At 44.3% G+C, this 72,089-nt stretch overlaps 1 protein-coding gene across 2 annotated transcripts; it reads right to left on the reverse strand.

Annotated features, from left to right (window-relative positions):
• Nucleotides 1-15,262: 15,262 nt before the first annotated feature.
• Nucleotides 15,263-47,561, reverse strand: MARCO (macrophage receptor with collagenous structure). Of its 2 annotated transcripts, XM_082465921.1 has the most exons (13): nucleotides 47,438-47,561; nucleotides 34,933-35,034; nucleotides 33,907-34,059; nucleotides 32,489-32,533; nucleotides 27,896-27,994; nucleotides 27,752-27,787; nucleotides 27,158-27,256; nucleotides 27,002-27,064; nucleotides 19,069-19,113; nucleotides 18,026-18,124; nucleotides 17,409-17,453; nucleotides 16,740-16,916; nucleotides 15,263-15,539 (listed from the first exon to the last, which is right to left on the reverse strand). In XM_082465921.1, exons 1-13 carry the CDS (start codon nucleotides 47,544-47,546, stop codon nucleotides 15,409-15,411), a joined length of 1,203 nt encoding a protein of 400 aa, XP_082322047.1. In that variant the 5' UTR covers nucleotides 47,547-47,561; the 3' UTR covers nucleotides 15,263-15,408. The 2 variants fall into 2 exon arrangements, with proteins under 2 accessions (XP_082322047.1, XP_082322048.1); XM_082465922.1 differs by lacking the exon at nucleotides 27,896-27,994 and having other exon boundaries at nucleotides 15,265-15,539.
• Nucleotides 47,562-72,089: the final 24,528 nt, after the last annotated feature.

Consider the following 72,089-nt stretch of genomic DNA (forward strand, 5'->3'; position numbering starts at 1 on the left):
TTGTGGTCCTTCTGTACACACTGTTTTATAATTTCTGTACATACTTTTATAACTTCCGTACATACTTTTTTATTTTAAAATATCATGAATACTTCCTCATATTCCTAATATCCTCTGTAATGTGGTTTATAATAGTTGAATAATCTGTAATTGCAAGTTACGTATATCATTTACTTAACCAATACCCTCCTGCTGGCCATTGGCTAGTTCCAATTTCTCTTTACAAGAGAAGAAATCTCAGCTCATAGGGGGAAAGCACACTACACTTTGCTTTATTGAACTTGTCAGATACCGCCTTTTTTACCAACTGAAGTTTGTGGCAACCCTGCATTGTCAGATGATGGTTAGCATATTTAACAATAAAGTATTTTTAATTAAGGTACGTACATTGGGAGGAGGAGTCAAAATGGCAGAATAGGAGGACGTGGAGTTTGCATCTCCTCACAAGTACATCGAGAATACATCTACAAAGGGAACAGTTCTCAGAGAGCACCTGCTGAGCAACTTGGACACCTAAAAGGACCAGAATAATCCCCACGCACCTGCATAGGACGAAAGAAGGAAAAAAAGAAAAGAGGAAATGCGAAGGGACCAGCACCCCTGGTGGGGGGGGAGCTGAAGAAGAGGAGAGGTTCGCGCACTCAGAGAAGCCCCCTCAGAGCAGGGGGACCAGCTGGGAGAGAGAGGGCACTGCCTCCGTGGGCACTGGGAGGGGCGCCCATCTGAGCAGGCTCTCCCCTCCTTCAAGCCAAGGCCTCCTTCACCTGCACAGGCCCCAGTGGACCCGCACGCCACCCCTGCCAGGGCCTCCTGGGGAGTTAGCCCTGGGCGCTCCAGCTGGAGACGGGTGTCTGACAATGCTGGCGAGGGCCGGGTGCTAAAGCGAGGGGTCAGGAGAGCAGACCCAGGGAGAGGACTGCTGTTGGCTGCGCAGACGCTGACTGAAGGGACAGGAGTGAGGAGCTCCGCGGCCAGGAATGCTCCTGGAGGAAGCGTGGTCTGCCTTGGAAATGAGGCGCCATTGTTGAGGGGTGTGCAGGGGTGCGGCCACCATCACGGACTCTCTCCCCGCGTGCCAGCCCCTGCCTCCGCGGGCACTGGGAAGGGCTCCCGCCAGAACGAGCGCACCCCAGTCTGTCGCAAAATCCCACCGACCTCTGCCGCCTCGGGCATCAGAGGTGGATCCCATCGCAGTGAACACGTGCCCCCCAGTCTGTCACCGCTTCTTGCGCCTCCCACCTAAGTGAGCAAGTGTGCCCCAGTCAGTCCTGCCTTCGCCCCCTCTCACCTGGGCAGAAACAGATGCCTGAGGGTGGTGCACAAGCAGAGGTGAGGCCAGAACCAATGCTGAGCTGCAGGGGCTGTGTGACTAAGGAAGAGGAGACGAAATCTCTCTGTGCGGCTGCACAAACCGGAGACTAAACCCCCGCGATTGACTTGGGAAACCCAGTGTCTGTGGAATATCTGAACGGACAAGTGTTCCCACAACTCAGACTGGTCTAGCTTTAGCAGCTGTGGACTTTGGGGGCGAGTACACATGGGAGGTGGGCCAGGACAGAGTCTCAGCTGCCCCCATGGTGCCCACAGTGGATCCACAAACCTACCTAGAGGTCCTGGCGGGCCTCTTGGGGAGGTAGGGGTTGGCCATGGCTCACCATGGGGGCAAGGACATTGATAGCAGAGACCCCAGGAAAAATGAATATTTTTTAATTTTATTTAAAATAATTTTTATTTTTATTTTTTTTCCTGAGCCCTGTTTTATTTATTTTATTTTTATTTATTTATTTATTTTAAAAATTTATTTATTTATTTATGGCTGTGTTGCGTCTTCTTTGCTGTGCGAGGGCTTTCTCCAGTTGCGGCGAGCGGGGGACACTCTTCATCGCGGTGTGAGGGCCTCTCACTATCGCGGCCTCTCGTTGCGGAGCACAGGCTCCAGACATGTAGGCTCAGTAGTTGTGGCTCACGGGCCTAGTTGCTCCGCGGCATGTGGGATCTTCCCAGACCAGGGCTCGAACCAGTATTCCCTGCATTGGCAGGCAGATTCTCAACCACTGTGCCACCAGGGAAGCCCCTATTTTGATTTTTCTATCTATTATTTTACTTTTTTGTTGCTTTGGGTTTTTTTCTCTGCTTGTTTTTTTAGTTTGCTTTTTCTTTTTTTTCTTTTTTCTTCTGGTTTTTGTTTGTTTGATTTTTGGTTGTTTTGTTGTGTTTGCTTTTGTTTGCTTTTCTTTTTAGTTTGCTTTCTATTTTTTTTGATTTTGTTAGTTTTGTTTTTATTGTTTGTTTTGGTTTTGGGTTCTTTGGTTGTTTTCTTTGATTTTATGATTTGTTTTCTGTTGTTGTTTCTTGTTTGTGTGTTTTTTGTTTGATTTTGTTTTTGTTTGGATTTGTTTTTGTTATTTGTCTTGGGTTTTGTTTGCCTGTTTGTTTTCCTTTTGTTGTTGTTGTTGGCCATGCCATGCAGCTTGCTGGGTCTTCTTTCCCTGGCCAGGGGTCAAGCCTGAGGCTCTGGGGTGGGCACATCAAGTCCTGGCCCCAGGGAATATTAATCAGTGTGAGCTCTCCTAGAGGTCCCCATCGCAGCACCAAGACCTGGCTCCACCCAACTGCCTACAAGCTCTAGTGCTGGGTGCCTCAGGTCAAATAACCAGCAAGACAGAAACACAACCCCACCCATCGGCAGACAGGCTGTCTAAAGTCATACTAAGACCACAGACACCCCAAACACACCCCCTGATGTGGCCCTGCCCATGAGAGGGACAAGACTCAGCTCCCCCTGCCAGAGCGCAGGCACATGTCCCTCCCACCAGGAAGCCTGCACAAGCCCCTGGACCAACCTCACCCATCAGGGAGCGAACACCAGAAGCAAGAGGAACTACGACCCTGCAGACTGTGGAAAGGAGACCATAAACACAGTAAGTTAGGCAAAATGAGTTGAAGAGAAATATGTTGCAGACGAAGGAGCGAGGTATAAACCTACAAGAACAACTAAATGAAGAGGAGGTAGGCAATCTACATGAAGAAGAATTCAGAGTAATGACAATAAAGATGATCCAAGATCTCAGAAATAGAATAGAGTCATGGATGGAGAAGATACAAGAAATGTTTAATGTGGACCTAGAAGAACTAAAGAACCAAAAAACAGTGATGAACAACAGAATAACTGAAATGAAAAATACACTAGAAGAAAACGTCCCTAACATGGGAAATGAAATAATCACCCATGTTCAGGGGTCACAGAGAGTCCCATACAGGATAAACCCAAGGAGAAATATGCTGAGACATATTAATCAAACTAACAAAAATTAAATACAAAGAAAAAATATTAAAAGCAACAAGGGAAAAGCAACAAATAATATACAAGGGAAACCCAATAAGTTTATCAGCTGATTTTTTTCAGCAGAAACTCTGCAGGCCAGAAGGGAGTGGCAGAATGTATTTACAGTGATGCACGGGAAACACCTACAACCAAGATTACTCTACCCAGCAAGGATCTCATCCAGATTTGACAGAGAAATCAAAAGCTTTACAGACAAGCAAAAGCTAAGAGAATTCAGCACCACCAAACCAGCTTTACAGCACTCAAGGCAGGAAACACAAAAGAAGAAAAAGACCTACAAAAGCAATTAAGAAAATGGCAATAGGAACAGACATATTGAAATTACCTTAAATGTAAACGGATTAAATGCTCCAACGAAAAGACACAGAGTGGCTGAATGGATACAAAAACAAGACGCATATATATGCTGTCTACAGGAGACCCACTTCAGACCTAGGGACACATACAGACTGAAAGTGAGGAGATGGAAAAAGATATTCCGTGCAAGTGGAAATCAAAAGAAAGCTGGAGTAGCTATACTCATATGAGACAAAATAGACTTTAAAATAAAGACTGTTACAAGAGACAAGGAAGAACATTACATAATGATCAAGGGATCAATCCAAGAGGGAGACATAACAGTTGTAAATATTTATGCACCTGACATAGGTGCACCTCAATATATAAGGCAAATTCTAACAGCCATAAAAGGGGAAATTGACAGTAATATAATAATATTGGGAGACTTTAACACCCCACTTACACCCCACCTACAATGGATAGATCATCCAGGCAGAAAATTAATAAGGAAACACAAGCCTTAAATGACACATTAGACCAGATAGACTTAATTGCTGTTTATAAGACATTCCATCCAAAAGCAGCAGAACATACTTTCTTCTCAAGTGCACACAGAACATTCTCCAGGTTAGATCACATCATGGATCACAAATCAAGCCTCGGTAAGTTTAAGAAAATTGAAATCATATCAAGCATCTTTTCCGAACACAACACTATGAGATTAGAAATCAATTACAGGAAAAAAACTGTAAAAACACAAACACATGGAGGCTAAACAGTATGTTACTAAATAATCAATGAATCACTGAACAAATCAAAGAGGAAATCAAAAAATACCTAGAAAAAAATGACAGTGAAACACAACAATCCAAAAACTATGAGATGCAAGAAAAGCAGTTCTAAGAGGGAAGTTTATAGCAATACAATCCTACCTCAAGAAATGAGAAAACTCTCAAGTAAACAACTTATTCTTACACCTAAAGCAACTAGAGAAAGAAGAACAAACAAAACCCAAAGTTAGTAAAAGGAAAGAAATCAAACAGATCAAAGGAGAAGTGAAATAGAGATGAAGAAAACAATAGCAAAGATCAATGAAATAAAAACTGGTTCTTTGAGAAGATTAACAAAATTGATAAACCTTAAGACAGACTCATCAAGAAAAAAAAAAGGGAGAGGATTCAAATCAATAAAATTAGAAATGAAAAACAAGAAGTTACAACGGACACCACAGAAATACAAAGGATCGTAAGGGATTGCTACAAGCAACTGTACGCCGATAAAATGGACAACATAGAAGAAATGGATACAAAGTAGAAAGATACAACCTTCCAAGACTGAACGAGGAAAAAATAGAAAATATGAACAGACCAATCACAAGTACTGAAATTGAAACTGTGATTAAAAATCTTCCAACAAAAAAAGCCCAGGGCCAGATGGCTTCATAGGCAAATTCTGTCAAATATTTAGAAAAGAGTTAAAACCTATCCTTCTCAAACTCCTCCAAAAATTGCAGAGGAAGGAACACTCCCAAGCTCATTCTATGAGGCCACCATCACCCTGATACCAAAACCAGACAAAGATATTAAAAAAAAAAGGAAATAACAGGCCAATATCACTGATGAATATAGACACAAAAATCCTCAACAGAATACTAGCAAACAGAATCCAACAACACATTAAAAGGATCATACACCCTGATCAAGTGGGATTTATCCCAGGGATGCAAGGATTCTTCAGGATACACAAGTCAATCAATGTGATACACCACATTAACAAATTGGAGAATAAAAACCATATGATCATCTCAATAGATGCAGAACAAACTTCTGACAAAGTTCAATGCCCATTTATGATAAAAACTCTCCTGAGAGTGGGCTTAGAGGGAACCTACCTCAACATAATAAAGTCCATATACAGCAAACCTACAGCTAACATCATACTCAATGGTGAAAAGCTGAAAGCATTTCCTCTAAGATCAGGAACAAGACAAGGATATCCACTCTCGCCATTGTTATTCAACATAGTTTTGGAAGTCCTAGCCATGGCTATCAGAGAAGAAAAAGAAATAAAAGGAATCCAAATTGGAAAAGAAGAAGTAAGACTGTCACTGTTTGTAGATGACATGATACTATACAAAGAAAATCCTAAAGATGCTACCAGAAAACTACTAGAGCTCGTGAATGAATTTGTTAAAGTTGCAGAATACAAAATTAATACACAGAAATCTCTCACATTCCTATACACTATCAATGAAAGATCAGAAAAAGAGATTAAGGAAACAATCCCATTTACCATTGCATCAAAAAGAATAAAATACGTAGGAATAAGCCTACCTAAGGGGACAAAAGCAACTATACTCAGAAAAAAATAAGATACTGATGAAAGAAATCAAAGATGACACAAACTGATGGAGAGATATACCATATTCTTGGATTGGAAGAATCAATACTGTGAAAATGACTATACCACTGACAGCAATCTACAGATTCAATGCAATCCCTATCAAATTACCAAGGGCATTTTTCACAGAGTTAGAACAAAACCTTTTACACTTTGTATGGAAACACAAAAGATACTGAATAGTGAAAGTAATCTTGGGAAAGAAGAATGGAGCTGAAGGAATCAGGTTCTCTGTCTTCAGACTATACCACAAAGCCACAGTAATCAAAACAGGATGGTACTGGCACAAAAACAGAAATATAGATCAATGGAACAGCATAGAAAGTCCAGAGATAAACCCACACATGTATGGCCAGCTAAGATATGACAAAGGAGGCAAGAATATACAATGGAGAAAAGACAGTGTCTTCAATAAGTGGTGCTGGGAAAACTGGACAACTACATGTAAAAGAATGAAATTAGAACACTCTCTAACACCATACACAAAAATAAACTCAAAATGGGTTAAAGACCTAAATGTAAGGCCGGATACTATAAAACTCTTAGAGGAAATTGTAGGCAGAACACTCTTTGACATAAATCGCAGCAAGAGTTTTTTCAATCCACCACCTAGAGTAATGAAAATAAAAACAAAAATAAACAAATGGGACCTAATTAAACTTAAAAGCTTTTGCACAGCAAATGAAACCATAAACAAAATGAAAAGACAACCCTCAGAATGGGAGAAAATATTTGCAAACAAAGCAACTGATGAGGGATTAATCTCCAAAATATGCAAATAGCTCATGTGGCTCAATATCAGAAAAACAAACCACCCAATCCAAAAATGGGCAGAAGACCTAAATAGACATTTCTCCAAAGAAGACATATAGATGGCCAAGAAACACATGAAAAGCTGCTCAACATCACTAAATATTAGAGAAATGCAAATCAAAACTACAATGGGGTATCACCTCACACTGATCAGAATGGCCATCATCAAAAATCTATTGATACAAACAATAAATGCTGGAGAGGGTGTGGAGAAAAGGTAATCCTCCTACACTCTTGGTGGGAATGTAAATTGGTGGAGCCACTGTGGAGAACAATATGGAGGTTCCTTAAAAAACTAAAATTAGAGCTACTATATGACCCAGCAATACCACTCCTAGGCATATATCCAGAGAAAACCATAATTTGAAAGGATGTGTGCACCCTGATGTTCATTGCAGCTCTATTACAATAGCTGGGACATGGAAGCAACCTAAATGTCCATCGACAGAGAAATAGATAAAGAAGATGTGGTACATATATACAATGGAATATTAGTCAGCCATAAAAAAGAACGAATTAGTGCCACTTGCAGAGATGTGGATGGATCTAGAGACTGTCATACAGAATGAAGTAAGTCAGAAAAAGAAAAACAAATATAGTATAATATTGCTTTTATGTGGAATCTAGAAAAATGGTAGAGGTGAACTTATTTGCAAAGCAGAAATAGAGTCACAGAGGTAGAAAACAAACTTATGGTTACCAAGGGGGGAAGGGGGGATGGCATGTACTGGGAGATTGGGATTGACATATATACATAACTATGTATAAAATAGATAACTAATGAGAACCTACTGTATAGCACAGGGAACTCTACTCAGTCCTCTGTGGTGAACTAAATGGGAAGGAAATCTAAAAAAGAGTGGATATATGCATACGTATGACTTATTCACTTTGCTGCACAGCAAGATGCTAATACAACATTGTAAAGCAACTATACTCCAATAAAAATTAATTTAAAAATACACACCAAATACAAAATAAAGGTAGGTATGTACATTGTTTTTTAAACATAATGCTATTGCACACTTGATAAACTACGGTAGAGTGTAGACATAACTTTTATATGGACTGGGAAACCAAAACATTCATGTGACTTACTCTATTGTGATATTTGCTTTATTACAGTGGTCTGGAACTGAACCCACAATATCTCCGAGGTCCACCACCATATTCAAATATCTTTGAAAACCACTTAAGTCACTCATGAAGTATAGTCTTCCATATGCATAGACATGTATAGTAATGTGCATGTGTCAATATATAATGTACAGCATCTATTTAAAAAGATATGTGCAAAATAGAACTTTAGGCCACTATTTAAACTGCCATTTTTCTTTTAATTTTTCTGAAGTCAGGTAGTTGAATTTACATAAGGTAACAGTACCAGAGCAACTGTGTGACTCCACAGCAGTAAACACAATGTTCCAAAGAACTTTGATCCACTCCAGTGGGTTGGCAGGTGCCTCACTAGCCCCAGTTCTGCAACCTGCCCACCCCACCCCCAATACATGCCCTTTGCCCCTTTGCTGTCCTCCCACCAGAGGTGGAGGGAACTTCAACTGCCCAGTGACTTTGTGCTCGGCCATGTGACTTCCTTTGGCCAATGAAATGTGGGTGACGGTGTGCCACCGCTGATCCCAGGCCTTAAGAGGTATCATATGTTCCTCCTTGCTCTTTCATGCCGCTGCCTTCACAATAAGGCAAGTTCTAGAAGGATACAGGTGGAGCAGCCCTAAGCCTGACCCACAGAGAGGAGCCAAGTTCAGCTGGACCACAGCTTGCAGCAGAGCTGCCTGGTTGAGCCCAGCCCAGGTTAGCCAATGTCCAGCTGACCTGCAGATGCAGGAGTTAGCATAAATAATGTAACCTACCAAATCTTGGTGTAATCTGTTATGCAGCAATAACTAACTGATACAGTGGGCATTTCTCATCAGCCCCTTTTTCTGTTTCAAAAAGTTCAGGTCACATCTTGCCAAATTTCAACACCCTCCCACCCTGCCCTAGGAAATCCATTTTTATTTCTATTCATAGTTTCTCTCCTCTCTGACCAACACCAAGGATTTTTTAAATCGCCAATTTGATGTGCAAATAAATGATCTCCCTCTTTTTGCATTTCTTTTATTATAAGTGAGGATGAACATTTTTAAAATATATGTTTACTAGTCTATTGACTCTCTTTTGTGACTTGATGGTTTGTATTCCTGGGATTTGAAATTATTCACCTCTGATCACCCTGCCACTGAAGAAAACTGAAGAGTGTTTGAACGAATGAATTCCTTGAGTTCTGAGCCCCTCCTCAGTCTCATAGGCTTAGAACAACCCTATCAGGTGAGTGCTATTTGTGTACAATTTTAATAATGCAGTTTCCTATGTTGCAAAAATACACATTTTCTGAAAGCCTCCTGAGTCCAGCATGGTGCAAATGAAATAGTATTCAGAACTAGAAGAACTGGAGATGAGTTCTAATGACCAAAGGAAAGTCATTTTATTTCTCTCAGCCTCAGTTTTTCCATCTGTAAAATGGAGGTAATAATAAAACATCCCACTCAAGATTGCTGTGAAGAATAAATAAGGTCATGGGTCACCAGCACAAAAATAGAATGCAGCTAGCATGGTGCATACCCCACAGTAGGCCCTTAAAAAATCAGATTCTGCACTGAGTTTTCCTTCCTTTCATGGATGGGCTAAAGGGATTAAGAGAAAGGAAAGATGTCCCTGGAGTGAGAGCCATCAGGGAAGGTTTCCTAAAGGAAGTACTATTTGAGCTGGGTGTTAAAGGGTGGGGAGGATTCTGGAGTAGTGGATGGAAGAAGGGAAGATATTCTGGGTGTGGAGACATGGTAAGAACAGGCTTGGAGTCAGGAGCTGTTCTAATAAATGTTGCTGTTAGTCGGTACCCAGTATATACCAAGAGCACACAAGTTCATCCACATAAGGTAATATTTTATTTTTGTTTTTATCATCATCATCATCATCATCATCATATTCCCACTTTACAGATGGGAAGCAGAAACTCAGAGAGGTTATGTGATGTCCCCAAAGCCACACAACTGGTCATTGGTGCTGGCTTTGAATCTGATCCTAAGGCCCACCCTCTTTTAAGCAAACCATCTGTAGCAGCCATAGCGGTGCTTCTGGGTCTCTGGCTTCAAGAGAGAACCTCCTGTGCAGCTGTAGGAGTGCCCAGCTTCAGGGCAGCATCATACCAAACCCACCTCCACACCTGGGCCAAGGCCCTGCACTTCTGGGGCAGACCCCGGCCAGGGGACTGAGTTGGGAGGAGGGACTAGGGCCTGGCTACTCCTGCCCAACACGGCACTCCTCTGAGGGGCCGCCTTTGCTCCTGTCTCCCTGCAGAGCTGGCTGAGACTCTGTCAGGGCTACGTGTCAGTCTAAGACTCTCCCTCCACCTTGCATCTTTCACAGGCCTTCCTCCCAATAAACCTCTCCCGCTCCCAGCTCCATACGTGTGGGCTTCTGGAGGACCCACAGACATACCATCCTGGTCCATCCTCCCCACAAGCCTGATGCAGATGGGTGGGCCCTGGGGAGACCCAGTGCCTGGTGCAGGGGGCTCAGTGGGGCAACGTTGGGGGCGAGGGATGGCTGTGAAGGGTCTTGAAGGATCATAATAACCGAGACCAATCATTTACCACGTGCCAGGCACCATTTAATATGCTTTCTTTTAACTTACCTTTTCAATTAATCCTCACAAGAAATCTGAGGAGGAACTCTTTTTTTTTTTTTATACATGATTGATTTAAACTTCTAGATTGAGTTTTTTTCTTTTTTTCAAATTTATTTTATTTTATTTATTTATTTTTGGCTGTGTTGGGTCTTCGTTTCTGTGCGAGGGCTTTCTCCAGTTGCGGCAAGCGGGGGCCACTCTTCATCACGGTGCGCGGGCCTTTCACTGTCGCGGCCTCTTTTGTTGCGGAGCACAGGCTCCAGACGCGCAGGCTCAGCAGTTGTGGCTCACGGGCCCAGTTGCCCCGCGGCATGTGGGATCTTCCCAGACCAGGGCTTGAACCCGTGTCCCCTGCATTGGCAGGCAGATTCTCAACCACCGCGCCACCAGGGAAGCCCCAGGAGGAACTCTTACTGTCTTTATTTTACAGATGAGGAAAGCCCGGAGAGTTTCAGTAACTTGATTGTGCAGGTAAAGCCCTGCTACGTGGCAGTACCAGATCCTAACCCAGGCAGTCTGGCTGCAGAACCTCAGTTCCGAGCTGCACCTGTCCAGCTGGATGCTGGGAAACTCCCTGTGCTTGCCCTGCCAGGCGGGGAAATGATGGGAGTCTTGCACACAGGGGACCCTGCCATCTGCGTTGTGCCCAGCCACTATGCTCAGTGCTCGTGTCTCTGCTGCCGGCCTCAGACAGGGCACAGAGTCCCCAGGAAAGGGGAGCAGGAGGGAGGAGAGTTATTTCAAGTGGACGGTAGTGTCACACAGAGGTCATGCCCAACATATGGCAGCCCCAGCCGCCCAGCCTGTTCTCTGACCGTTGAGGATGCGGTCCTGCTAATTTTACCCAGTTCCTCTTCAGCCCCACCATCAGCTGCCGATCAGCCACAGCACCAGCTTGCCACACCCTGCGGCTACCTTCTGTGGTCTCTGCGGTTCTGAAGGGGTTTCCTCAGCTTAGCTCGGCCTGAGAGCTTAGCAGAGGACCCACCGGGCAGAGGTGCAGGCAGCAACTCTCCGGGCTGTGTGAATCCCCCTCTACTTCTTACTAGCTGGGTATAGTTTTATTTGGCCGTTATTGCTATAGAACAAACCACCCGCGAACCTAGTGGCTTTCAGTTGCAACCATCTGTGATTACTCATGAGTTTATGGGTCGGCTGGGCAGTGAGTCCTTCTGATATGGGCCAGGCTTGACCAGTGTCTGCTGGGCTCGCTAACGTGACTGGGGCCGCCTGTTGGCTGGCTCGCGGAGGATGGCCTCTGCTGGGGTAACTGGGTCCTTCTTTGCATGCTAACTCCTCCCCCAGCAGCTTAGCCTGGGCTTGGTTTCATATCCTGGCAGGAATTCCAAGCGAGGGAGTGGCGGAGTCACAGCCTTGGTTCCTGTTGAGAAGAGCTGCGGTCACGTTGCAAAGGCCGTGAATAGAAAGGTGGTGAATGGGGACCAGCACACCACGGTCCTGAACCTCTCAGTGACTCAATTTGCTTATTGATAAGAGGCGAATGATACCGCTTGTATCACGTGATGCCCTGGTGTGCTGTGTCCTTTTAGGGGATGGTCGGTCAGGTGCAGCCTCAAGAGGGGGCCCAGGAGAGGCGTGGGAAAACAAAGTCTATTCCACTCACAGGTCCTAGTGAGACAGAGTCACTGCAGGCTGAGAGGGAACCACCCACAGAGAGCACCAAGGGAGTGGGTCAGCCCCGCAGGCAGGGAGCTGGGACAGGGTGAGAACCCGTGGGTGAGGGCCTTTCTTGGGGGGTTGGGTAGGATACACAATCAAACAGTGCGAGGGGATTTCATCGGTGCGTTTGAACGTCATTAGGTCACAGCGACAGGAAGGGAGGAAGGGGAACTTGTGGCAGGGCCCAGCTTATCACACTGGTGCACCTGGTCACCTGGGCTGGTGCTCATGGCCTGTTTGTGGCGATGCTGAGGCAGCAGGAAGATAAGAACTTTTAAAATTTACAATACACCTTGTAAAACTTGGACCCCATGATTTTGCTTCGAAAGCTAATCTTGTAAAAGGCCTCGGATTAGATTTGCCTCTGGAGAAAACCATTCCTTTGTATGGGGGAACCTGTTTAGTGGGTGGGGATGCAGGGGTCTTTAGTCACAAAAATTAGAGTACAGTGCATAACAAGGATGTGCCTCCCATCTGAGGAAAGACTATGAAGCAATCCCAATACGAGAAGCTAAGTGCTCTGTTTAGCATTCCTTCATTCCTTCATTTGTTCAGGCAGTCATTCATTTATTCAGGGAGCCAGTCAGAAAATATTTATCATGAGTCTATTGTGTAAGAGACATTGCATAAGAGAAACCGCATGAACAAAGGACTGGATGTGATAGAGGGGAAACAAAACATTAAGGTTGCTGGAAGACCAGGTGAGATTGTCAGGGGCACATCCTTGTAAGCCGTGATGGTGAGTTTGACCCACTGCCTAAGGGAATGGGGAGCCACTGAAGGCTATAGGCAGGGAGTGGCATGGTGAGCTGTATCTTTTCTAAAGATCTCTCAGGCTGCTGCCTGCAGAACGAATAGGTGGTTGGTGGAGCACGGTGGATGGAAGAGACTAATTAGGAGAAGTTCCAAGCACCCAGGCCGCTGGGGCTGTGGCCTGGATCATCTTGGTGGCAGAGATGGAGAGGTCTGGGTGGACTGGAGAGAGGTTTGGGGGGTAGAATTAGTGAGACGTGGTGCCTGGTGGAGGCATGGCATTTGACACTCAGTTTCTGTCTTGCACCCTGGATGGAGGGAGCCATCGGCTGAGATGGGGGCAGGCTTTAGCTGCCTGACCTTCAAGGTACCCGTGTGGAGGCAGTTGGTGGACATACAGGTGGCCAGAGCTCAGGAGAGAGGTCTTCATTGGAAGTATAGGTTGGGGAATCAACAGCCAAGAGATGAAAACCAAAGCCACGGAAGGGAAATGTTGGGTGTGCTGAGCCGTGTCTCTCAGCTTCCTTGCTGTGATGGGCGGGGGGGAATGGTCCATTCTCTGCAAGGATTTTGACTCTTCTGTGCCTGTAAACTGTTGTTTGTTCCTGTGGAAAGATGTGTGTGTGTGAGAGAGAGAGACGACAGAGAGAGAGAGAGCATGCCTACTGACACATCCCTAAGGATGATGGAAGGGGTCCCCCAGGCAGCAACCAGTCCCACAGTCCATCATTCTTGGAGGAGGCAGATCCTGGGAGAGGAGATGAAGGCGGGAGAGTTGGGCCTGAGGCGCCAGGGAGGATCCTCCTCTATTTTCGTCTCTTTGTCTCCTTTCCCACCTTCCCCTGTGAGGGGCAGGGGGCTTTCACGGTACCCTCCCTTCCTGATTGCTCTGTTCAGACCTCCTGCACTTAAAACACTACAATCAAGTCAGCCAGGCTTGGCTTTTGAGAAGCTAAATGGAAAAATCTAGAAAACTATTGCTGCTTTCAACTCTATTTTCATGGCTCTCCTCTTTCTAAAGAGGTTCAGGAAGTCAGCTCTGAGGTTCAGATGGGAGAGATGACATCTTTGTTTCAGGCTGTACCTGCCCTTTCCTTCCTTTACGGGGGTGGGGGAATGTGGGTGTGGGAAACTTGCTGGGAGATAAGGAACAGGCAATAAGATTGGAGAGATAAGGAGGCTGATAAGACACATTAGTTACCATTTGCAAAATATTATATCCCAGCACCCCTCATAGGGCTTAAAATGTCCTCTTTATTCCCTGACTGACCTACCACTCCCCTGTCTCGAAGTGCCAGGAAAACCTGCATCATTAGAGAGGTTTCTGACCAATGAAAACAGCCAGCTTTCAACCCCCCCCCCGTCCCATGCCCCTCTCCCTGCCGAGGGCCAGAGAGCCCTCCCGTCCCCCTGCAGCTCTGACCTTGGTGCTGAGTATGCAGCTGCAGCCTCTGAAAGTGCGTATTGGGTCCTGGGTGGCTGGTTGAGCCCTTGAGGCAGAAAGCCCTGAGGTGTCCACTCCATCTCCCAGCCCTTCCACTGCTCGTCCTGGGCTCCACCATTTACAAGTGTCCCTGGGCCAGTCTCCCAGTGCCCTGAGGCTGAGCTCCTTACAGGTCAAGTGTGAATGGTGATGTCTCAGAGTCGCATCCCATGCATCCCACTCTCCCAGATTTCACGTTTACCTGAACCATTTACAGCACCTGGAGGGAGAGAGCGAGAGCCCCTGGGAATATATATCCCAGGGGAAGACTGCAAAGGGAGAGGGAGGCCAAATGTCTCAGAGAGGGTTAGCTGCTCTACCTTCTTGGTTTAATTCAGTCGTTCGTTGCATAAATATTTACTGAGCCCCTATAGGGGTGAATAAAACAGACAAAAGTTCCTGCATTTATGGAGCTCACATCCTAATGAGAACCAATGTTCATGCTTAATGGTACCTTTCCTATTTTCCATGCAACCCGGTGCCAACTACATGCAGCCTCTTCCTTTGCTGCCGAGCAGCTCCGGTGCTGGAGGGAGCGCCCACTGCTGTGCAGAGATGCGACATCGGATTGATTGAAAGGCTGCTCATGACAAATTCTGTCTACAGGTGAGCCTCACTTTCGGCATTGCGTTTCAGCCCCCCCTGTGCCCTCGGCCTCCCCGGCTCCGAGCTGAGACTCCACTGTCCCCCGTGCGTGGGAATGGGGTTGCAGGGAGCCTGAGGGCTCAGCGAAAGGCTGTGTGCAGGGAGTGGGCGCATCCTTAAGGGGCAGGAGGGACGAGCTAGTGATTTCAGCCGCAGCGCAGGGCGGTGCCAGGGAGCGCGTTGAGCTTTATTAGCGAGCCCGCTTCAGAGGCTGTCAGCCACCCCGGGAAGCCCCTCGGAGAGCACGGCCTCCCTTCGTGGGCTGAGTGTCTTGGCTGGGGACACCTTGGGGGCAGAGCCGCGAACGGCCTGTGGGCGGGGTCAGCTGCAGTCCACACCCGCGTCCTCACTGTGGTTGCAATTGTGAGAGCCCCAGCTGTTCTTGCTGCAGCTCCACAGGGACGATTCCGACCCTCGACACGCAACGTTGTCCAGCCAGATGGTCCCAGTGCCTGGACACAGGAAAAGCAAGGAGGGAGAGGAGCGTGGGATTAGGGTCCGAGCAGTGTGGCCCGTCTGTCCTCAGGGGCTTCCACGGGGAGCTAGACTGCCAATTTCTCCCACATGTGCCCAGGCCCACCGTGCTGACGGCTGGTCTGCTCTCTTTCGACGGCTCTGCCTCTGTTCTGCTTTCTACCCTTTGACAAAAGTCTCATCCGAGTATTTAATATGTAACCCAAGCATGATTTGAAATCGCCTCCTAGGGATCTCTAGGGTTTGTCTCTTCCTTAAATGCCTTTGTAAACAGGCCATTCACGTGTTCTAAAGCATTCACACCTTCCTCAAACCCCCTTCCTTCTGATATAATTGATTGCAGATCAGGAGCTCAGAGGAATTACTGGATTATTTGATTTTGGTAATTTACACTACAGTGTGACCATCCATATAGGCTTAATCTGTTTGAGGAAAATGTGTATTTTAAAGGAGTTTTGTAATCCAACTGGACTCAGGTTAAAAAGTAGGTATGCATTTTGGTGGGGTTGGGGGGAGGGGTAAGGGCAGAGAACAATTTGGGGTGGGAGCAGGAGAAACGGGCCTAGTGTCCCTGCCAGATCAGCTCAGAAATGGTCTCAGGCCTGGGGCTTAACTCTTCTGCTGAAAGTCTAAACCTTTTGCTGCAAGACATAGCTGAGTCTCTAGCACCCCAGGACATCTTTCCAAAACTGATTTTAGGAAGTCCCTGCTCTGATTCGTTTTCTCTTCCCTTCACACCTTCTCCTTGAAGATGATCAAGCTTGGGTGACCTAGACCTTCAGGTTCCAGAGAGCTGGGATGACCATTGTGCTTGCCTGCCCTGCATCCTTCTCTGTTCTCCCAGCTCCAGCCCCTCAGCTGTCCAGAGAGTGCCCCTCACAAACACCCTCAGACACATGGCATTCTGGCTTTCTGGCTGGACAGAAAGCAACTCGACCAAGCCTTTGCTGTCTCTTTGGGGAAGAGAGCTTTCCTTCTCCTGGGGCTGCCAAGTCTGAAGGATGTAAGCTGGGGCCCAGGGCTGCAGAACTTTTCAGTTGCTTGAACCAATCCTTTTCTTTTAACCCAACCAAGCTGAGTCACTTGCAACCAATGGTTGCCAACACCCTACCAGGGAGAGAAAGCCCACATCAGCACCTCAAGGAAAGAGGCTCCTGGCTGAGGATCGATTCACTTACCACCTCCCACATTGAAAACGGCAGTTCCCGAAGAGTAACCCAGCATGCGGCAGAAGACAGTGGCATCTGAATTGTCCCAGTCGTCATCGCAAATTGTCCCCCAGGCACCATTATAGTAAATTTCAGCCCGGCCTCGGTTCCTAGAGCCAGCAATCCGGACGGATACCATGGATTCGCCTGGATGACAAAACACACGTGGGAGAGGTGAGGGAAGCAGCCCAGGGCTTTGTGTGAATGCAGGCTCTGCCTTTTCATTTCTGGAAGTCCTATAGTTAGGGAAAAGAAGCCTCCTGCTTGGCTGCCACCACAGCTGGGAAGATCCCACGTTATGGCACCAGCACAACCAGCGGCCTCTGTGCACCTGGGCCTGCAGGTGCGAGCCCATGGGGGCAGGTCCCTCTGCAGCTGGCCTTGCAAATCCAGCACACCGTGTTTTGCCTTGTGTTGTCGATAAAAAAGGGGGAAGAAAGAAGGCAAGGAGGGAGGGAGGAAAGTGTTATCTGTGGCTCTGTGCCATGGGCAGGCTTATTCAAAGGGCAAGCCCTTAGCTTTCCCCCCAAATGAGGAATCTCTCTGAGAACCAAGGCCTCGCCCCCTAGCACACCTACAGTTTTCAAGTACAGAGTAACCTCTGAAACACACATTAAAGAGAACAGAAATAGCAATTACCTTTTTGACCTTTTTCTCCCTTTGCTCCTTGCGGCCCAGAAGATCCTATCATGAGGAGAAAAACCACACAGTTTGAAGGAAACCAAGCCAGGACCCCCTTGCCCTCCTTTGCCAGCAGTGGGGAGGAGGGGTGAGGGTCAGACTCCCTCCTTCAGCTTCGCCAGCCACCTGGCATCGTGGGGGCTGGATGTGCCATGGGCTCCCGTGGGTGAGCAAGGAGAAATGGGCCTGAGCCACAGCAGGAAGGACTTAAGCTCTATTAGAGAGGAACATTCAGGAGACATGGAGTTGGAAGTCTCTCCTGCCATCGGTCATGGAGACTGTGTGGTCCAGGGCCTGACTGGGCGTGATGCCAGCACATGGTCACCTGCCTGCCACTCGGAGTGCCCGGCCACGCCTTATTCACCTCGATGCCAGCACATGGTCACCTGCCTGCCACTCGGAGTGCCCGGCCACGCCTTATTCACCTCCGTAAGCTCCGCGCTGAGGGCGATCCCAGCAGGTCTGTGGGCTTGTCCACAGAACCACTAAACCTCTGCCCTTCTGGTTCTGAAAACTCCCAGCACCTTATGACAGGCCTCTCCTTAGAACCCTCACATCAGAAACCGAGGCCTTACCTTTCGCTCCGGGCTCTCCCTTTCGGCCGTCTGGTCCAGGTGCCCCGTTGAGGCCCACCAGGCCTGGGCTTCCCCTCTCTCCCTTCAGGCCTGCAGGGCCTGGGGAGGAGAGAGACCACCTCCATCAGATGCTCTGCTCTGCTTCCCCAGGGGGACCAAGGGCCTTGGTGTTTGGTGCATGAGTTGTCCTAATCCACCAGGTTCCCCCTCGCCCCCATGAATGGGCTGCTCGAATGTTCAGCCCGTGTGGGCAGGGCGCTGCCCTGATCCCCCAACTCCTGTGTAAACTCTGGTTGAGGACGAGTGGGTGAAAATCGCCGACAGTATTCCAAGGCTGTTGGTCCTCATTGGACGGCATAACTGTGTGGACATTCTAGCCATTCTGGGAGAATTTGCTAGAACATTTCTAGGATTCAATTTCTCCTTCAGTAAGTTAGAATAGGGATAGAATATCCAGCTCAGGTGGAAGAAAGACTGCTCAGGAGATGTGTCTGAGGAGTGTCGCTTGGGCTCCTCAGGGTAGGGCTGGCGAGAAGACTAGAAATGCCGTGGGCAGGGCGCAGTAGCCAACCACTAGCTAAGGCGGGGGCCAGCAAGGACCGTGATGATAGTCCCGTGAGAAGCCGCAGGAGGAGGGGGGCACCTTAAGGGCCAAAGGGTAGGGGGAGATGGACTGAAGCAGATGTGAGGATAGAGAGGATAGGTTGGCTGTAGATAGAGGCCATGCAACCAACCTGGGAACTGGAGAGGAAGGTCGCCCAGGTCCTCGGCGGCTGCGCGGCCTGAAGCCACCACCAGGGGCAGTTCTCCTGGCCTTCTTTACCCTCCACCCCCTCAGCCCCCACCCCTCTCTCTACACCCCTTCCCCAGGTTTGTCAGTCAAAGAGTCTGAGGCTTGAGCGATAGAGCCCTGGAGGCGGAGGCACTCTGGGGAAAGGTTACTGAGGTTACCGCCGTGATTTCAGGGTCGACAAGACCCACCCTTGGAGCACGAGCCCTTCCAGTCATCACTGTGAGAAATGAAAATGAAGCCGGCACTTTACCTGGAACTCCTGATTCTCCTTTTGTTCCTTTCTGTCCTTGAAGTCCTAAGATCAAAATACAAAAAAGGGGAGAAGATAATAAAGCTTAGATATTAGACGCTTTTAATCTTAGACAACCTCTACCTTCTGTCTGATTAATGCAGAAGGAAAGGTACATTGGTTCTCCATGATTGTTTAAAGCCTCTTCAGCAGAGCATAAAAGTAGACAGACTGCAGATAAATGGGGACGTGTGTTGGGGTGAAATAGAAATGTATTGGGTGAAAGTCTAGGTTAGATGGACAGACCCCAGACTCAGTGGCTGGCCTTCCTTGTCCAGAAATAATCTGACTTGGTGTCTAAATGCAATCCCATTCCTTTCTGTTCATTTTATTGAAAAAGAATTGAGAGATGTTTTGAAAATAAAGTTATTTTTATTTCTAAAAGGCTGTGGAGGAGACTCAGTGGCCACTAGGAGCTTTGGGGGCCCTCACCCTCAGTAGATATTCCATAGTGTCTATTGGTTTATTTCATTGTGGCCCCCAGTGTAGCTAAACGCTTATATAGCTAAAGGGTCTCACGTCCAGAAAATGGAAAAATAACCACTGCAATCATTGGGGATGATCCTATTTGTAGTTCTAATGTGAAAGGTGCTTCCTTCCTCCCTTCCTTTCCTTCTTCCTTCCTCCCATTCATCTCTTTATTCACTAACTTACATGGAAGACTCACTATCCCCAGCACCATGCTGGGTCATCATTTATTGTGGGATAATAATTTATTGGTTTAGCAACTCCATGGTCTCTCAATTTTAAGTGCAAATATTGATTTTATTTCAGAGAAACAGGACTCTCCAAGACAGTTACACAAACTTGGGGAAATTAAAGCTCTTTATTGACCATGAAGTAACAGTTACTAGAGGGTAACAGTGGGAATGCACTCCCACCAGGCTCTTGACTGGTATCCCTCCCACCACGGCAGCTCAGTCTCAACCAAGAACCCACCTATTTGATGATCACTAGAGACCACAAGGAACTCAGTTACCCTCATTGCCAATTGCCTGGGGGAAGTTCCTGCCTTCCACTTCAGTTCCTGGCTTTCCTGAGCACCTACTGTGTGCTGGTCAGTGGAGGGCAGGCGAGGGGCCTGGTAGGCCTCTTCAGGATCCCTTCTCGGAATAATGAGCAAGGAGTCCTGGCTCCGGCAGCCTTTCAGAGGGCTCATCTGAGGCCGGGCGCTGCCTGGGAGGAGGGTCAGAGGGCCGAGGAGCTAGGAGCTGCTGCTGCAAGCCTGGGCACCAAGGGAGGCGGGAAGCCCTGGAAAGATCTGAGAGGGCAACTAGTTCTGCCCCTCGTGTTTGAGATGAGGCCCAGATTGAGGCTCAGAGTGCATCTTCTAAAAGCTGGAGGGACCTTCGAGGTTGGCCCTGGCAGACAGGCCCCAGCTCACCCCGCGCCGGCTGTGCCCACTCCGGTCCCTCCGTTTGGAAAGCCTCACCGCTTTGGTCCCCTGGGGAACGGGATCAAGGCTGTGAAAGCTGCTAAGATGCTAGATGTTGCCGACCCTGAAGCTTTCTCTGGCCTCGCCCGTGGCTGACGCACTTCCTCCCAAGGCAGCACGGGGGCCAGAGTCAGAGAGCCTGGGCTTGCGTCTGCCTCTGTGACCTGGAGCCAGGCTCCCTCTCCCTTAGCCTCACCTTTCTCCTCTGAGCCTCTGGCTGTCTCGGGGCGGTTGTCAGACTGAAATGAAGTTGTCTGTGTCAAGCACTAAACCTCGTGTCTGACGAACGGTGCCACAAGGACCCCGGGACTCTGTCGGCACGTGTCTGTCTCTCCTCCAGCGGAGAGCGCCTGGGACACTGGGGCTGAAGCCCCCACAGGAGCTCCAGGCTTGCTGCCCAGCAAGCCCCCCCAGATGTTTGCCGTTGACCTCAGGTGGCCCAGCACGGGCAGTAGATGTGTCCTCTCTGCTTACCTGCACCTGAATTGCAGGTGTCAAGATGAGGGAGGAGAAACCACATTCAGAAACATGTCTTTGGTTATTAAATAGAAAAACGGTTCATATCTAGACTCTTGACCGTCTCTGTCACATCCTAAAGGGTGTCATATTGCACAGATCTCTACCTTAAGAGCCTGTCCCTAGACGCAAGGTTGAGGGACACCTGGCACCGTGATCTCCCCTTATTGCCTCCCCGCCACTGAAGAAGTCTCCAGAGCACCGAGCAACAAATGTCCTATACAGACAAGAGTCCTAGGGGAGCCCCTGTTCACTAGGTCCATGGTCCCCGAGGCCTGACCCTTCCACCTCGTTTCTCACACCCTCCCTCCCAGCCCCACACCTCTTGGGGACTCAACATCCGCTGCTGCTGGCACTGCACTGGGCACCACACCAGGAGCTTCACATACGTCTCTCAGCTTCCCAGCGAGGTCGTGCCATTTCCCTCTTTACGGAGGAGGAAGTCCACACTCAGAGACGCTAGGCGATTTATCCCAGGTCACACAGGGAGGGAGTGGTGACGTCGGGGTTAGGACCCAGGGTTGGCCCCCCACTGGGCACTGTGGGTGCCTGTGTCCCACCAGCATGCCCGCTCACTCCTTCCTGGAGTTTCACGTGGGCTCTCCACCTGGTTCCGAAGACTCCCAGTGGCCTTAGGCCATCCCTTACTCCTAAGTAAGTCGTCAAACTAGAGTGAGCGTCAGAATCACCTGCACAGGGTTTGTTAAAAACAACTTGCTAAGTGTCCCCCCTTCCCGGGGTTCCTGATTCACGGCATCTGGGCTGGGAATCTGAGACGCTGCATTTTTAACAAGTTTCTGGGTATTTCTGACGCTGCTGGCCCAGGGACCATGGTTTGAGTAACCACCGCCCTAAACACATCTCACTCAATCTTCGGGGACCAGCTCACAGCCCGCGTCCTCCAAGCAGCCCTCCTGTCTCTGAGGAACTCACGGCCCCTCCCCTGTCTGAGCTCTCCCGTAACCCACTGGCCCTTGATAAAATGCCCTCTGAGATGTGTATAATAGGTGTAGGTTTATGTCTTCAAAACTCCCCTCTTCAAGGGAAGGAAACTGGAATTGAGTTTTGTGTGATTTTTTTGGGTGTGATTTCTCTCCAGGACTAGACTCTGAGAGAGGCTCACGGAGTGGCTATGCATGGATCCAGGGACCAGTAATGACTTCACTATAAATCAAAGCGGCACCCTGATTGGATCAGGGAGAAGGGGAAATGGCTGAAAAATAGAATTCAGAAGTACATGTTGTAAACCTACACTGGAAGGAATGAATGCTGGGTTTGTCTCCTTAACCACAAGCAAACTGGGGTTCCCTGGGGGTCACAGACTCATCACGCTGAAAAGGCTCAAAATATTTATTTGCAAGGTGCTTCTTTATAGAAACAATTTTCCCCCAAGAAAATAGTTTAGTTAGAAAGCACATGCCTTCCTGTTGTTTTGTGTTCAGCTGCCGCTATGCCTAAAATCTTAGAATGTCCCTGCTTGAAGGGAAAATTGTCTGTTTCAAACCCAGAGTGCTGGCAAATTGGCAGGGACCTGAGCATTATTCTAGAACTCTCCCCACACTCCACAGAGGAGGAAACCAAGGCTCTGGAGGTCATGTACCAACCCATCATCACCTAGCTAGTTGGCAAGTCCAAGCTGATGCACAGGCCTCCTGACTCTGATTTAATGTAGAAATTTCCAGCACATTAGGAAACTTCCTTAAATACCATCCCAACTTACAGGCTAAGTGAAGCCTGGCAAATTTTGGGTTAATTTAACACCTAACAAATTGAGCTGTATAACAAGAAGTAAGATGGTAGGTAGGGGACCCAAAATTGGGACGCATGTAGACTTCTTCAGATGTCTCTAAGAAACTTAGAGGAAAACAAGGAAAACTCTAAGTGACAATTTAGTAATATGAGTTGGTAGAATTTAATAAATTCTTAGACTGAGTCAATACTTAGACATGGGGAATGAAATCAACTGAGAAATTATATTCATGATATAGGGCTTAATTGCTATTATGGATTATTCTTTGTTACTTATCTTTAAAGTAAAACACGTCTTAAAATACAGATGAGAAACTAGATTTCAAGTTATTTGCACTTTGGCTTTGCCTCAAGAGAAACATAAAAGGGCATAGAAAATTCAGATTCTTGTTATATTTTAGACATGAAGATTGTTGAGATGCAGAAATTTTGATCAGATTGGTATTTTGGGGCTTCAATGTTTTGGCTGCGTCTAACTTCATTTCGTGAGGTGAGGTGGTAGAAAGAGGAATGCCACGATCACAAGTTGAAGTGAGCCCTTCCTTATTTCCAAACAAACTTTCCTTTTCAAAATGGCCAAAGGATTTAGAGCTAAAATTCGTTTTGTTGTGGATTTTTTTTTTTTTTTGCAATTTTTTTCCCCAAAGTCAAATGATTTTGCAATCGTTTGAAAGATCAAAGGTTAGAAAAAACTAAGTTTTGGGGGTTTGATAAAACCCTGTTTTATGAATGGTGAAGGAAACTACCATTACAGAAAGTTCTTCTCGGTGATAATGTTCTACTTAAATAGACTATGCAGTCTATCTTCCCAACAGAATGGAAGGAGTCTCCTCTTCGCCATCTTTATCTTTAATCTTTCTCAAGGGGTGTGAACGTGGGGAAATGTTCCACCGGAATGGGTTGGAGTGTGGTTAGTGAGCGTTCACAACAGCAGGAAGATTTGGTGACTAAGCTAGGATTTACCCATCTACTGTGGGGTGAGAGGTGCGGGCAATTCTGATTTCCCTGAGTCCTATACTCTATGTTATTCTACACAACAAAATTTAGAAAAGCACAATTTTGGAATCAGACTTTGGGATTAACTCCTGGGCTCAGTGTATATTAACTGTGAGACCCTGCGGAAAGGTTTTACCTTCTGGAAGCCTTTGCTTCCTCAGTTGTAAGGTAGGGATGACGAAACTCAGCTGTGTGGATGAACTAAGATCACGGGAGGAAAGGCCCAAACACAGTGCCTGGCTTGGAAGCATCATTAGTACTAAACAGCCCTCTTACTTTTGGTAATTAATGCACAATAACGAGATCTAGCTGTTACCTAGGCTGAGCCAAGGCGCCAGAATTTCTCTGTTTTCATCCCATACTGCTAGATAGTCTCCTGTGAGATTAATGATTTTATTTACAAAATGGGAAACACATCAGTTTGAAAAACTGGCTTGATATAATCAAAAGTGAACCAACACGTCAGTACCTCTAGTTTGGGGAATACCAACATCCTGATATTGACAAGTGTGCATTGTCTACCATGATGAGATGGTCTGGCTCCCACTCACCACCCACTTCTTCCTTCTCCCACTTCAGAATCTGACCTTTCCAAAAGTTCATTAACCTCTGACTTCAGGATGAAATACAGCCCTGGTTACAACTAGCCAGTTTCTGGTCCTAAGGGAATTCCCTCCTGAGATGTCTATGTAGACCATCAGCTACTTGATCAAGACAAACGTTTGGGTTTGAGCGGGAAACATATGCAATTTGGAATTTGCTGTAATCATCACACGCCCCAAATTGAAACTATAATTCACCATGTTTACTTGGGCAGCCGGAATTAAGGAATAACCCTTAGAATTTGCCTGGTTGGTATTTACCACTAGGCCTGATTGATGGAGGTTCCCATAAACGTGCTCACCAAATACGCAGGGACTCTATAATGGAGTTAAAGTGATTCCCAGACAGTTGGCCAAAGGTGTCTGTAGGATCTTAGGTAAATAACAAAGAGCCATAACAGGGCCTGAGAGCTCCATGTTTCCTTCTAAGAGTGGAAGAAGCTGCTGCAGCTTCTGCCCTGATCCTTCCGGGACTTGGGTACAGGGAGAAGGTGCGCTCATCGGAGTGCCCTGATGGGGGTGGGGGAGGGCTCAGGCTGCCCGCAGAGGAAGGCAGCATCACAGAGTATGATGGATGAGGCCCCAAGCTTTGCGTCAGCCAGGCCTGGGTTCCAACCCTGGCTGCATCTCCTACTGTGAAGCAGCACTAACAAGAGTGTTTTTTTCCATTGGGCTGTCATGAAAATGCTCGTTGTCAGGAGCTGCTCTTATTATGCAAACCCTCCCAGGATGCATAGCGCAGGCAAGATTCTCCACCTTCAGTGGGAGACACAGGCTTAGGGGCCTGGGGAGTGGGTGCAGCGCCCCTTGTGGGTAAAATCATGTTTTGTCACCCATACTCTTGCTTAGTCAAGAATCACTAGTCCGGCAGTGGTGGGGTCGGGTGGCGGGGCTCCCAGTTTATAACTGAGGGAGAAGAGCCAACATATCCATGAAGCCAAGCAGAAAACTCAGTGGTAAGACAGCCTCAGGCCTCAGAGCCAGGCACCCTAAGATCTGGAGTCAGGGAAGATGGAAGCATAAAATCAGAGAGAGGCAGCCAGTTAATCGGGGTCACCTGACCACCACACCCAGATGGAACCTTCTGGAAGGCGAGACTTGCTGGTGGCCTTCGGGTGGCATTTATATGGCATCAGGTAGCAGAGCCCCTGCCTGCACTGACCCACCATCTGTGAAAAGGAAATCAGCTCCGAGGCTGGATGGTTTGGAAGGCCATGGTTATAGGAGTTGCCTGTGCCAGGGCTCCTGACAACCGTCAGGGAAACTCCAAAGGTCAAAGGCCCAGAGGCCAAGGCTCAGGAGGTGGCGTGGCCCAGCTCTCTGGCCAGAGCTCCTGAGCCTCTACCACATCCTAGACCTGGACTCCAGGGACACCCACCTACAGAGCCCTCCCTCACCCTCCAAGACTTCACCTGCTCGGTTCCCTCTCTCTGGACTCGCCTTCCTCTCCCCACATGGCTAAGCTCTACTCATCCTCCAAGACTCAGCTCCAGCTCTTCCATCACTCCTGCACTGCCTACCTTTTGCTAACCCCACCAGGGGCCACTGTGAACTTGAAGGATTTGGGTCAAGTCGCATTTGTTTAAAAAAATCAATCCGTTGACCACTTGTTCAATGAAAACTGAGAGGGCTTGCCCCTGGTGTAGGTTTCTAACATGTAGGTTCTGGGGTGAAGGCATCCGGGGTGTCTAACTCCAGTATGACCTCCTGCCCTGGCAGTGACTGTCCACAGACATCCTTGGAAGATACACAGCCCTTTCTCACAACCCTGCACTGGCCACAATACCTCCTGGCCTGCACCTGGCTTTCTAAATGGCATGTGGCACTTCTCCATGCAAAACCCACAGCACAGTGTGCCTGACACCACCTGGCAACAGGCCATCTACCTCTCTCCTGCACCAGCCTGCACATCTGAAGGCAGGAACCAGGTCTTACCATCATGGGGGTCCAGCACCTAACACAGTGGACCGGACTTTCTAGACCATCGTAGGTGCCTGGACTTACTTAGCGACTAGAAAAAGCACAGTTCTTTGTAAAGTAGACCGCGTTGGTATGATGGTTTATAACCTAGACTAAATTGGTGTGAACAGTTTATAACCTTGACTAGGTTGGCACGATGGCTTATGAACTAGTCTCCGTGAGTTGGGTAACTGTGGGTCATTCCTCTCAGCCTGAGCCCCCCTGGGAGAATGTGCAAGAAGGGTTTCTCGACAGCTGTTGTCCAAATCCAGAGCCCTGACCCTTGGGCCCCCACCACAGGTCAGTGGGGGAGAGAGGGCGCTACGAGCACGGCTGGAATGTAGGCCAGGAGACAGTGCGGGCGAGGTGCCCCCTGCTCTCCTCTTGGACAGTGGAGGTTTGGTCATGGCATTCAAAGCCTCTCAGGGACTCTGGGCAGAGAAAAACAGCCCCAGGGTCTTGGACTCAAAGGGTTCTGGCAGAGGAAAGTGCCCTTTTTAATCTGGGTGCGTCAGGGGCCAGAACACAGGAGACCCTCTTCCTGATTCTGGCGGGCCTGCTGGGAGGTAGTCCTCCTCTCTGTCCTTCCTGGACCCCCAGCAACTCCACCTGCCCGCCTACCCACGCCCTCTGTTACCTGTGTCCCCCTTGCTTCCTTTCACACCTTCGGCTCCTGGACTCCCGGGCCTCCCTGATGGTCCTGGACAACAGATGCCATGGAGGGTGTAAGGCCTGGGCTGGGTGGACCTTCAGACATCACTCCCCACACCCACCACAGGACCCAGGACCTCACCTATTGGCCCAGTGGGACCAGCGCTGCCAGGCTCACCCTTGGCACCCGGGGATCCCACAGCTCCTGGAAAGCCCGGAAGACCCTTCGCTCCAGGTTGTCCTGAAAGTGAAGTCATGAATGAAAGGCTGGGAGTGGTTGGCAGAGGGCCTGGCTGACTACCCCTTCAACACACCTCTTCTCTGCAGTGGCACATGCTTCTCTTAACACCTTATATGTTCCCTGGGCAGCTTAAACTCTAGAAGCCTTGAACTAGCCCTGTTAGTGGGAGGAAAATTACAGACTCAGCAATTTATTAATTTTTTCCATTCACTGCTGCAGAGTTTGAGGTTTACGGACTTCCTAGGAACTCTGGGTGTGAGCAACCTGCTTCATACCCCTGGGTGGCAGGGTGGAATGAAGCTCTAAAACAGAATATCATTTAGGCCTGCCCTCCAAAGCTGCTCTGTTCCTCTTAGGACAGGCCAGGTCTTACAAAACCCCAGAGGCTCTGGGTTAACACTACAATGAAATAAGACATGGCAGAGTCAGGTCCTGAACTTGACTTTGCCCAGGGACAGCGGTAGCTGGAATGATGCCGATTCCCACAACTCTTACCTTGATCTCCTTTGAGTCCAGGAATTCCAGCCACACCTAAAATACAGAAGGACTTTTAGGGATTTTTTTCTCCCTCTAGCTCAGCCCGCCGGACAAACAGGGGAATACCCACAGGACAACAGACCTGACTGTGCAGACTCCTACCTGGGGAACCGGGCATCCCTGAGTCACCTTTAGACCCCCGGGCTCCAGGGGGTCCCATGACCCCCATGTCTCCTTTCATGCCCACGTCCCCCTTTCTTCCTGAAAGACCAAGGGATTGTAGTCAGACATGGGAGGAGGGCAAACCCGGCTGCCACATCCATCTCTGACACATCCTGTCCCACCCAAATGCCAAACTCAGACTCCTTGAACTCCTACTTGGTGCCCAGAAGTGGAAGATACAATGGCTGCCCTCAGGGAGCACACCACCTTGCCCAGAGACCGGACATAAACTCATGAAAAATGGATGAGGTGACCTGGCCTGGCTGATGGGCAGCGGAAGGTCCCAGAAGCCGGGCTCTCAGGGCCCCGGTTAGTGACCTGGTCCCTGGAGGAGGGACCACAGCCCAGGCTCATCCAGCACTGCCTGGTTTATTTCAGTGTGTGAATTTGGGGAATTATTTTTTCAAACTTCCCAAACTGAAATCTGAATATTCCAGAAGGCAGATCCCAAGTGCTGAGAACAGAAGCTTTGAGGCACTGATGGAGAGGAAAACAATGCAGCAGCACTTATCCCCCTGGCGGTTCAGAGCCTGGCTTTCCTGGTGGCCAAGGGTTTCAGAGTTCCCACTTGTCATCAGCATTCCGGGCTCGCCCCAGTCTGTCCTCTCCTGGTCCTCCGTGTCTCCCTCTCCTTTCTGCCACTGCTCAGCGCATAGCAATCGAGGGAGGGTCCTCCCCAGGCAGGGCTCGGCAACCCCTGCCCAAACCTGCCAGCCGCCCCGCACAGGGCCTGCGCATCGGGACTCACTGGCTTAGGAAGCCGGTCAGGTCCCACCATCAGCAGAGTTCCACCCCAAGCAACTCCCTCAGGGGCTGGGACCAGCTTGTTGGGATGGAATTTGGTTAAAGGGCTCCATTCCATTATTTTCATGATTTCAGAGCTGGAGAGGACTCAGAAGGGGGCCAGACTCCTCTCTAGTGATTTAGGAAAAGTAGACAAAGTGGTCTGGAGTGGAGGGAAAAAAGCAATTGTCATACAGAACTCTCTGGGTCTAAGGTCTGAGTGACATTAGGTGCAAGGCTTGGGAATTAGCTTCTCTGAGGCGGTTTGGATACTTGAAGAATAATTATTCCTTGACGGAAGACACAAGAGCCATAAAGAACATGTTTACAATTGAAGTCCCTTACGACAGACTCAGGTGCAAACAGCAAACGAGTTTTTGGTCATTCAGAGCATCCACGTGAGTGGAAGGGCCAAATGGCACTTCTTAAACGAGGCTAGGAATTATTTCCCTGGAGGAATTTGCTGGTGCCCTATTGCTCTGGGCCAGCCAGGGCCATCACGCTAAGACAATTGTGTGGCTTTATGAGGTTTCTTTCTTTCTTTTTCTTTTTTTTTTTTTTTGGCTGCCTCACGTGGCTTGCGAGATCTTAGTTCCCCGACCAGGGACTGAACGCAGGCCCTCTGCAGTGAGAGCACGGAGTCCTAACCACTGGACCGCCAGGGGATTCCCTGTATGAGGTCTGGGCCTGAGTCTGTATTGCTATGACTTCCGTGTCTCCATCAAAGGTTACAACCTTGGGAAGCAAAGTAGTACCGGTGAAAGCACCAGAGTCTGGCGGCGCCTGAGGAATCACAGCAACATCTGACTTCAGAACCCGCCCATCATCACAGCTAAAGGTGGAGTGAGGGAAATAGATGTGTCCCCTGGAACCTCGTCTGTGGCTTTACCCATCTGCTGGGACAAAAAGCAGAAAACCTCAGTACCGCTGGGGCGGGTCCCACTTGGTCCGCTAGCCCCGTCCGCTGGCAGTGGATTGGGCAAGCAGTGGGTAAGAGACATCTGGTGATCTTGGGAAAAGAAATTTGGGAAGAGGAGGGGTAGGTCAGAGTCCTGATTCCTGAAGAAGTGAAACTGATCATTTCCCCTCGCCAGCCACATTGCTTCCAAGCCCGAGTCTGGGCGTGGCAGTGGGTGAGAGTGGGATGGGAAGCAGTGTAGCTCAGACTCCGCAGGCCAAAGTCTGGCTGTCATCCCCTCTCTGGGGCTGGCAGGGTCACCTTGAGAAAGTCTGGACCATAGGGAAATGCAGAGGGCCACCTCTGGAATCATCCTCAGAGGTCAACTGTCCAACCACCTGCCTGGTGCAAGGATCCCCCTTCAGTCCCACCGAGGAAAATTCTGCAGCCCCTCTTCTCCACCCCCACATCTGCCCGTTTCATCGTGCGGCAGCCCAAGTCTTAACTCTTTGTTCCTCCCTTACATCAGCACAATTGGTTCTCCAGAAACCTTTGCCCGTTGGCCTCCATTCTTCTGCGGGGTACCACTGAGAGCAAGTCTATTTTCTCTTCCACAGGAACCTTTCTAATATTTGAGGATGGCTGACACATCCCTGTAAGGGCTCCCTCTTCCTGATGGCAAGCACCCTCAGTTTCTTCTAATGTAAATACTTCCTACACGCCAGGTACAGTAACACAATCTTCTGTCTTATATTCCTGTTGTAATCAATCCTCATTGAAGGTTGCTATTATTATCCCCCTTTTGTAGGTGGGATAAAATGAGGCTTGGAGAGGTTACACAGCTAGAGCCGTATTAGAACCCAGATCTGTCTGATCTTGGAACTGAAGTCCTTCCCTTTCTACTTTACAGGATTACTAACACTACCTACCATGTAGCAGAGTTTGAACACGTGATCTCCAACCCTGATAGCTGTCCTGCAAAGCATGTATAATTTAATTATTATTATTTTAATGGAATTGCCATTCTTTGCTGAAAGGAAGAAGTTAAACCTCAACAGGCCAAGGAACGTGTCTAGTTACACAGGTGACCAGGCACAGAGCAGGGATGGCAACCAAGCCTACTGGCGCCACAGCCTCATTCCCCTGCTGCACCCAGAGCCACCCCGAGGGCGGTCCCTTGGGAGGCCCAGAGACCAGGAGCGCCAGGTGCTCAGTCACAGCCAGAGCGCTCGGGCCGTGCTCCTCAGAGCCTGTCCCCTACATGTCCAGGGTCAGAATCCTCCACGATCTCTAAAACACAGACCTGCCTTTTAAACAAGCACCTCAAATGCTTCTTATCCATGACCTTGACCTTGACCGTGACCTTGAGACGCACTACTCTAGAGAGAGCGCTGGCCATCAAGGGAAGATTCTGGATGCTTAAAGTCCTCCTTCTGGAATCAGCCCCTTTGCCCTCCCTGCCAGTGGTCTCCCCTCCTTCCCCAGGCCCACCTCAGGCCCCATTTCGGCCCCTCACCTTCTTCTCCTCTGAGCTCCCAGCACTGCCTGCGTCCCCGCTTGCCACAAGTTGTACCTGGCAGGAAATTCTTCCCCCTCGCACTTTGCTCTTGGCTTTCCCATTCCTGTCCTTTGCTCACCTGGACAAAAGGGACCACAGCTGTGCCCCTGGGATGCCTGGTGACGCAACACCCTCTGAGTGACCCTGCCCCACTCTGGCTCTGAAGGTTGAGTGAGCGTGTGTGAGTGGGTCTGTGGCTGGGTGGTGAGTGCGTGTGAGCGCATGTGTGGGCAGGTATGCATGTGAGTGTATGTGCACATGTGAGCCCGTGCACGAGTATGCTGGTGCATGGGTGACTGTGTTGCATAAATGTGCGTGCACACGTGTGTGTTCGAGTGCCTGTGTGTGTCCCTAAACTCTCCTCCTACTCATCCTCCCCCTGCAAAGCTCCCCGGAAAAACCCTGCCGGTGACCTAGGACACTAGGCTGTTTGGGATTCCCCCTTCTCTTAAAGTCCTTCCAAAAATTAGTATCTCGAAAAAGAGTTTCCCTTTATCAAGTTTCCCTTCTGTAATCGGTGGTGTTTTTCATTCTGTCTCAGTGGCCTGTAGGCTGAGAGGATCTTGGTTTGTTTATTTCCCCCTTTCTTGCAAATCCTCTCATTCTGCTTTTTTCTCTAGTAACGTTTGTCTTTACATCTTTACCCCTCAGCAGCCTCAACTCCTCCAGGCATTGGAGGTTTGAGAGCCTAAGTGAAGAGCAGAGTGGACCGTAACAGCGATGGAGCCCCCCACCCCCGCCGGGGGCAGCCAAGCCCTCGCGTTCTCTGACCCAGCTATGCCGTGGCCATTTGTAAGGCCGCTGGGCAGGTTAAGGCCACAACCTAAAAGGGAGAGACAATCATGTGCTTTGAATTGTTATTTTAACCTCCTAGTAACCCTCTGAGGCACTCTTATCCCCATTGTACAGACAAAGAAACTGAGACTCAGAAAAGGTAAGGGAATGCTCCCGAAGTCACAGAGCCAGTCTATGGTGAAGGCAGATGTGTCAGACTCTGGAGTCTGGACCAAAGAGCTTGACTCTCCCCAGAGATGCTCACAGGCTTGTACTCTGAGCACCAAGGAGGGGCTTGGAGTGTCCACACCCCTCCAGCCACGCCTAGGTGTCTTCCCCGGGATGCAGGCACTTCCCAGTAACCCGGCCCAGCTAGGGTCTCACTTCAGGTGACCTCCCTCACGTACAGACCCCACTGGGTGTTCAGACTCCGGGGATGGCGTGTGTGCCTGCGGTCCCCTGCAGCCGCTCCGAGACAGCCTTCTGTGCATGCTGGAGCACACACCCAGCCCCTGCTCACCTGCCTCTCCCTTGATTCCTGGCGGGCCTTGGGGTCCTGGGGGGCCTGGAAAGGAGAAGGAATTCAGAACGTAGCCTGGACAAAGAGGAGGAAAAGGATTATGGGGCCGGTAGACAGAGGCAGGTCTCTGCAGCTCCGTCTCATCCGGGCCCGCCTTCTCCGCTGGTGGCCCTGGCAGACGGGGGAGGCGAGGTACACCCTTGGGCCCCTTTGGACTTGGAAGACTTGAGGAGAAGGAGCAGAGGCGCCAATGCCCCAGCCAACAAGGTGGGGTGACAATGCCACTCACATCATCCTTCACTTAGCAAGTGTCACTGAGCACCGAGGACCAGCCAAACTGTGTGGAAGGAAGACAAGGAAAGACGGAGCTCCTTCCTATAAGGAGCTCATGGCCCAACAAGCAAACACAGCTGTGCAGATGGTGATTCCCGGGGGAGGCTGAGTTCGAGCGGCAGCACTGCCGCTTTAGCTGGGTGACCCTGGGCACACCCTCTCATTGTGTGGCTCATCGACTTTCTCATCAGTGAAATGGGGCTCCTATACCAGTTACGCAGGGCTGTCCTGAGGCCGCCACGTGGAGACCAGCACGGAAAGCACACCCACGCTCTGATAAGTGGTACCCATCACCGCTGCCACTTACGTCAGGTCTCTCCCTTGCCAGGGCTGCTCTGTGGACCACAGCCTCCCAAAGTCTCGGGTGGCCGGGACAGGGCTCCTTGTCTTGTCTTGGTCCATTCTGGTTGCTATAACAACACACCACAGACCGGGGTGGGAGGAGCTTAGACATCAGAAATTCACTTCTCCCACTTCTGGAGGCTGGAAGCCCAAGATCAGGGGCCGGCCCGGTCGGGTTCTGGGGAAGGGCTTCTTCTGTGCTGCAGACTGCAGCCTCTCACTCTGTCCTCACACGGTGGGAGGAGCCAGGGCTCTCTCCTCTATAAGGACAGGCCCGCTGTCCTCTCCCCTCGAAGGTCCAGGCACTGGCCAGACTGGCTTGGTGCCCACTGTTACTCTCTCCAGCCACAGACCAGTACTAGTTTGCTGCTTGGGGGTGGTCCTGGAAATCGCTCTGGGCTCTGTCCTGCACACTCCGGGTCAGTCTGAGGGCTCCGTGACTCAGACCTGGCCTTCGGCTGGTTGCTGCAGACCTTGGCTCTTGGAGATCACACTCGTTTGGACAGCGTCCTTGGTTCCTAGGTCCCTGACCCCACTGTCTCCCGGAGAGCTGTCTGCAGCCACCCAGGGTGCCTGTAACTTCATGCCCTCCCCATACGGCCTTCACCCCCTGTCTTGGCCTCCACGCTCTCATACGAGGCCAGAGAAAGGAATTCAGGTCCAAAGGCCCCTTGGTCTGCACACAAGCCACTCCCCCTTTCCCGTCCTCTCTGGGGAGTCCCAGCCTGGGTGGAGGGGCCAACCTGGGATCCGAGTAAAGTTGTCCACCCGTCGTAGTAGGTGCTCCTGCCTGGTGCGGACGCGGGCGAGCTGGGCCTGCAGGAAATGCTCGGAGGCCAGCGTTTGATTGTTGTAGGGCATCTCCAGGGCCCGGAGCCGCTTCTGCAGATTCAGAACTGGACACCCCACCACCACGCCTGTAGCATCCTTTTAGGGACTTCATTATAGCCCGAGGCACTTGAGCATAACCCTGACATTCTGTGTCATATGTGCATAACTCTGCGTCCTGAATAGGTAAGCACGTGTTTAGTGTACCGTGAGGACCTAGAGTGAGCACACAGAACTTTGTATCTTGCACACGTGCACTCCACACTCAGATATGACGTTACATGTCCACAGAACATACCTACACCCTGTGTAACCACTGCGTCCACGAACAACCTGCATGCAGTTAGGAGCTTTGCGCATGCTTGGACATGAAAGCGTGGCCACTAATATGCTGATCTGGCCTAATCATGTGTGACTTTCATATGCGTGTGACGTGTGCTTATGACAACTGGCCACACGGCATTCTTGAGTGACTTCACTATCGGCTGATGGAATTGCTTCATGACCTAACCATTTGGATTGGGAGCACTTTGAAAGTCAAATCATGTTAAAATGAAACACTCTGATCAACAAAGCTACTTCCCATTCAGAGGCAGGGAATCCCTGATGCGAGATGCACAAGGCACATCCTTGTGAGATCACTGCATCTTTCACTGCTTCAGACACACACAGCCTCACACATGTGGTCCCTCTCTCCCTCCCTCCCTCCCTCCCTCCCTCTTGCTCTCTCTCTCACACACACAGACACGCATGCAACACGCACTCCCCTTCCTGCTTCCCCCTCTTCTCCCCCCACCATTCAGACCACCCAGGGACTGAGAACTCTCTCCCAGCAGATAGGCAGCAGTGGCCCCAAGGGCTCTCCTGTGAACCTGAGCCTTGTGTCGGGCCGGGCCACACTGTCACCCCAGGAGGGACCAGACAGGACCCAGATGCTTTACCTTGCACTGCCAGTAGCCCAGCACCTGCGGTGAGTAGAATCAGGTAGATGACCAGCAGGACCGTGAAGCAGTTTATCCCATTTCTCTTCTTGGGCTTTGGATCTGAAACACAACCCAGGCAGACGGCAGCTGCTGCAGAGGGCAGAGAGCAGGGGCTCCCAGCCTGTGCCCGAATCCCCTCTGTATGGGCAGGGGGCTGCCCATGAGGTCCCACGAGGGGAAAGACACAAAGGCCCATGACCCCCAAATCTTCCCCTTGATCCTCCTTCTTGCCACAAGCCAAGAAGTGCCATTGTCAGCCCCTCATTTGTGTGGCTGGGCAAAAAACCCCCCGTGCACACATCCTTAGCTGGAAGAGAGCAGTCCGCAGTCAGCCTTGCTCACCGTCAAAGCCCCAGCACGGAACCTGCCACAGGGGTCACTCAATAGATGTACATCAGAGAAATTGATGAATTAACATATTTCAATTTCAAAATTCTGGGAGGAGGATGAGTGCTCCTGTTTTATAAACAAAGAGCGGGGTTTGGAACAGTTGAAAAACCTGTTAGGTTATAAGACGACATCTGGAAATCACGTCCAGGCCTTTGTTGTCTTTTTAATTACAAAGGTAAAACATGCTTAATATAATTTATCAAACAATATGGAGAGCATTTCAAGGATTAATAATCTTATAATTAATCCCCTGAGGTCCTAACCCGCTGAGGTAAGCTTTGTTAGCATTCTGGGGTGTGGCCTTCCTTCCATCTCCCCTTCCTCTCAGAAACTTACAAACTCATATCCTCCTAGATAGACTTGTTTTTTTTTTTCTTTTAATTTTACTCTAATGATACCATGTTACAATTACATATTACAGTACATATCAATTAGAGCACATGTGCTTTCTGCAGTGAAGGATTTTTCCATGGACTTCCCTCTAGTTTTCTCAGTAGAGAGAGATTTAACTGTTCTCTTTAACAGTTGCCTCGTATTCCTTAAAGACACGTGGTTATGCTCAGTCTAGCACAGGGCGTTCCCGCCACCCCCACGTACCCCTGGAGTCTACGCCCACACAGCAGCCTGAGTGAGTTCTCCAACACACAACCTTCTCCAGTCACTCCCTTGCCTTCAGCCTTCAGCTCACTGCCCTCAGGACAAACAGCTCCCCTGCTGGTTCATGCAGCCTGGCCTCCAGCCAGCTCTCCTATGGCCACACTTCCATACCTCACCTCCCCGCTGACACTGACCAATGGTCAGGCCAGACCACTGTGGTTACACCCTTGTGAGTTCAGGCAGAATATCTCCTCTGAATACCCAACCTCCCTTCCTTCTTTCTGCATAACTGACTCTTACTCATCCTTTGGAAGCACAGTAGATCTTTTCCTGCTCCAAGATAGATTCTCAGACTCCCCTCGGCTGGGTGGGACTTTGCTCTGCTTCCCCACATCACTGTGTGTTTATCCACTGTGGACCTGAGCACCTGAACTGTATATATGTTTCAGTCTCCTCCATATGGCCTGGAAGTTTCTTAGGCTGCGTTCCAGCACCAACATGGTATGCTGGAAAGATGGTAATGGGCTAGATGAATGGATGAATGAGTGGTTTGGGTGCTGAACGTGTACAGAGTTGAACATTTTGAAGTGTTGGGAGAGCATCAGGAATGCAACTTAGGACCTCAGGTGTCTCTATAGTCATGATGGTGAGGATGGGTAACATACAGAGGAAGCCTCACATTTAACAGAAGATGGTGGATGGTGAATGCAATCTCATAGACAGCAACCAAACATGATGAAACATAGCATGTGATGGGAATAGAAAGATAAATTATGCTTCAGAGACACAGGTACCATAGAGGTCAGAGGTGGAGGTGAAGGCCAGCACGGAAGATACAGATATTTTCAAATTACATGGTAGGACCATGGTGCAATGCATTTGAGTAAGGATGATGAGAGGAAAAACAGACATGGTAGTGTGATGGGAGTAGTTCAAGCCCAGAACGCTTTTTAATTCAGAGCTATCACCTGGCATAGAGGCAAGGTATTATAGAAACTGGGAATTTCAAATCTGTGAGCTTTGTCTAACTCACTCTATACAAAGCAGAGGATCTGATAAATTCTTTACCCTTACGTTGATCATTTCATCTCTTACTGGTTAGAATAAACTGTCAAGGAAATATCTACTCTGGTTTGGGGTTGACCAATGAGCAAGAGTTGCTTGAGATGAGAGAATGAACATTCAAAAAAAAAAAAAAGCTTCAGGTGAATAAGAATGAGCTTACCTGGAGTAGACTATGGTTAGTCTGGGTGGAGATTTTAGGGAAGCAGGTTTTAGAAATTTGACAGCTCTATTGTCTAACTCACAGTGAAAATATGGCTCCAGAGAGAAATAAAATTTCAATTCCATAAAATTTCAATTCTAAAATTTTAGAAATTTGACAGCTCTATTGTCTGACTCACAGTGAAAATATGGCTCCAGAGAGAAATAAAATTTCAATTCCATAAAAGAGCTCAGTGAAGAAAAAAGGCTGCACACAAATTTTAGGGTTCCCAGCCCTTCCATCTCCCAACCCCTCACCAAGTGGCAGAAGATGGCTTGGTAGGTGTACTTCTCTCCTACTGTAACACTAGTGGAGATCAAGTGGGAGCCCCTCTCCCCACACCCCCAGCACTGGGCTACTGGTGAGGCCCAGGGAAGTGATCTCTGCCCTGTGGGTTTGAGATCTCCCACCCTCTACTTAGTAGCACTGAGCAATGTAGAGCAGTGTCCTCTGCCCCTGCAGGCAGCACCAGCAGGGGGCAAAAACACCAATAACACAGGGAACAAAGCAGACTAGAATAGCATGGTCAGGGCTCTGAAAATTAAATTGTGATTGGAACCATAGCCCACAAAATGAGCCAGAATCTATCTAATAAATCTAAATAGTTTATGTAAGAAGCCTAAACCTAAAATCATTGAGATGACACAAATGTTGGAATTATTCAATAAGGATTTTAAAGCAGCCATCACAAAAATGCTTTAATGAATAATTACATATAAAACTTTTTTTAAATGTCACAGAATAGAAGATATATAAAAGAACCAAATGGAAATTGTATAATTTCAAAACACAAAAAATTTTTTTTAAACCTCACCACATTGGCTCAATAGTGTAATAAATATGACAAAGGAAAGAATCACTGATTCTTTCAGTGACTGATAGATAGAACTAAATGATAGAACAATAGAAATTGCCCAATCTGATAAACAGAGAAAATCATCAACAAAAACAACAACAAATAAACAGAGCCTATGAGACTGGTGGGTCAATAAAAAAGAAAAAAATAACACATAATACTTATATCATTGAAGTCCCAGAAAAAGTGTGAAGCTGAAAAAATAATCAAAGAAATAATGGTAGCTGAAAATTTCTCAAATTTGGGGAAAGGCATAAACCTACAGATCCAAGAAGTTGAGCAAATCCCAAACATGGTACATTCAAAGAAATCCATACCAAGACACATAGGTAAAAATCTGAAAAATCTAGACATAAAGAAAATTAAAAGTCTGAAGAAAAAGAAAAAAATTTGAAAGCAGCCAGAGAGAAATGACATATTACCTATAAAGTTATACCAATTTGGAATGTCAGCAGATTTTTCATCTGAAACCATGGAGATCAGCTAGAAGTGGCACAATATTTTTTGTGTGCTGAAAGAAATGAATTATCAACCATGAATGCATCCTTTAGCAATGTATGGGAAATAGAGATTCTCAGATGAAGGAAAACTAATAGAAGTTATTGCTAGTAAACCTACATTTAAAGAATGGCTAAAGGAAGTTCTTCAAATAGAATGTTAATGATAGTAGGAGAAGGCTTGGCACTTCCAAAAGGAAGAACAAGAAAAAGGAAAGAAGAATGGGTAAATACAGGGCTATATATTAGACCATATTTCTCCTCATGATTTTTAAAAATCATATTTGATGGTTGAAACAAAAAATTATGATGCTGTCTGATGTGGTTCTCAGTGTATGCAGAGGAAATACCTCAGACAATTCATTTTAAATAGTGAAGATAATAAAAGGACATAAATGGAAATAAGATTTCTACACTTTACTCAAAGTGGTAAAATGATACCAGTAGACTGTGATATGTTATGTATGTATATTGTAATGCCCAGAGAAACCACTAAATAAACTATTCAAAGAGATGCACCACAAAAATCTTATAAATAATTAAAAATAGAATTCAAAAAAAGTGCTCAAGTAACTCATAGGAAGGTAAGAAAAGAAAAACAGATGAATGGGAAACAGAAGAAACAGAGAAAATACAAAATAGGATGGCAGATTTAAGCTTAACATACCTATAATTACTTTCATGTAAATAGTCTAAATATACCAAGTAAAGGGTAGAAATTGGCAAAGTGAATGGAGAAGCATGACCCAATTATAAGTTGTCTATAGAAACCAAACAGTAGAGCTTCTATTCACATGAAACAGAACTGATACAACTGAAAGGAGAAATGGACAAATCCCAATTATAATTGGGGACATTAATACCCCATTCTCAGCAATTGATAGAAAATCAGCAAAGGTATAGAAGAACTGAACACCACCACCAACCAACAGGATCTAATTAACATTTATAGAATACTGCATGCAACAACAGAAGAATACACATTCTTTCCATGCATACATGGAATATTTACTAAGACCATATCCTGGGTCATAAAACAAACCTCAACAATATGTAAAAGAAATTAAATTTTACAGATGTTCTCTGACAATAATGGAATAAAAATAGAAATTAATAACATACAGACAGAAAAATGTCCAAACACTTGGAAAATTTTTTTAAACTTCTAAATAATGCATGGGTCATAGAGAAAGTCTCAAAGAAAAAAAAAATTTTAAACAGAACTGAATGAAAGTGGAAATACAACATACCAAATTATGGGCTACATCTAAAGCAGCACTGGAAGGGAAATTTACAGCACTAAAATCTTACATTACAAATGAGGAAAGATCTCAAATCAGTAAACTAAGTTCTTACGTCAAGAAACCAGAAAAGAACAGTAAAATAACCCTAAACAACCAGGAAAAAAAAGAAATAATAAACACCAGAGCAGAAATCAATGAGATTTAAAATAAGAATACAAAAGAGAAAATAAAAAACAAAAATCCGGTTCTTTGAATAAAATCAATAAAATTTATAAAGCTCTAGCAAGACGGACAAAGATAAAAAGAAAGAAGACACAAATCACCAGTATCAATAATAAAACAGGGTATATCACCACAGATGCTGCAGCCATTAAAAGCAAAATAAGAAAATACTACTACAAACTGTATGCTCACAACTTAGAAGAAATGAATCATTTCCTCAAAAATCACATACTACAAACACTCAACCAAGATGAAACAGATAATATAAATATCTATGGCCATTAAATAAATTTAATTTGTAATTTAAAATCTCCTGTAAAAGAAATATCCAGGTCCAGATGATTTTATTGAAATATCATAACAAACCTTTAAAAAAAGAATTAGCACCAAGTTCAAACAATCTCTTATGGATAACAGAAGAGTAGAGAACACTTCCTAACTTATTTTGTATGATAAGTATTACCCTAATATGGAAACCAGACAAAGACACTACAAAAAGAAAACTAAAGATCAATATTTCTCATGAAATTTGATACAAAAATTCTCAACAAAATAGCAGTAAACCATATCAAGCAATGCATCAACAGGATTTACATACCATGACTAAATGGAATTTCCAGGTATGCAAGACTGGTTCAATATTAGAAAATCAATGTAATCCACATATCAATAGGCTAAAGAAGAAAAATCATATAATCATATAGTTGATACAGAAAAAGCACTTAACAAAATCCAATTCATAATAAATTGTCATAATTATCACTCTTGTAATAAATAACAAATTTATAATAAACCTGTCAGCAAACTAAAAAAGAAGAGAACATCCTCAAGTTTAAAAAAAAAAAAAAGAGCATCAACAAGCTATCTAAAGCTTACATTCAGTCTTAATGGTGAGACAGAAAACTTTCCTCCTTAGGTTGGGAACAAGGCAAGGATGTCTGTTCTCACTCCCTTTTTCTGTATACAACTGGCAAACAAGTGCAAATCGAAATTTAAAATACAATGGTGGGACACATTGGCGCAGTGGTTAAGAATCTGCCTGCCAATGCAGGGGACATGGGTTTGAACACTGGTCTGGGAAGATCCCACATGCCACGGAGCAACTAAGCTCGTGCACCGCAACTACTGAGCCTGCACTCTAGAGCCTGCAAGCCAAAACTACCGAGCCAGCATGCCACAACTGCTGAAGCCCTTGAGCCAAGAGCCCATGCTCTGCAACAAAGAGTAGCCCCCCCTTACCACAACTAGAGAAAGCCTATGTGCAGCAACAAAGACTCAATGTGGCCAAAAATAAATAAATTAAATACATAAATTTATATTTAAAAAATGGCATTTACAATTGCTCCAAAGAAAATGAAATATTTAGATATTAAATTTAACAAAATGTATACAGGATCTGTATGCTGAAAGTTACAAAATCCTCATTAAAAAAAAAACAAAGACCTAAATAAATGCAGAAACATACCATGTTCACAGATTGTAAGACTGAACATAAAGATGGAAAGATGTCAATTTTCAAACTGATCTAGAGGTGTAATATAATTCCTACAAAATCCCAGCAAGGTTTTTGATGGTATAAATTTATACCAAAACTCATATGGAAAGGCACAAGCCCCAGAATAGCTAAAATCATCTTGAAAAAGAAGAATAAATTGTGAGAAATAATGTTACCTGATGTTCAGAGTTACAATAAATCTACATCATCAAGACAGTGTGGTATTGGGGCAGGGACAGACATGCAGATTAATGGGGCAGAATAAAGAACACAGAAATAGACCCACACAAGTATGCCCAACTGATTTTTGACAGAGATGCAAAAGTAATTTACTGGAGGAAGAAAAGACTGTTCGTTCAGCAGATGGTGTTGAAGCAGTTGGACATCCATAAGCAAAACACACAAACCTTGATCTCAACTTCACATCTGATTAAAAAATCAACCCAAAATGAACCATGATATTGTAATGTAAAACTGTAAAACTTTTAGAATTAAGCATAGGAGAAATCTTCGGGACCCAGTGCTAAGTGAAAAGTTCTCAGACTTGACACCAAAAGCACAATCCACAAAAGGAAAAAATCAATAAATTGGACCTCAATAGAATTAAATACTTCCACTTTGCAAAAGACTTTGTTAAGAGGGTGAAATGACAAATTGCAGACTGAGAGAGAATATTTACAAATTATGTACCTGGCAAAGGACTTGTATCTTGAGTATATAAAGAATTCTCAAAACGTTTAGTTTTAGTTTAGCTTAGTCAAAAAACAAACGATCCAATTAAAACACTGGCAAAAGACATGAAGAGACATTTCACTGAGGAGGGTATACAAACAGCAAATGAACACATGAAAAGATATTAGCTATTAGGAACGTCATTAGCTATTAGGAAAATACAAATTAAAATTACAATGACGTATCACTATCACATGTCTATCCAGACGGCTAAAATAAAAATAGTAATAATACCAATTGCTGGCAAGGATTGCGAATCAGTTGTACACTGCTGGGGGGAATGTAAAATGGTACATCCGCACTGGAAAAACAGATCAGCCGCTTCTTGTAATACTAAACATATATTTAGAGTCCAGCAATTGCACTTTCGGGCATTTATGCCAGAGACATGAAAACTTGTGCTTACACAAAAACTTGTATGCAAATGGTCATAGCAGCTTTATTTGTAATAGCCCAAAACTGGAAAAACAACCCAAATGTCTTTCAATGGGTGAACAGTTAAACCAACTGTGTACATTCATATCCTAGAATAATACTCATTAATAATACTCATTAATAAAAGAATCAACTACTGATACACACAACAACTTGGATGGATCTCAAGTGAATTATGCTATGTGAAAAAAAGCCAATCTTTAAAAAGTTACATGCTGTAACTATTTATATAACTATTTATATAACTTTCTTTAAATAGCAAAATTATGGAAAGGAGGAACTGATTAGTGGTTGCTGGGGGATAGTGATGGCTGGGCGGGGAGAGAGGGTATGTGCGTCTATGAAAAAGTATGATGAGGGAGATTTTTGTGGTGATGGAATTGATCCGTATCTTGATTTTGGTGATGGTTACACAAGTACACACATCCGATAAAATTGTAGAGAACTACATCCACACACACAAATGAGTGCGTGTAAAACTAAAGAAATCTAAATAAGCTCTGTGGGTTGTACCAACATCAGTTTCCTGGTTGTCATATTGTACTAGAGCTATGCAAGATGTTATCACTAGGGGGAAATGGGTGAAGGTCACAAAGACTTCCCTGTACATTTGTTTTTTGCAACTTTCAATTGCAAAAATTTACAATTATTTCACAATAAAAAGTGAAAAAAACACCTCTGGGTAAAGTCAGATTTTTACAATTTACAATTATTTCACAATAAAAAGTGAAAAAACACCTCTGGGTAAAGTCAGATTTTTAAAAAATTCTAAGAACTAGTGACACGACAAAAAATAAAGTCAGAACAATGGCATGAAATGAAAGTAGTCATATCATCAAGCCTGACCCTGCATAGACTCCAGGGTTAAGGTTTGTTAGCAGAATATTTAAAATTAACTTCAGAGCAGGAAGAAGGGACAGCTAGGTCCAATGTTGGGGCCAATGCTTAGTGTTAATTAAAACAAACAACAAAAAGACCCCATAACTTTCTTTCATAATTTGTATTTTTTGGGGTCTTCTCTGTCAGGAAAGATGTTCTTCAGATGGAAATTGGTGGGAAGAAATATCATGAAGAAAGATGTGAGACCTGAAATAATTGAGGGCTGTGGGTGAGAGGGCCAGATTACATTCCACAGACCGGCAAAAGTTTGCCGATGTGGTAACAGAACTTGAGAAACCAGACACATCAGGAGACTGACAGGAAGACCTGAGCCAGACAGATGCTCATATTGTCAAGAAGGTGAAAGGAGCGCATCCCAGAAAGGTATGGTCCACAGAGACAAAAGTGAATTCTCTCGTTCAGGCTCAAATGCTCCATTGTTGAAGGGGAGAGGGGCTGATACTGGTTCATAAGGGAAGACTTGGGGTTTCGTTGGACCTTCAGGGCAGCAAGAGCCAGCAGTCTGTGGCGACTCTTCAGAAAACTAAAGCAATCTTCAGCCTACAGAGAGCTAGGTAGGTAGATAGATAGATAGACAGACAGATAGATGAATAGATAGATAGACAAGTAAACAAGGATGGAGCCATTTAGGGCTAAAGTAAGTAGTTTTTTTCATCTCAGTAAAGCCCTGAGGGGGTAACTGTGTTACAGAGCTTCACAGTGAGCACTGACCAGGAGGGCACTCATCTAGTAAGTTCCATATGTTCTTTGTAGGAGGAGATAGAAGTTGTGAATGCATTTAGGAAAGTGTTCCCTCCAGACTGGAGTGATTTTGGTTTGGGGTTAGATTTTTACTTTGTGGTATCTATAACCCCAGTCAGAAATCTGGGATTCACCCTTGACTCTTGTATCATCGTCACTTGCCTTGTCCCCCCCACTATAGTCCTACTGATTTGACTTTTTTAAAAAATATATTTATTTATTTATTTGGCTGCACCAGGTCTTAGTTGCAGCACGTGGGATCTTCATTGCTGCATATGGGATCTTAGTTGTGGAACGTGGGATCTAGTTCCCTGACCTGGGATTGAACCCAGGCCCCCTGCATTGGAAGCACGGAGTCTTAGCCACTGGATCACCAGGGAAGTCCCTGATTTGACTTCTAAAATTTCTCCAGAACATTCTCTTTTCCTTCCACACACCCACTGCCTCACATCATCTCTTGCTGCCAAGCTCCTCTCTGTCCTCAGGGTTACTCTTTCCAACTCGTCCCCCATCTATGAGGGTGAGTAATCTCAAGCGCAGATCACTGCCTCTCAGCCCAACTTCAGTCTCTTCAAAGCTCCCCATTGCCCTTGCCACTTACAAATTGGCACTTACCATCTACCTCTACAAGGATTAAATCATGAGCCACTGCTGCTGCTGACCTTCAACACCCGCTGAAAGGAGTTCAGGGTGGAGATTAGGAATGAGGCCCTCTTTGCTCTGGGAAAAACTGGCAGAACAGGTCTTCAGATAGTTAGATATTTTCAGGAGAAGATTTTATGAGCCCAATTCTTGCATCTCCTCGTATTTAGAAAAGCACTAAAATCATTAGCAGTGACATCTGCTCCTTTTGACTAGCAGCGACCCTCTGCCAACATGTGTTCTTGACTGCACATCCCCCCTTCACTAAAGTCATATATAACACTGCCCTCCCCCCCTGCCTCTTTGGAGCAGTTTCTCAGAGCTATCTGAAATGCTGTCTCCCGGGCTATAGTCCTCATTTTGTCCCAAGTAAAACTTAACTCACGTCTCTCACATTGTGCTTTTTTCTTTTTTTTCAGTAGACACCCTCAGGATAAAGTCCAAATTAACTGGTCCTTGTCTCAATCCCCACTGAGCTTCCCCACCCAATTTTGACCCAACAATATGGAACTATTTGTCTTTTTTCTGAATATTCCTTGAGAAGGTATCATAAACAGGTTGTGCCCTACCCCTGCCCCAGCCTCCATCTCCTTTCTCTAACGAATCCTTGTTATCCATTAAACTTTAGAAGAGGTCTCAGCTCTGCCCTCCAGGGTCCCACATCAGCTTAGATCTGTCCATAAAGTCCTGTGCAAATCTCAGTGACAGCCAGTAATGAATTGTATCGAAATGGGTTATGAATATGCTCTCTCTGCCGCCCTCCATCCAACATGACTGTGGGCTCCCTGGGGCCAGAGGCCGGGTTGATCCAAGTCTATTTTCTCAGTGCTGAGTGCCGTGCCCAGCATGTAGTAGGTGCCAAATCTGTTTGATCACCTGACTTTGCTTGAACATTTTTAGTATCTTAAAAAGTCATGTGTCCAGAACGCTGCCTTCTCCAAAGTTCTGAATAAACAACAATTATTAAAGTCATTTGCACTCCTGCCTTCTTTGTTACCCCACTGTGCACACCTAAAGGCAGAACACTGGACCCTTAATCTTTGTACACCCATAATTCCAGCCACTGACCTGAACAAACAGACCCTGGACGAGAGGGACAGTCAAGCCAGGGGACAGAGCTGCAGTTGTTCCTGCACATACAGTCTCCAGAAAAGAGAGTGGGAGTGGGAAAGACTGATCAACTTGGGAGACAATTCCAAGAGGATATTCTGAAATGGGAAATCAGAGATCCCCTGTGGGAAGCACTCACCAGTGACTTTGAATGCTACAAATTCTAGAAGCAACCTAAGTGTCCATCATCGGATGAATGGATAAAGAAGATGTGGCACATATATACAATGGAATATTACTCAGCCATAAAAAGAAACGAAATTGAGATATTTGTAGTGAGGTGGATGGACCTAGAGTCTGTCATACAGAGTGAAGTAAGTCAGAAAGAGAAAAACAAATACCATATGCTAACACATATATATGGAATCTAAGAAAAAAAAAAGATCATGAAGAACCTAGGGGCAGGACAGGAATAAAGACACAGACCTACTAGAGAACGGACTTGAGGATATGGGGAGGGGGAAGAGTAAGATGTGACAGGGTGAGAGAGTGGCATGGACATATATACACTACCAAATGTAAAATAGATAGCTAGTGGGAAGCAGCTGCATAGCACAGGGAGATCAGTTCGGTGGTTTGTGACCACCTAGAGGGGTGGGATAGGGAGGGTGGGAGGGAGGGAGACGCAAGAGGGAAGAGATATGGGAACATATGTATATGTATAACTGATTCACTTTGTTATAAAGCAGAAACTAACACACCATTGTAAAGCAATTAAACTCCAATAAAGATGTTAAAAAAAAATGCGTCACCTGTGTAACACTGAGGGAGAAAATAAAACAACAGTTGACTGAATTTTTAAAATCTGAGTTTAATCTAAGGCAAACTAATTATGAAGCCATAACATACCCTAGCCCCCACCAACTGGAGAACACACTTTCTGAGGAACACATGAGTTTTCACAGAAGACATCTTAAAGAATTTTAACAGAATTGCATTAAATAAATATGACACTTGGCTTCAGTTCTGTGGAACTTTTTCATCCCTCTTGTTTTGCATTGTCCTTTCATCACACACATCACAAACATAATCTGTGTGTCAGAATGAGACACTAATAAAAAGGAGGGACATACAATAAGCATTAGCATTAATTGAAGGGAAAATATTTAAATACAATTTAAAGAGTCATGAAGCTAAAAAAAAACCCTGTATGCTAAAGACACAGCATCTATTACTAGCATTATACAAATTTCCAGTGGAAGCATGGAAGCGTTGCAGAACTGTATTATTGACTCTCTAAGGTGCAGACCTAGACTTTCAATGGACTTGTCTATTCTTATGCCGCCAAGAGAAAGACTACATCACAGGCAGTGTCATTACTGGGGACTAGTACTTTACCATTAAGTTCAAAGGTCTCCATTGTAGACAGCATTGTTTGGTCCAGAGTCGTTCTTTCTCCGGCGCTAGCTGAGAGCTCTTTCTCCTTGAGAATTTCCTCATTTTCCATTGCTAAACTTTATAGATGGCCAAAGTCCTGGAGCCAGCAGAAATGCTCCCCACAAGAGGAACCACTCGGGGAAAGATTGTTCCCTTTTAACTACTGCTGCTACTGGTGTAGCACACAGCACTTCCCTTGGCTCTGATTTCTGAATTTGCAAAATGTTTCCTGACATGATCAGAATTAGGCATTTCTCAAAAATGGGCTATTCACATGTGGAGCTCCTGCTTAGCGCAGCTGCTTGGTCCCAGGACCCTGAGAGCAGAGCCGATGACCCCCCCGCACTTTCTCCATCTGTCCAGGCCCTGCCATCATCCCAGACCCAGCTTATTGTCGTGGGACCTCTCCAACCCACAGTGAAACCTGCCTCCTCTGACCTACTTCCGCCCTTAGAGTTCATCCTTGCTACTCAAAGTGTGGGCCATGGACCAGCCGCATCACCATCACTTGGGAATTTTTTATAAAGGCAGAGTCTCAGGTCCCACCCCACAAAGACTGAATCCAAATCCACAGTTTAAAAAGGTCCCCAGGTGGTGTATGTACACATTCAAGTTGGAAGCGCATGGCTCTACCCCATACACTTTAGTGTTTAATTATGTTTCCTCTCATAGCTTTCCTGTGTTCTCTGTGTGTGTGTGTGCACGTGTGTGCTTGCTCTGGCCCTCGTAAGATCTGAGCTACTTAAGAGAAACCCCTTTGCTCTGTGCCCTACACTGGGCACTCCCTACCAGGGAGGTTGTATAGCACGGTAGTTAAGACACAGGCTCTAAAATCTCGAATACCTGAGTTCCAATTCCACCTCCTGCAGGCAGCTGTGTGACCATGGGCAAGTCATGTTAGCTTTGAGCACCTCACTTTCCTTGTTTGTAAAATAAGGAAGGTGGTAGTGATTTTTGTGTGCATTAAATGATTTAAATGGTATAAGGTGGCCAGGATGAACACTAACACCACGTTGCTGCTGTTATCACTAGAGACGTTGTGAACCCACTGTGTCCAGGGAGATGAAGGAAACAGCCTTTGCCTTAAAGGAGCTCAGTCTAGTATGCAGGATGATCGTGGATGCAACTGAATTCCAGAAAATCGCTGTTGGTGATTGGAGCACCTAGGAGGACAGAGGTGGCCTGGCGGCAGAGAAGGCAGGGCTGGGAATGCCACAAGGAGCTTCTCCATCAGATCTGGGCTTAAAGGGATGACTTGGAGGGTCACCTGTAGAGCAGAATAAGGTGAGGGCCTTGCAGGTGGGAAAGATGGCAAGTGGAGCCTCACCGTGGCCGGATGCTCGGGGACCATGGACCACTGGACTAATTTGGGACATGAGAGGTGAGGTGGCAGGAGACGAGTTAGGTCAAGTCGCTTTCTTTGGCCTGTGGCATGGCAGAAAGTAAAGGGGTAAGAAAGTCAGGAAAGAGAGTTACTGGCAGCGCCCCACAAGGCAGGGGTCCCCATTGTACCCACATTTCAACATTCAGGAGGTCACCGGTTCGGGCTGAGGGCTAGGAGCAGAAGCCAGGACAGAAAAAGTTAAAGGAGAGAATTGGCAGTGAGGAAATGAAGGCAGCTGGCAGCTCCAGTCACAAGTTTAGGGGGGGTACCCCCCAAGAGAGCAGGGGCTGTAAGGGCCTCCCCTGTGGTCAGGAAATCCCCTGACAAAAGGGTGCCTCCTCTCTCCGCCTGGTCAGCTCAGCTCTGACCAAGGGCAGTCCTCACTCGTGGGGGTGAAGAAGGGACACTTTGGAAAATGCTGTGTGTTAATTACCGAGTGCAGCCTTCTTTGGAGGGAGCATTTGGTGGATGTCAGGTTTTGTCATTTAGCTCTGGCTCTGGGATCAAACAGACTTGGGACCCAAACCCAACTCTTTCATTAGTTTGCTGTGTGACCTTGGGTGATTGCCTTAGCTTCTCTGAACCTCAGCACAAAGTAATAGCTCATAGAAGGATTAACACATATACGTTACTCAAAACTCCCAATAACTTGTAACTTGCCTCTGATCTTGTGGTTAGAAAGTAATGACACCAGAATGCAAATCCAGGACTTCCTGCCTCTACAGCTTGGTTTAAATCTAGTTTAATCCAAGGTCTATAATCCAGAAGTTCATAGCAGATGAGCTTTCTGAAAACACACGTGCCATTCCCCCACCCCAGCCTGAGATTCTGGTTTTAATAAGAAGCCTCATGGTTGGTTCTAATGCACAGCCAGGCTGAGGACTGCTATGCAGAATAATAAAGCAGTCACAGGCAGCACGGAGACCTGTGTGAGCCCTCGGGACTACATCCTGGGAGGATCCAGGAGGTTGAACAATAGGAAATTACTGATATTCATCCCATTTGATAGTTGATAAATAAATACTTCATAGGATTCAAGCTAATCCATCCAGTCAGCAGGGCCAGACTAGGCAAATGAGGCACTAGTGTGGGGTGCAAAAGATTCAGTAATCAAGCTAAGTAATATTTTAACACGATTTATAAAAATCAAAATTAATGCAAAAAGCCCATAATGAAAACAAAATCAACATTTTAAATAAACCACAAAGATCCCATGCTGCATTTTGCAATGACTCTGGTCACCCGCTCGCCTGGTCCCAGCTTGCTCTGGCCCCAGTAAGATAGCTCCTTACTCTGTGTTTCAGCATCCTCATTTGCAAAATGGGATACCAACAGTTTCCCTGTTTGTCCATAGGGTGGGTGTGAAGATCAAACGAAATAATAAAAGTCTAAGTGTAAGCGAAAGGGCTTTCAGGGGAATAACATCTTATACCAAGCCGGCACATAATGTAAAACTCCTGCATTGTGGATGCTACCCTTAAAGATACCTTAAGTCTCCCATAAAGTGCAAAACACACAATTTGGAGAATATTGTACAGTTTCTTCCTAAGTCCCACTCAGACACTTTTATCTCCAGAACACAGATCTGGCTATTGCTTCCCTTGAACACCAGACGAAGTGATCGACTTGCATTTGGGGACCATGCTGTTCAAGAAATGCAGGGTTTGGCTTTCTTTTTCTTTCAGAGTGCATATAATTGCACTGGAGAATTTAAATGGATTTTCAGAGGGGTTCTGATGTAGTTCTATCAAGGTCTGATGTTCTCCAAACTGGCTTCATTAGACAGGGGTCATGGGGCTGGAGTCCTAGGCAAGCACAACCCGACTCACGGTAGCCTCTGCAGAGCTTGACTCTCTATAAACTAGTATAGTCGATAGGCCACCTGGCAGATCACCAAGAACTCCTGAGTAACCCCATTCCCACTTAAAACTGGGGCAACCATGTTAACACATGATGTAAAAATCAAACCAAAGTATTCAAACCGAAGTATTCAAAACAAACAAACAAACCAAAGTATTCAAAACAAACAAACAAAACCTCACAGCAAATAGGCAAGCCAAGACTCTGGGATGGTCCTTGAGTCCCCGTCACACCTCACTGGCAGTTTGGCCATTTGTTCTGTCGTCTTCTTAAGCTCATCAGTGGAGACAATGGAAAGAGGGACCTGGGCTAAAGAAAATGTAAAGGAGACAAGTATTAAACATTTCCATCTATTGACTTTATTTTTCTTGCCAGTCGTGCATGGCAGTAGTGGTCGGTGTCTCCCAGGCCTAGCTTAGCACCTATTTAATAATTTCATTAATGGTACTTAACGAAGCATAATTACTGCAGATTCATTTTAAAAATAAAAAAAAATCAACAACACAAATGATCATCATTAGGTGAACAGGTAAATAAATTGCGGTATATCCATTCAATGGGATACTAATCAGTAATAAAGAGAAAGAAGCGGCAACATGGGTGAATCTCAAAAGCCATTATGTTGAGTGAAATAAGCTAGACCCCAACAGGACATATTGTATGACTTCAGTCATAGAAGTTTCCAGAACAAGCCACACTCATCTATAGTGTCAGAAAACAGAGCCACAGTTTCCTGGGGTGGAGGTAGGGGAGAATTGACTGCAAAGGAGCACAAGGGAAATGTATGGGTTGATGGCAGTGTTTTGTGCCTCGATTAGGGTGTTAGTTACAAAACTCATCAAATTTTACTCTTGAAATATATATATACAGTATGTAAATTACACCTCAGTAGAGTTAATTAAAACAGAAATTAAAGAAAAAAGTTGACAAAATTATTATTGTTGGACCTTGGCCCACCTCGCAGAAGTTTGTCCTTTGAGAGCCATTGCGGGGTGTAAATGGGGTGAAGTGTGTATGAGGCCTCGCTGAGCCACCACACCTTCTCTTCCCTGTGTAGGGATGTTCACACGCATTTTGGGATTGCTGCCTCAGGACTGCAGCCTGTGTTCTCAGAATAGAGGGAAGAAAATGGAAGCAGACTGGTCTATGGTAGGAATTTCCCACTGACCCAACACTCCTACCCAGGGCACACCTAGCGCAAAGGCCAGCGAGGCAGCTGTGCATCCCTGGCCTGATTTGAAAAACACAAGTTCTCCTGACCACAGATGCCACCCTCTGTCTTCTGGACACCTACAATGTTTTCACAGGGGCCAAACATTTTATTACACCAATTTAAATGTATCCCTTTCTTGGAGATTATTCATACTGATGTGTAAACAAGCAATATTATTCCTTTCCCAGAGAAGGTTTTGGGAGTTGGAGGAGATGCAGGAGCAGGTGAGAGTTGGAACCCCCCTGGATTCTGGAAGCCTCTGCACAAGATAATGTTAAATATGCACTAAAAGAAAAAGAGCCACTATTAGAAGTTGTACCAAGGGTCACTTGTGTTAATTCTCATTGATCTAAAACAATTTTGCCTGAGTAATCCCGGACTGAGAGCAATTGGGATGGAACAGAGAAGATAGGAAATCAGTCAGAATTGCCTGGAGGTGGTTGTCAGTCATCCCCCATTCATTCAACAGATGTTCATTGAGTTTTCACTCTGTCCCAAGCTCTGCACTGGTAAGAAAACAGACTCATACCCTCTCCGATGATCTGGTTCTTCCCCTCTATTAGTCACATGCTGTCAGGGTCATACCCTACCTTGTCATTTTTACTCATAGTAAATCCTTCATAATCACCCACCCATTCTACTTTCTGGCCACAGCACAGATCTTTACACCTCTTCCTTCAGTATGCTATTTCTAACAGTCCTTTGCTTCTAGGACTTCTGATCTGTTATTCTGCCACTCTTCCACTGTCCATTCCACAGTTCATATCCTTTCTCCCATTTAAATTTATGGTCAGTCATTTTAATCACCCCCGGTACACATCCTCAACTCCCTTGCTCCTGTTTTGCTTCATTGTACTCAGTTGACAAAAAACATGGCAGAGGTTAGATCCAACCCTCTGTGCAATTGAATGTAACTGGAGTAAATGATGTGATCATGGTGGTGGTTTCATTTTAATCTTGCGACATAAACTGTAAATGAAACTTAATCCCGTCTGGCGATAAGACTATAGTTCTTTATTCAAGTAACTCTCCCAAACAACTCTTTCATCTTCACTTCATCTCCTGTCTTCACTCTCAGCTGATGACCTTGCCCTCCTCTTAAGAAAATTCAAGCAACCAGAAGTGAAACACCAGACTCCCACCACTGCCGGCATCTCTACCAAGATGCCATCTTCCTGCCTTCTTATGACTTAGATGAACTGTCCAAGCTCCTGTCAAGAAGCACTCTCTCAACATGTGCACTAAATCCCATCACCTCTCACCGGGTATTTTCCCAGCAACAGTCCTTCCTTCTCTCTCCTCTACAACATCAATGATACAGTCTCCAGTGGATTGTTCCCAACTGCTGAACATACATTCTATTAGTTTTCCATCCTGAAATATTTACTCTTGGTCCACTTCATGCAACCAATTACCTAAATTTTTGCTCTCCTTTGTGGAAAACTTCCTCAAAATTGTTGTTGATACCCATTGTCAGTAATTCTTCTCCTTCCATGCTTTTTAAATCCATTCCAATGGAACTTTTATCCCCATCGCTTAACCAAAACTACTCTCATTAAATCACTAATGGATTCTACATGGTGCCCTCCTATGGTCAAACTTTAGTCCTCTTTTTTTTTTATCAGAAGTACGTCACAGGGTTCCTCACTCTCTCCTCCTTGAAATAACCTTTTATGTTGTCTTTTAATACATTATTGACTGGCGGATTTTTGCAGAAACTAATGCTTGTGGCCGGAGATTTGTTATGTAAGTGAATAATGAAACGTCTCCAGTCAATAACGTTTGGGTAACAAAAGACGTATTAAGACGTCTCTGGTCAATAAGTTGTTAAGACATAGCACTCTCTTGATGGTTTTCCTACCTCACTGGTCACTCTTGGTTAATTTTGCTCATTTGTTCTCTCTTTCCTCACCTATTTATGTTAGGGTGCCCCAGGATTTGATCCTTTTTCGTCTTTTCCATTTATACTCACTTCTTTGGCGATGTTATCTGGTCTCACGTTTAAATTCCACCTATGTGTCATTATTCACAAATTTATATTTCTAGATCAGACTTCACTCTTGAACTTCAGATGCCTATTTCTATATACATGTCACATAGACATCTCAAGCTCTATGTGCTCCTGATTTTGCTCCATCTTAGTTGATGGCAAATTTATCATCCAGTTGTTTTGATCAAAAAACCTGACACTAACCTTGACTCCTTTCTCTCTCTCACACTCTTTCTCTCTCCACATTCAATCCATTAAGAAATCCTTTGGCTTTACCTCCAAAATAGATCCAGAATTCAAAACTTCTCATCATCTCCCCAGTACCACTCTGGTGCCAGTCACCACAATCTCTCTCCTGAATTACTTCACTAACTTTTTTTTTTGTAAAGAAACAGGATATTAATATAATATTCAAACCTAGTATTTACCATTCTTTTCTTTCCAGTTTTATTGAGATATAATCGATATACAGCACTGCCTAAGTCTAAGGTGTACAGCATAATGATTTGACTTACATACATCATGAAAAGATCACCACAATAAGTTTAGGGAACAACCATCATCTAATATAATACAATATTAAAGAAATAGAAAATAATTTTTCTCTTGTGATGAGAACCCTTAGGATTTACTCTCTTAACAACTTTCATACATAACATTCTGCAGCGTTAATTATATTTATTATGCTTTACATTTCATCCCTGCTTCAATAATTTTCTAACTGGTGTCCATACTACCATATGGTCCACATTCAATATAGCAGCCAGAGTTATCCGTTTAAAACATAAGTCAGGCGTGATGTTAGGGAAGATGATGGAGTAGAAACTAGCAGGAATCTATCTCTCCAGCTGAACAACAATTGTACTGACAGAAACAGTGTGAAGTGACTATGTTGTAACTCTGAAATTTATTTGAATATTTGCGGCTTCTATGAAACAGCTTGGCTGATAAATTGCAGTTCATTTCTACCGATTTCAGCCATCAGCATTGTGGCAGCTACCCATCTCCTACCTGCCCCTCACCCCATGGCAGGCATTTGTAGGGACAGCAACACACATTTCTGGCATGACTTGGTAGAGCCAGAGTGCTCAATAAGGACCTTATCCTCCAAATATTGGGGTTCTGTGTTCTGACTACAGGTTGCTCCTTCAGATTACTAACAGGAAGGCATGAAGGCTGTATGCCCTTGTTTCAACCCTCACCAGCTGAATCAGCTTCGAGGAGATTTACAGGAGCAGTACCTGCTGTTTTGGGCATTCAAAAACAACCCTATATATGGCGGAATTTAGAAAGCAAGTCCAGGGAAAGAGGCAGATTCAAAAAAGAGCTGAGAAAACCTCAGGTTTTCACTGTAGCCTGAGCCCCAGCACAGAGACACCCTAGAACAATTTTTTAAAAATTAAAACAACAACAAATTTTTTTTAATTAAAAAAAGCCAACAATCTAGAGGAAGATGCTGATTTACAGATTTACCACATTATAAGATTCAAATGTCCCAGCTTTCAACCAAAAAAATCACAAGGTATACAAAGAAATAGGAAAGTGTGGCCCATTCAAAGGAACAAAATAAATGGACAGAAACATACTTGAGGAAGCCCAGATATCAGATTGGCTACACAAAAACTTTAAAGCAATTCTTTTACAGATGCTCAAAGAGCTAAAGGAACACATGGACAAAGACAGAAAAACAATGCATGGACAAAATGAGAATATCAACAAAAGGGTAGAAAATATAAAGATGGACCAAAAAGAAATTCTGGAGCTGAAAGGTACAATAAGTGAAATGAAAAGTACCCTAGAGGGGTTCAAAAACGTATTTGAGCAAGCAGAAGAAAGAATCAGAAAACTTGAAGATATGATCATTGAGGTTACTGAGTTGGAACAGGAAAAAAAAAGAATGAAGAAAAAGTAAACAGAGTTTAAGTGATCTGTGGGGCACCATCAAGCTGACCAACATACACATTGTGGGAAGAAGGAAAAGAGAAATGGCAGAAAGAATATATGAAGAAATAATGGCTGGCAGCTTTCCAAATGTGATGAAATACATTAACCTACAAATCCAAAAAGCTCAATAAACATGTAGGATAAACTCAAAGAGACCCATAGTGATACACATTATAGTCACATTCAAAAGATGAAAAGAATCTTGAAAGCAGCAAGACAGAAGTGACTTCAAGGAATCCTCAATAAGAATCTCTGTGAGACAGCACAGAACACTACAGCAGCAGAGTTTTTGTATGCTGTTGAAATTAAGTTGGGATAGATTCTAATTAGAATGTTATAACTTTAGGATGTCGAATGTAATGGTAACCTAAAAGAAAATAGAATTTACACATAAGAAAATGACAATAGAAATCAAAATGTTTCACTACAAAAAATCAACTAAACACAAAGAAGGCAGTAATGGAGGAAATGAGGGGAAAAAAGCTATAATTCATGTAGAAAACAAATGGCAAAATGGCAGAAATAAATTCCTCCATTCAGTAATGATTTTAAATGTAAATGGATTAAACTCTCCAGTAAAAAGGCAGAGTTTGGAAGAACGGATTAAATAAAACATAATTCAACTATATGTTGTCTATAAGAGACTCATTTTTCTAAATTTATTTTTTGTCCTTGAGATGTTTTATTTCATAAATTTTTATGCCCTATGCCCAAATAATTTTTTATTGGAGTATAGTTGTTTTACAATGTTGTGTTAGTGTCTGCTGTGCAGCAAAGTGAATCAGTCATACATATACATATATCTACACTTTTTAAGATTTCCTTCTCATTAAGATCACCACAGAGCATTGAATAGAGTTCCCTGTGCTATACAGTAGGTTCTCATTAGTTATCTATTTATCCATAGTAATGTATATATGTCAATCCTAATTTCCCAATTCATCCCACCCTGCCTTCTCCCTTGGTAACCATAAGTTTGTTCTCTACATCTGTGACTCTATTTCTGCTTTGCAAACACGTTCATCTCTACCATTTTGCTAGATTCCACATATAAGCGATATTATAGGATATTTGTTTTTCTCTTTCTGACTTACTTCACTCTGTATGACAATCTCTAGGTTCATCCACACCTCTGCAAATGGCACTATTTCGTTCCTTTTTATGGCTGACTAATATTCCATTGTATATATGTACCACATCTTCTTTATCTATTCCTCTGTCAATGGACATTTAGGTTGCTTCCATGTCCCGGCTATTGTAAGAGTGCTGCAATGAATATTGGGGTGCCTGCATCCTTTCGAATTATGGTTTTCTCTGGATATATGTATAGGAGTGGGATTGCTGTGTCATATGGTAGTTCTATTTTTAATTTTTTAAACAACCTCCATACTGTTCTCCATAGTGGCTGTACCAAATTACATTAGTACCAACAGTGTAGGAGGGTTCCCTTTTCTAGACACCCTCTCCAGCATTTACTGTTTGTATCAATAGGTTTTTTGATGATGGCCATTCTGACCAGTGTGAAGTGCAAGTCAAAAGCTCATTGTAGTTTTGATTTGCATTTCTCTAATAATTAGTGATGTTGAGCACCTTTCATGTGCTTATTGGCCATCTGTACATCTTCTTCAGAGAAATGTCTATTTAGGTCTTCCGCCAATTTGTTGATTGGGTTGTTGTTTTGATATTGAGCTGCATGAGCTGTTTGTATATTTTGGAGATTAATCCCTTGTCAGTTGCTTGGATTGCAAATATTTTCTCCCATTCTGGGGGTTGTCTTTTCATTTTGTTTATGGTTTCCTTTGCTGTGCAAAAGCTTTTAAGTTTAATTAGGCCCCATTTGTTTATCTTTGCTTTTATTTTCTTTACTCTAGGCTGTGGATTGAAAAAAATCTTGCTGCGATTTATGTCAAAGAGTGTTCTGCCTATAATTTCCTCTAAGAGTTTAATAGTATCTGGCCTTACATTTAGGTCTTTAATCCATTTTGAGTTTATTTTTGTGTATGGTGTTAGGGAGTGTTCTAATGTCATTCTTTTACATGTAGTCATCCAGTTTTCCCAGCACCACTTATTGAAGACACTGTCTTTTCTCCATTGTATATTATTGCCACATTTATCATAGCTTAGGTGGCCATAGGTGCATGGGTTTATCTCTGGATTTTCTATAAGGATTGCACAGAATCTGTAGATTGCTTTTGGTGGTATAGTCATTTTCACAATATTGATTCTTCCAATCCAAGAACATGGTATATCTCTCCAACTGTTTGTGTCATCTTTGATTTCTTTCATCAGTATCTTATTGTTTTCTGAGTATATGTGCTTTGGCCTCCTTAGGTAGGTTTATTCCTTTGTATTTTATTCTTTTTTATACATGGTAAATGAGATTGTTTCCTTAATCTCTCTTTCTGATCTTTCATTGTTAGTGTATAGGAATGTGAGAGATTTCTGTGTATTAATTTTGTATCTTGCAACTTTACCAAATTCATTCATGAGCTCTAGTAGTTTTCTGGTAACATCTTTAGGATTTTCTATGTATAGTATCATGTCATCTGCAAACAGTGACAGTTTTACTTCTTCTTTTCCAATTTGGATTCCTTTTATTTCTTTTTTTATCTGATAGCCATGGCTAGGACTTCCCAAACTATGTTGTATAATAGTGGCAAGAGTGGGCATCCTTGTCTTGTTCCTGATCTTAGAAGAAATGCTTTCAGCTTTTCACCATTGAGTATGATGTTAGCTGTAGGTTTGTCATATATGGCTTTTATTATGTGGTGATATGTTCCCTCTAACTCCACTTTCTGGAGAGTTTTTTTTTATCATAAATGGTGCTGAATTTTTCAAAAGCTTTTTCTGCATCTATTGAGATGATCACATGGCTTTTTTCTTCAATTTGTTAATGTGGTGTGTCACACTGATTTATTTGTATATATTGAAGAATCCTTGCATCCCTGGGATAAGTCCCACTTCATCAGGGTGTATGATCTTTTTAATGTGTTGTTGGATTCAGTTTGTTAGTATTTTGTTGAGGATTTTTGCATCAATGTTCATCAGTGATGTTGGCCTGTAATTTTCTTTTTTTTGTGATATCTTTGTCTGGTTTTGGTATCAGGGTGATGGTGACCTTGTAGAATGAGCTTGGGAGTGTTCCTTCCTCTGCAATTCTTTGGAAGAGTTTCAGAAGAGTAGGTGTTAACTCTTCTCTAAATGTTTGATAGAATTTGCCTGTGAAGCCATCTGGTCCTGGGCTTTTGTTTGTTGGAAGATCTTTAATCACAGTTTCAATTTCAGTACATGTGATTGGTCTGTTCATATTTTCTATTTCTTCCTGATTCAGTCTTGGAAGGTTGTATCTTTCTAAGAATTTATCCATTTCTTCTAGGTTGTCCCTTTTATTGGTATATAGTTGCTTGTTGTAATCACTAATGATCTTTTGTATTTCTGTGGTATCCATTGAAAGTACTCTTTTTTCATTTCTAATTTTATTGATTTGAATCCTCTCCCATTTTTTTCTTGATGATCCTGGATAAAGCTTTATCAATTTTGTTTATCTTCTCAAAGAAACAGTTTTTAGTTTCATCGATCTTTGCTATTGTTTTCTTCACCTCTATTTCATTTATTTCTGCTCTGATCTTTATGATTTCTTTCCTTCTACTAACTTTGGGTTCTGTTTGTTCTTCTTTCTCTAGTTGCTTTAGGTGTAAGGATAGGTTGTTTATTTGAGATTTTTCTTGTTTCTTGAGGTAGGATTGTATTGCTATAAACTTCCCTCTTAGAGCTGCTTTTGCTGCATCCCGTAGGTTTTCATTTGTCTCTAGGTATTTTTTGATTTCCTCTTTGATTTCTTCAGTGATCCATTGATTATTTAGTAACATATTGTTTATCCTCCGTGTGTTTGTGTTTTTTACCTTTTATTTTTTCCTGTAATTGATTTCTAATCTCAGAGCATTGTGGTCAGAAAGATGCTTGATATGATTTTAATTTTCTTAAATTTACTGAGCCTTGATTTGTGACCAAAGATGTGATCTATCCTGGAGAATATTCCATGTGCACATGAGAAGAACGTGTATTCTGCTGCTTTTGGATGGAATGTCATAAACATCAATTAAGTCTACCTGTTTTCATGTGTCATTTAAGGCTTGTGTTTCCTTATTCATTTTCTGTCTGGATGATCTACCATTGGTGTAAGTGGGGTGTTAAAGTTCCCACTATTATTGTGTTACTGTTGATTTCCCCTTTTATGGCTGCTAGCATTTGCCTTATATATTGAGGTGCACCTATGTCAGGTGCATAAATATTTACAACTGTTTTGTCTCCCTCTTGGTTTGATCCCTTGATCATTATGTAGTTTCCTTCCTTGTCTCTTGTAATAGTCTTTATTTTAAAGTCTATTTTGTCTCATATGAGTATTGCTACTCCAGTGTTCTTTTGATTTCCATTTGCCTGGAATATCTTTTTCCATCCCCTAACTTTCAGTCTGTATGTGTCCCTAGGTCTGAAGTGGGTCTCTTGTAGACAGCATATATATGGGTCTTGTTTTTGTATCCATTCAGTGAGCCTGTGTCTTTTGGTTGGAACATTCAATCCATTTACATTTAAGGTAATTATCAATATGTATGTTCCTATTGCCATTTTCTTAGTTGTTTGGCATTTGTTTTTGTAGGTCTTTTTCTTCTCTTGTGTTTCCTGCCTAGAAAAGTTCCTTTAGCATTTGTTGTAAAGCTGGTTTGGTGGTGCTGAATTCTCTTAGCTTTTGCTTGTCTGTAAAGCTTTTGATTTCTCTGTTGAATCTGAATGAGATCCTTGATGGGTAGAGTAATCGTGGCTGTAAGTTTTTCCCTTTCATCACTGTAAATATATCATGCTACTCCCTTCTGACATGCAGAGTTTCAGCTGAAAAGTCAGCTAATAACCTTATGGGGATTCCCTTGTATGTTATTTGTTGCTTTCCCCTTGCTGCTTTTAATATTTTTTCTTTGTATTTAATTTTTGTTAGTTTGATTAATAAATGTCTCAACGTGTTTCTCCTTGTGTTTATCCTGTATGGGACTCTCTGCTCCTCCTGGACTTGGGTGACCATTCCCTTTCCCATGTTAGGGAAGTTTTAGCCTATAATCTTTTCAAGTATTTTCTCAGACCCTTTCTCTTCCTCTTCTTCTTCTGGGACCCCTGTAATTCGAATGTTGGTGCATTTAATGTTGTCCTGGAGTTCTCTAAGACTGTCCTCATTTCTTTTCATCCTTTTTTCTTTATTCTCTTCCATGGCAGTTATTTCCACCATTCTATCTTCCAGATCCCTTATGCATTCTTCTGCTTCAGTTATTCTGGTATTGATTCCTTCTAGTGTATTTTTCATTTCAGTTATTGTGTTGTTCATCACTGTTTTTTCTTTAGTTCTTCTAGTTCCTTGTTAAACATTTCTTGTATCTTCTCCATCTGTGACTCCATTCTATTTCCAAGATCTTGGATCATCTTTACTATCATTATTCTGAATTCTTTTTCAGGTAGATTGTCTATTTCCTCTTTATTTATTTGGTCTTGGGGGTTCTTACCTTGCTCCTTCATCAGCAACATATTTCTCTGTTGTCTCATTTTGTCTAATTTACTGTGTTTCTGGTTTCCTTTCCACAGGCTGCAGGGTTGTAGTTCCTCTTGCTTCTCGTGTCTGCCCCCTGATGGGTGAGGTTGGTCCAGGGTCTTAATAGGCTTCCTGTTGGGAGGGACTGGTGCCTGCGCTCTGGGGTTGGAGCTGAGTCTTGTCCCTCTGAAGGGCAGGGCCACATCAGAGGGTGTGTTTTGGGGTGTCTGTGAGCTTAGTATGACTATAGACAGCCTGTCTCCTGATGGGTGGGGCTGTGTTTCTGTCTTGCTGGTTGTTTGACCTGAGGCATCCAGCACTGGACCTTGTAGGCAATTGGGTGGAGCCAAGTCTTGGTGTTGAGTTGGGGACCTCCAGGAGAGCTCATGCTAATTGATATTCCCTGGGGCTGGGAATTCTCTGGCAGCCCAGTGGTGTGGATTCAGTGCTTCCACCACAGGCACTCAGGCTTCACCCCTGGCTGGGGAACCAAGACCCCGCAAACCATGCAGCATGGCAAAAAAAGAAAAAGAAAACCAACAAACAAAACCCAGAGCAAATAATAAAAACAAAAACAAGTGAAAACAAACAGAAAAACAAACAGCAAATAAAAACCAAAGATAACAACAAAACAAACAAAAACAGAGAGACTCATTTTAGATAGAAAGACAAAAACAGATTGAAAGTGAAAGGATGGCAAAAGTTATTCCCTATAAATGGTAATCAGAAGAGAAGTGAAGTGAGTATACTAATATTGACAAAATAGACTTTAAATCTAAAAAAGATTACAAGGGACAAAGAAGGATATTATATATTAATAAAATGTTCAATATAGCAAGAAGATATATAATATACATTTGCAGACCTAATAACAGACCCTCAAAATATATGAAGCAAAAATCGACAGAATTGAAGGGAGAAATAGACCATCCTACAATAATAGTTGGAGACTTCAAAACCCCACTTTCAGCAATGATGGAATGACCAGATAGAAGGAAGATAAGTAAGGAAATAGAGGACTTGGACAACATAGTAAATGAATTAGACCAAAAAGACATATGTAGGGGCTTCCCTGGTGTCCCAGTGGTAGAGAATCCACCTTCCAATGCAGGGGAAGTGGGTTGGATCCCTGGGCAGGGAACTAAGATCCCCCATGCCGTGGGACAACTAAGCCCATGTACCACAACTAATGAGCTTACGCCCCTCAACTAGAGCCCATGTGCCACAAATTAAAGAGCCCATGCACTCTGGAACCCACGTGTCACAACTACAGAGCCCATGCACACTGGAGCCTGCATGCCACAACTAGAGAAGAGAAAACCTGCATGCCACAACTAGAGAGAAGCCTACGCACCCCAATGAAGAGCCCGCACTGCAGCGGAAGATCCCGTATGCCTCAACGAAGATCCCATGTGCCGCAACTAAGACCCAACTCAGCCAAAAAGAAATTAAGTAAATAAATAAATAATAAATAAATCTTAAAAAAAAAAGACATATGTGGAAACTCTATCCAACAGCAGTAGGACACACATTCTTCCCAAGTACACATGGACATGTTCTAGAATGCATGGATGTTCAGCCACAAACAAGTCCCAATATATTTTAAAAGATAGACATCATACAAAGTATCTTTTCCAACCCCAATGAGATGAAGTTAGAAATCAGTAACAGAAAGAATACCAGAAAATTCACAAATATGTGGAAATTAAACAACATATTCTTAAGCAACCAATGGGTCAAAGAAGAAATCACAAGGGAAATTATAAAATACCTAGAGGTGAATGTAAACAAAAGTATAACATACCAAAACTTACATATACTTATAAATGTTAAAATAAATATTTTGTTATATATATTTTACCACAATAAAAAAAGTAACTCAGATTGGCCAGAATAGCCTAATATCCTCTCTTGCTGGGTAACAGGCCCTACACACAATAAATCTGGAGGATGGGAGCCTATCTTCCCCTTTTTTCACCCTCAAGTCTTGTCCTTGCCCCACAGTCCCCAGGAAGTCTAGGTTCAAAAGGACATTGCCTTTGGGCAGAAGTAGGGTTCATTTACTAGCTGGTCAGTGTCATATGACTTCCTGGGAGACCCAATGAATGAGTGGAGTGATCTGAACCTAAAAAGTCATGGGGAAGTGGGAGCCTGTGAAAGAAGACCCAGGGATGGAATATTTGCTTAGGTTTCTCTTCTCCTTCTGACTCATATTTCTGGACACCCCTGGCAGCAAGCATCTGGCCCTGGGAGGGCTGAATGGCCATGTAGACTGTAAACACTGGGTGAAGAGGCATTCATTTTCAATCTCAGAGAGCATCTGGAGAGCTTCGGGAAGAAAGGAAGCAGTGAGTTGTTGTTTGAGGTGACTAACAGATGAGTAGACAGATGATACATGACTGCTGCCTCACGGTGAATGGCTAGCTTCGTTTATCTAAATAGAATTCTGTCTCACTTTGACTCCACATTAGCTGAAGCAGGGGCAGGGTAACGTATACAGGCTGAAGTCAGGAGGGGTGAAATCAGTGCTCATTTGACTATTCCCCTGGAGCTAAGCTCAGATGCAAGTGGAGAAGAGATGAATTCTCAGGTCCCTCCAGCCACTCAGAACTACTGAAGCTGTGCCAGGTACTTGCTCAGGATGGCTAGAGTAGACAAGTATGGGTGTGGGAGCTGTCCAGCACCCATTTTCCCTTCCTGGAGCCCCCCAACTTCTTTCATCAGTATTACCTTTTGTCTATTGTCATTCAGTCCAATGTGATCAGGGGACCTGCAGTAAATCTGCCAAGGTGTAGGTAAGCAAGCAAAGAGAGGCCAATAGCACGATTCCCTTCTGGTATTTAAATCACAGCTGGAGGGACATTAGCTTAAAAATAGTTGGGGTTTTACTCCTTCCTAGCAGTGTTGTCCTGAGCAGGCCATTCCTGCTACTTGACCTTAGCCCTTAGACCTTAGCCCATCTCAAACTGTCTCAGTTTCTCTCTTTTCTAAGCCCGGTTCTTTCAGTCAAGTCTGGAAGTCCCTGACAGTCTTCCAATAAATTTCTTCTTGCTAAGTTGGCTAGATTTGATATAGATTTTTATTGGGTAGAGCTAAAGAACCCAGGTTCCCCTAGATTTTCACAAAGGGCATCCAAGGCCTTCTCCTGACCCTCTTTCTGCTCACCTCTCAGGTCTATGTGCCCCGTGTTTCTGGATTCCCAGTGCTTTGGGTCTGGTACCCCCTTCAAAGGCCTTAGCCTCATAGGACCCAACCAGCCTGAACTCAAGCTGTGGGAGGAGGGAGGCTCATAGTTTTCAGAACTAGTATGGTTGATTCACTCACCAGTAACCCAATTCAAATCCAATAATTATCGATACTTTTTTGACAGTTCTCAATTTTACCTACTTCTGAAAGGAACAATTTTTTCAATAGTAAAATAGCAACAAAAAACTTTTTAAACAAAAACAACAATGAAAACCCAGATAAAACATCAGATGGTATTGAGTAGAGTGTCCCTTTCAAATAGTCCCTAGGAAATGACTCAGGGGCGGCCCCGCCCTCTTGTAAATCATGACTTGGTATCAAGTCAAGAGCGCTCCAAAGACTCTGGATGAGGCATTTTTCCATTTGCTTAGTTAAGACTGCCTGCATTTGAGCTCCTTTCAGTGACTGGGGTCTTTTCCACCTTTGGAGAGTCAAGGGGTGGCAGAAATCATGTTCTACTAAAAGAGGCTGTTGAGTCTAGTTACTTGAATTCCCAGCCTCACTGGCAGCCAAGCATGGGCATGTGGCCAACCAGGCACACCCTGTATGTTCCTTTAAAGGAGAAGCTGGGATTACTGCACACCAGAGAAGGGACAGTAGCTGCAGCAATGCCAAGGGTTTCATCTCAGCCCTCCCTGGCAGCACAGGCAGCAGGAGAGCGGTAACAGCAAATGGATACTCACGGGATGAGTTCTGTAGCATGATTTTGGCTTGTATCCCTGACCCTGACCTTCTCCTAGGCCTGGTTCTGCAGCCTTATCAGCAATTTTGTGAGCTCCCAGTAGTTTTCCAGTAATTTCCTTCTCAGCTTAAATCAGATTTCCATTTCTGTTGCTTGCAATGAATATTGCGGACTGTTGCAGAGAGCAAGAGATGTAATCAGCAATCCAGACCTTCAGGAGGCCCTAGTGTTTAGATTTTTGGAAAATAATAAGGTCAAGTTCCTTATTTGCTTGGCAAATAAGGGCCTCTATAATTGTGCCAGTGCCTACCTCCTAGACTCTTGCTGCCCTCTCCTCCATTTACCCATGTTTCTCCGGTCGTCCTGAATTACTACAGTTTACCAAGGCTGTTTGTTTAGCTTGAAGAGACTTCCCTACTCCTAAATCTCATCTGACAAATGACCATCACTCAACTAAGGGCACCTGGTCTATGAAGCCCATTGAGTAGGACTGACCCTTACACTTCCTACCCACCTTTTCAACGTACATTCTGCAGAGATTTGTGGATAGTATAAATAACTCCACAGTAGCTGTGCTTATTGGTCTCCTCCCTAAGCTGTGGGCTCCCCAAGAGCAGGAACCACACATTCCCATTGCTTTAACCCCAGTTTACCCCAGAGTGAAGAAACGAAGGAATGATTGGGAAACACCGAGATGCTGAGAAGGGGCTCCCACACAGCTTGCCAGCAGCACCCAGAATTGTGGGTCTCCCCTGTGATATGTGGAAGGAGACAGGAGGAAAGGGCCGGTCAGAGGCCCTTTTATTCTCTTACTAACTTGTTAGATTGGATCAAAAGAATGGTGATCCAGAAAGGCTTTGTGGGGACCTGTGGTTTGTTTTTATCCAGCACAAAATATTGTTCTGCAAAAACTCTAAGGAATTTTATGGCCAATTCCATATGAGATTCATTCTTCAGGGTCCTTAACCTTAGTCCCAGGATATTAACAGTGGCTACTGATGCTGGATATTCATCTTCCCAAGAACTGGACGCTTTAACAGAGACCCTAGACTGTCAACTGACTACATTTCTGCAGAGGTGAGAGACTGGGGGCTGAAGGTCTTTGCTGAGGCGGTACTTCCTCACTTCTCTGCCCTTGTTGGGGAGTTGAATGTACACATAAAGGCATTTCTAGTCATCTGAAGCCAAAATCTGCCCCTCCCTCCTTTTAAACTATTTTTGAGTAGGAAGATGTGCAATAAACAATACAACTTTGGGGCTTCCCTGGTGGCGCAGTGGTTGAGAATCTGCCTGCCAATGCAGGGGACACGGGTTTGAGCCCTGGTCTGGGAAGATCCCACATGCCGCGGAGCAACTGGGCCCGTGAGCCACAATTACTGAGCCTGCGCGTCTGGAGCCTGTGCTCCGCAAGAAGAGAGGCCGCGATAGTGAGAGGCCCGCGCACCGCGATGAAGAGTGGCCCCCGCTTGCCACAACTAGAGAAAGCCCTCGCAGAGAAACGAAGACCCAACACAGCCATAAAAATAAAATAAATAAATAAATTTAAAAAAAAAAAAAAAACCAAAAAACAATACAACTTTGCCTGCATCATTTGGTCTGACCCTGTGCTTTTCATTAGATGAGGCTGAAGTCTTGGGGCTCATGATTCTAAAGTCTGTCCTGAGTATGGTGAAACCATGTAAAACATACATGCAAGGAGTTGTATTATAAGTCTACAAAATTCCCAGGCTATTACTGTCTCCCTTGTGTCATTTCTGATCACAGAAAGGAATTAACTAACAATGATTGTGCAAACTGGATATGAATAAGAAAGGAAGCGAAGTGCTGATGCAGAGTTTTTAAAGGCTGGGTGGAGGGAGCTGAAGTAATTGCATTTCCCTAGACTCACTTTCAAAGTGGTCAATTTTATAGAATCACTTCCCCAGGAAAGGGAAGTGAGTGTTTACATTTTAGGACCTACTCTGAGCCTGGCACAGTTAGACATTTACACAGGTTCTTTCTTCACAACGATTCTCTTTAAATGTAAATGTCAGTGTTTCTTGTTCACAGATGAAGAAACTGAGGCCCGGGGCCATTGAAATACACATGCCAAAGGTCACATAGCCAGGTCCATCTGACTACAGAGCCCAGATGTGTCCACTACATGAACACTGAATGTCACTGGACCTGAAGGGGGCCAGAGTTATTTAGATGGTGCAGTTATGAGGGGATTTTTATCTCAGGCAATAAAGCTGATGCCATCCACTGTAAGAAATACAAAAAAACTAGAAACTGGTGAGCCCATAGGAAAATCATGAAATATGTAACATATGCTTTTGATGCCCTTTGCCCTGCTTGACATCCTCTTCTGAAAGAGGCTGTGCACTCAGCATTTCCACAGCCAGAATTTATTCTAAAGAGATACTCACAGAAGGCACTGTGATGCAGAGACATTGCAACACTGTGTGTCACAGCAAAAATCTGGAAGTAGTTGAATGGCCTTCGGTAGGGGGTACCATCAATAAATTGTGGAATAGTACACAGTTGTTAACAAAAGAAAGATAGATCTGATGATGTTAATTAGGAAAGAATTGCAAGAGTTATTAAGGAGGAAAAAGAGGGGCAGAACAAATGAATAGTATGATCCCAGTGATATAAATTTAAAAGTATATGCATATATTCACTCTATGATAGGTTATTTATAAAATTTCTTACAAGTAAAATTGTATGCAAAAACATTTCAACAGTGGCTGTCTTTGATATAAGAGACTGGGGGTGGGAGGGATATAATTTTTAAATCATTTTGAATCACCATTTCATAATAAGAATTGTTAAGCTTTGTGTCATGTTTACATTAGCCTTGCACTATCCCAAGTGTTTTATGTATTTGAATGTATTTAATCCACATGATAACCCTAGGGGATTCATACCATTTTTAGCTCCCTTGTGCAGATGAGGAAATCTGGCTCAGGGAATTTATGTAACTTGCTCAAAGCCTCATAGCTATTAACTGAAAGAGTAGGGGTTTGAGCTCAGGCACTCAGACTCCGGAGTTTAGGCTCATAACCACTTCCCTACACTGCCTCCTAGAATAGCATAATATATGCACATAAATTAAAAAGTAAAAATTGATAAAAGGCTAATAGCTAAAAAGGAGCAGTCTGCTGCCCCACATTTCCTCCCCAGGGGAAAAAACTTCCAAACTCTTCTAGTTGTTTCTTCTGGTTATTACCTTCATGTTTTTTTGTCTGTTTTGTTTTTAAGATTTTTTTGATGTGGACCATTTTTAAAACCTTATTGAATCTGTTACAATATTTCTTCTGTTTTGTGTTGTTTTGGTCTTTTGGCCCGGAGGCATGTGGGATCTTAGCTCTCTGACCAGTGATGGAACCGGCACCCCCTGTACTGGAAGGCAAAATCTTAACCACTGGACCATCAGGGAAGTCCCCTTTAATGTTTTTATGGTAATATGTTTATGCTGCTATATTTGATTTACCAACTCTAGAACATAATCTATTGATTTCTTGTTATGGAAATAAGGATTTACCTCTCTTCTACTGCCACCCTTTACTTCTCTCAAGCCTGCTTTCCCAAAATTTAACTCAATCTATAGTCAAAGCTTAAATCTTCATGACCGTGTACATATGCTCATGACTGAGCCAAATTGTCAACTATGATTGCTTCCCCTTTCCTTTAATTGTTTTTCTTGAGTTAATACGTGGCTTATTTTCTTCCATTGGCTTAGTTTCCTATGAATCCAGCCTTAAGTTTTTCCAAATGTTCCATCAAATCTGTTTAAAAACAATAAATATTAGTTTTCAAATGACCAAATATTACTCTGTGAATTTTGTTCTTCTGAAAACTCTATCCTGAACTTCGTAATCAAATAATTTTCTATACTACTTGAAGTTTTCAGATCATGTGCTTATATTACATTAAAAATACTAAATAGGGGTTTAAGGCAATTTTATTGAGGTATAATCATCATATAATAAACTGCAAATGTACAAAGTGTAAAATTTGATAAGCTTGGCATATGTATACATCTATGAAACCATCACCACAATCAAGACATCCATCACCCCAAAAAAGGTCCCTTGGGTCCCTTGTAATGCCGCCATCCTGCCTCTCTCCACAGCCCTCATCCCACAAGCAATCAAGAATTTACTTTCTATCATATTAGATTAGTCTATATTTTCTAGAATTTATATAAATGGAACGAATCTACTGTACGTAGTCCATTTGTTTGGCTTTTTTCATTTAAGATAATTATTTTGAAACTTCCATGCTGTTGCGTTTATCAATTGTTAATTATTTTTATTACTTAGTAGTTTTCCATTGTATGGATGTATCAAAATTTGTTTATTCACCTGCTGATGGACGTTTGGGTTGTTTTCAGTTTGGGACTATTAACAAATAAAGTAAGTTTGAACACTTGCATACAGGTCTTTGTATGGACATATATTTCCCTTTCTCTGAGGTAAATACCTAGGAGCGGGATGGTTGGATCATATGGTTAGATGTATGTTTAACTTTTTAAAAAACTGCCAAAATGTTTTCCAGAATAGCTGTACCATTTTACATTCCCTTGGATGTGAGGTCAGATCTGTAATTATATACCTGGAAAACAGAAGAATCAGATGAAATAATAAAAATATTAAGAAAATCCAGTGTGGTGAACTGGTAGGAAAATTAATATGCAACCATAGCTTTCTTTATGTAAACAACCGTGAGTTAGAAAACATAATAATATAAGAAAATACCTCATTCATAAGAATGTTAAGGCTCTATGTGAAGAGCAGTTTGAAATTCTACTAAAGTACATTTTTAAAAGACTTCAGTAAATGTCTTGAATAAGACGATTCAATGTTATCACAATGCCATTGTCCCTAAATGAATGTATAAATCTACTGCAAGCTCAATAAAAAAACAAACAACGTTTTTTGAGAGCAGGGAATTAGACAAGTTTTTTTTTTCTATAGTTTATGTAGAAAATAAACATGCAAGAATAGCCAGAAAATGAAAATTAAGAGTTCTGAAGCAAGACAAATCTTACCAAATATCAAAAATATTATGAAGGTGCAGTAAATGAGTTTGTCCTTGTCTACCTATGACAAGACAATAGCAACAAAAGAAAGAGACAGTCCACAAATATTGAAAATATACTTTGAAGTTCAGGGTACAAAAAGGCCATATTTCACATCAGAAAAGAAGAGATGAACTATTTTTTTAACATCTTTATTGGAGTAAAATTGTTTACAAAGGTGTGTTGGTTTCTGCTTTATAACAAAGTGAATCAGCTATACATATACATATATCCCCATATCTCCTCTCTCTTCATCTCCCTCCCACCCTCCCTATCCCACCCCTCTAGGTGGACGCAAAGCACCAAGCTGATCTCCCTGTGCTATGCGGCTGCTTCCCACTAGCTATCTATTTTACATTTGGTAGTGTATATATGTCCATGCCACTCTCTCACTTCATCCCAGCTTACCCTTCCCCTCCTCATGTCCTCAAGTCCATTCTCTATGTCAGCGTCTTTATTCCTGTCCTGCCCCTAGGTTCTTCAGAACCCTTTTTTTTTTTTTTTTTAGATTCCATATATACGTGTTAGCATATGGTATTTGTTTTTCTTTTTCGGACTTACTTCACTCCGTATGACAGACTCTAGGTCCATCCATCTCACTACAAATAACTCAATTTCGTTTCTTTTTATGGCTGAGCAATATTTTATTGTATATATGTGCCACATCTTCTTTATCCATTCATCTGTCGATGGACACTGAGGTTGCTTCCATGTCCTGGCTATTGTAAATAGAGCTGCAATGAACATTGTGGTACATGACTCTTTTTGAATTATGGTTTTCTCAGGGTATATACCCAGTAGTGGGATAGCTGGATCATATGGTAGTTCTATTTTTCGTTTTTTAAGGAACCTGCATACTGTTCTCCATAGTGGCTGTATCAATTTACATTCCCACCAACAGTGCAACAGGGTTCCCTTTTCTCCACACCCTCTCCAGCATTTATTGTTTGTAGATATTTTGATGATGGCCATTCTGACTGGTGTGAGGTGATACCTCATTGTAGTTTTGATGTGCATTTCTCTAATGATTAGTGATGTTGAGCATCCTTTCATGTGTTTGTTGGCAAATTGTATATCTTCTTTGGAGAAATGTCTGTTTAGGTGTTCTGCTCATTTTTGGATTGGGTGGTTTGTTTTTATGGTATTGAGCTGCTTGTAAATTTTGGAGATTAATCCTTTGTCAGTTCCTTCGTTTGCAAATATTTTCTCCCATTCTAAGGGTTGTCTTTTCATCTTGTTTATGGTTTCCTTTGCTGTGCAAAAGCTTTTAAGTTTCATTAGGTCCCATTTGTTTATTTTGGTTTTTATTTCCATTTCTCTAGGAAGTGGGTCAAAAAGGATCTTGCTGTAATTTATGTCATAGAGTGTTCTGCCTATGTTTTCCTCTAAGAGTTTTATAGTGTCTGGCCTTACATTTAGGTCTTTAACCCTTTGAGTTTATTTTTGTGTATGGTGTTAGGGAGTGTTCTGATTTCATTCTTTTACATGTAGCTGTCCAGTTTTCCCAGCACCACTTATTGAAGAGACTGTCTTTTCTCCACTGTATATTCGTACCTCCTTTATCAAAAATGTGGTGACCATATGTGTGTGGGTTTATCTCTGGGCTTTCTATCCTGTTCCATTGATCTATATTTCTGTTTTTCTGCCAGTACCATAT

The sequence above is a fragment of the Balaenoptera physalus genome (genome assembly GCF_965194825.1).
Source record: "Balaenoptera physalus genome assembly, chromosome: 6".
Taxonomy (NCBI): Eukaryota; Metazoa; Chordata; class Mammalia; order Artiodactyla; family Balaenopteridae; genus Balaenoptera; species Balaenoptera physalus.

What these genes read in the sequence shown, in the direction of transcription:
- MARCO (XM_082465921.1), bottom strand. Translation starts at nt 47,546, where the DNA reads ATGGAAAATGAGGAAATTCTCAAGGAGAAAGAGCTCTCAGCTAGCGCC. An exon ending in AGGGATGCCCGGTTCCCCAG is followed by an intron (nt 27,788 to 27,895) that starts GTAGGAGTCTGC and finishes TCTGTATTTTAG; the next exon opens with GTGTGGCTGGAATTCCTGGA. An exon ending in AGGAGAATCAGGAGTTCCAG is followed by an intron (nt 18,125 to 19,068) that starts GTAAAGTGCCGG and finishes TCTCCTCCCCAG; the next exon opens with GCCCTGCAGGCCTGAAGGGA.